This window comes from Lissotriton vulgaris, chromosome 2_1 (genome assembly GCF_964263255.1).
Source record: "Lissotriton vulgaris chromosome 2_1, aLisVul1.2, whole genome shotgun sequence".
NCBI lineage: Eukaryota > Metazoa > Chordata > Amphibia > Caudata > Salamandridae > Lissotriton > Lissotriton vulgaris.
In genome coordinates this window covers 532,898,461-532,970,549 of record NC_141687.1, presented here as the reverse complement: position 1 = coordinate 532,970,549, position 72,089 = coordinate 532,898,461, and the positions used below count along the sequence as shown (strand labels likewise).

The following is a 72,089-nucleotide window of genomic DNA, read 5'->3' as shown; positions in this document are numbered from 1 at the left end:
TGAGTAAATAATGAGTTGTGACAGATATCAGGTAGCATACTTGGGTGAATAGATTGTCCTGAGTGTACAGTTTTATGGATTTGGAGTACCATAGTGCTGAAAGGGTGCATTTGTTAATGTGAGAGAGCAAGTATTTGTACTTACTAATTTCAAAGCTGCCTGTAATTATTCCCACAATGCCTTCAATGTGGCATATGGACAACACCCTCTACTCCCAGGGCATGGAGTTGAGGGGTCCAGGAGATGCATGTTCAGTTGTCAGGGCCTCTTGGTATACCCTTGAACTGACTCTCCTCTCAGGTCCTTCCACCACGTTGGTTCTACTACTGTGAGCATATTGTCATGCCTGCCGTGTTCCTGGTCTCGGATGCAGCAGAGGTGGAGCACTTCAGGCATAAAGGCCGTCCTCCCTAGGCAGGAGATTGCCTAGCATTCTAGTGGTCACATCTGCAATCTCCTACTGTAGGATCACTTACCTTCCGTTTACGGGTCACCTCAAGTCGTGTGATGCATTTAGCGGTGTTGCTGTTCATCTGCTTTCTCTTTTGTCTTCAGGACGTTCTCTGATTCCTGTGAGCTGGTTCCGCTCACAAGGTTCCCTGCAGAAACGAAACGAAAAGACATTTAAAGAATCAAACTCTTTAAAAGAAATGGTAGTAGCGTGCACTGCGTCAACGTAATGATTTTTACCATGTATACATATACTTATCTGATATGCTCCTTTGCCTGCCAAAATCTTCTTTTGAGTCACATTGGTGATCTTCATGAAAGACAAATTTCAGCATAAAATATTTGTTCCTTGTTTCTGCCGTCCTAAGAAATACAATAAGTACTAGGATTACTATAAGGTTGTGCACATTTTTTGTTTTATTTTTATATTTGACCTTTTTTCTTTACGAGAAAAGAATACACAAGAGGACATATGTATATATATGCATACGTTGCCCTGAATTGAGGACGCAATCGCAGGCAGAGGGTTCCAATGAAACCTTTATTTAAAACCAGAAAAAAACAATCTAATCATTCACTTACTTTCCCCGACTTGTTTCAGAACCTCCTACTCCTTATTTATAGGCTGTCCTGGAGTTTCACAGCGACACTGTCTCCCTTGCTTTTCAAATGCATGGTGATCTGCCCTACAGTGGGCTTCACGGGTGTGTCCAATCACTAATGGATGCTGAGGCTTACAGTGCATTCAATCATACCCTCTGGTGGGTTAATAGTTTTACCAGTCATGTTTTCCAATTTCAAAGTCCTCCAGTGGGCCTCAGATTGTAGTCTGGTTTTAAATTGTAAATCTGCCATCCCGCATTGAGGCTCAGCATGATTCCAAGCCTCTGCCGCCCACATACCTTAGTGACGGTGGTGCAGTCCTCCACGGCTGGGCTGCCGTGAAATATGTCTCCATATGTTGATCTGAATTGAGGACGCACTCGCAGGCAGATGGTTCCACTGAATGATTTATTTAAAACCAGAAAAAACAATCCAATTGTTCTCTTTACCTGACACGTTTCGGAGCCTCCTGCTCCTTATTCATAGACTGTGCTGGAGTTACACAGAAGCACTGTCTCCCTTGCTTTTCAAATGCATGCTGATCTGCCCTCCAGTGGGCTTCACAGGTGTATCCAATCACTAATGCATGCTGGGGCTTGTAGTGCATTGAATCATACCCTTCAGTGAGTTCTGTGTTTTACCAGGCATTTTTTTCCAACTTCAAAACCCTCCATTGGGCCTCAGATTGAAGTCTGGTTTTACATTGTAAATGTGCCAACCCGCAGTGAGGCTCAGCATGATGCCAAGCCTCTGCGCCGACATACCTTAGTGACAGTGGGGCAGTCCTCCACGGTTGTACCCCACGGAAGACTCTGGGTACACCATGATGCTGTTCGCTATCAAACACTATCCTCCTGACAAATACATTGGACAAGGCGCTACAAGCGGATTAACTCCGTGGGTCCATTTCCTCTTGGTTTCAAAGCATCATGTTCTGTTGATACAGACTTACTTGGATACTTTAGAAGAAATATTGGGGATAACAACGCAAGGGTATCAGACTAAAGTTGTTATTTGTCTTCAGTGGCATTCGCCCTGAAGAAGTCGAGGTGTGAGAGATAACACACAACGAAACATGTGTTGACTGTATGAAGTCTTGATGAATCGAATGTATCAGGCTGCACTGTTGATGAATCAAGCTGTATTGTAGATAACGTAATTAAGGCAGGGGAAACACAATTTACCCTTGTAGGCTTGTGTTGGACAGGCCACATGAAGGGCCGCTCTCCCCCGGCCCAACCAGACCTGAGCCCAGTCCCGCAAGTACCACACACCACCATTGCACGTCCTCCGTCCCCTCAGGGACCCCTACCCTCGAGCCTGCCGACCTCGTGGGTCCGATCCACTGCCGGCCCACGCGCCCAGCCTGGGGCGCCATCTTGGACACTCCACCACGAGGCCGCCTGGCCCCCGATCGACCTCAACCCTGGGCCTGGCCCGGCCTCAGACATTCCGGCACCACCCTCCACCCAGGAGGTGAGCGGGCTACTTGGCAAGTCAATGGGAGAAAGAGGTGCCGATGGCTCTCCCCCACCAAGTGCCGCTCGCCCATCGCCTCCCCGGGCGCTGGCTCCACCCCCCTGCTGGGTGTCTGGACTCCCCCATCCCGGACCTCCCGACCTCCAAGTGCGAGGGTCCGGACATCAAAGCACGCCAGCCCTATAACTGGGGCAGCTCCAGAGCAGGAAGGCAGTTGTATCTTGGAGTCGAGAGACGTAAAGAGGAACTCATCCTGGACGGACTACTGGCGCTGCCATAGCTCTGTCCTGTGCACCATCGTCCTGCCTGTTGGCGCTGCCACAGCCGTCGTAACCTTCAACCTTGTGTGGTGTCCGTCTGTGGGGGGGAAGTTGGGAGCTGCCCGCTACCTCAGCATCTTCGACCTGACAGCAGGCTATTGGCAGATCGGCCTCACACCCCGGGCGCAAGAACGTTCTGCCTTCTCCACCCCCGATGGCCATTACCATTTCACGGTCATGCCCTTCGGCATGAAGAATGCCCCCGCAACATTCCAACGGCTCGTCAATCAGGTCCTAGCGGGGCTCGAAGGATTCAGCGCCGCCTACCTAGACGACATCGCTGTATACAGCCACCAGTGGACCGAGCACCTCCACCACCTCCGAGCAGTGCTGCAAGCCCTTCAGCGAGCTGGCCTCACGATCAAGGCCAGCAAGTGTCAAATTGGGCAAGGGTCTGTAACCTACCTCGGACACCAGGTGGGAAGCGGCCTAGTGGCCCCGCTACAGCTGAAAATTGCCGCCATCCAGGCCTGGCAGCCCCCCATCACCCAAACCGAGGTACGAGCCTTCCTGGGCCTCACGGGCTACTACCGAAGGTTCGTAAAAGACTATGGTACCATAGTGGGGCCCCTCACAGAACTCACGTCAAAGAACCAACCCAAGAAAGTCACCTGGACCCCAGAGTGTCAAACTGCATTTGAACAATTAAAGGCCGCCATGTGTTCCGCCCCTGTGCTCCAGGCCCCAGACTACAGCCGGGAGTTCGTCGTCCAGACGGACGCCTCCGACCAGGGCATTGGGGCAGTCCTGTCTCAAGTGAACACCGAAGGCCTTGATCAACCGGTGGCCTTCATCAGCCGGAGACTCCTACCACGGGAGCAACGCTGGAGCACCATAGAGAGGGAAGCCTTCGCTGTGGTATGGGCCCTCAAGAAGCTCCGGCCCTACCTTTTCGGCACCCACTTTCGGGTGCAGACCGACCACCGACCCCTGCAATGGCTGATGCATATGCGGGGGGAGAACCCAAAGTTGCTACGCTGGTCCATCTCCTTGCAAGGTATGGACTTCACAGTCGAACACCGGCCTGGGCCAGATCACGCCAACGCGGATGGCCTGTCCCGGTTTTTCCGCCTCGACGAGGAGAGTCCCCAAGAGGATGGGTAACTCTCCCCGCCTTCAGCTGGGGGGGACGCATGTTGGACAGGCCACATGAAGGGCCGCTCTCCCCCGGCCCAACCAGACCTGAGCCCAGTCCCGCAAGTACCACACACCACCATTGCACGTCCTCCGTCCCCTCAGGGACCCCTACCCTCGAGCCTGCCGACCTCGTGGGTCCGATCCACTGCCGGCCCACGCGCCCAGCCTGGGGCGCCATCTTGGACACTCCACCACGAGGCCGCCTGGCCCCCGATCGACCTCAACCCTGGGCCTGGCCCGGCCTCAGACATTCCGGCACCACCCTCCACCCAGGAGGTGAGCGGGCTACTTGGCAAGTCAATGGGAGAAAGAGGTGCCGATGGCTCTCCCCCACCAAGTGCCGCTCGCCCATCGCCTCCCCGGGCGCTGGCTCCACCCCCCTGCTGGGTGTCTGGACTCCCCCATCCCGGACCTCCCGACCTCCAAGTGCGAGGGTCCGGACATCAAAGCACGCCAGCCCTATAACTGGGGTAGCTCCAGAGCAGGAAGGCAGTTGTATCTTGGAGTCGAGAGACGTAAAGAGGAACTCATCCTGGACGGACTACTGGCGCTGCCATAGCTCTGTCCTGTGCACCATCGTCCTGCCTGTTGGCGCTGCCACAGCCGTCGTAACCTTCAACCTTGTGTGGTGTCCGTCTGTGGGGGGGAAGTTACTTATCTGTACAGTCGTTGGAGACGGCTCTCCCTGGAGACCCCTCCCCGTAACCTCGGCCGACCCTCCCGGTCCGTCTAACAGCTTGGGTACTAGATCGTTAAGGTCAAGGGGAGCTACAAGGAACTTGATTCTCAAAACAGAATATACTCAGTTGGGAGTCGTATTCGGATTATCATACTCCAGTGTATCAACAAGATATCACGTGTCAAGAAAAATCAGAAAAATAGAATAAATCACTGGAAGGGAAAAGATACACAGAAAAAATGAAAATGTATTCATAAGAAATTTTATAAGTTTAGTAATACAATTCGCAAATAGAAATATGGGGAGACATGTGAAAAAATTAATTTAAGCAAACAATGTTATGAACAGAGGTATAAGCAACATAAACACATCAGTTCAAAACTAAACATCAACTCCTGACAATTACGACAAACAACCAGAATAATTAATTAACAATGGTTGTGAGCTTGTGCCAACGCAACGTTGATGGAGATGATGGGAGTGTCGACGTTTCGGTCTATGATGCTTTCGTCATGTAGACCATCATCAGGACCAAACAATTCATTGCTGGTGAAAACCCCCTAAATTAGAACAGTAAATCATCAATTATTATATATACAAGTTAAAATATATCTCATCATTTATAATACAAATTATTTTGTGTATCGAAAGAAATAATAATAGCCAGAGTTATAAAACGTGGTATCCCTTCCTGGTACTGTTTGTTAAAGAAAAATGCAACACAATTAATGAATCAGTCATAAATAATGTACAACCATCAAAAAGAGGCTACTTGTAGATAACAATCAATAAGAAAACAATTGAAAACATAGCTAAGGTAAGTCATGATTCTTTCTATAAGAGACAACAAAACTCTTAAAGTATACTTTAGATGTTGGCATTAATCGACATAGGTATTGAGCCCTAACATGTACAAAAGCAAACATACCTAGTAAACATGCCAAGGATTCGATAGAGAAATTAAGACATTTTATTTGTCACTGGCCACATTTAAAATCATATTAAAACTAAAACATATTTATTGCAGAATTAATCATGTCTTCTAAGTAAAAAATGATATTGATTGTCACCTGAAAATTCACACTTGAAACCTTCTCTTAGGAATGAGAAGTAGCGAACGGTGGAACCGGGAAGTGGATCTAGAAATGAATAGAGAAATTTGATAACTGGTATCTAAATTGAGCCGATGTAACAGGGGAACAGAGGAGGGGGGGAGGGAGAGGAAGAAAGACATACCTTAACTACGGCGTGTTAATAGACGCTGTGGTGTATACCGCTATTAGAAAGTTGTCTTAGGTAGGATGCCGAATGAAATCTGTAACAATATAACACAAGGGTCCGTGTCAGGTAACGTGTGGGTGCAGAGAATTTAAACACACGATGTCTAATAACTAAGAGTCCATTGCTAAATATCCCTAGTTATATACGGAGGAAGGGAACGAAGTTTGTGTGGTCTACGTGACAAAAAAGTCAACATGACTATCTAATGGCATGAAGACAAAAACATGCTTTAAAGCTAATGTAGTCACATACAACCAAGTCAGGGAGAAGGACACATTAAAACAGTCTAATCGTACATCAATCTACGGAGATGAGACAACAACACCAAGGACAAGCAGGCAAGGCAACAGCCTCTATCCTAACTAGCGAGCATTCACAAGCCAAACATCAGTGTCAGGGACTACAGCTAAAATGCAAGAGACCAGCCAGACTGCAACAGTGTCAGGGATAAAAAACACGAAACCCTGATGACTACTTACTGAATTTCTTGTGGTTTAGCGATTCTATGTAAATCGACCGGAGATGGGTAGGGTTTGTCAAATGTGTTAGTGATCGCGCGGCTTTTAAAGCCGGCGCCAATCGAGCCACTCAGAGCCAGACACAGGACTGACTTCCTGTCATGACCCTAACTCCAAATGGAGAAACACGGCAGCCATTTTAAAGTGGGGAGAATGCATTGACAAGAATCCTGTTCTAGAAATACAAGATGCCAGATAAAGGGGTGATTCAACTAGACCTCAATAGTGGAGCACAAAATCCATATGTAGATGGTCACAACGTATGGAATAATAATTTTAACCATCCAACTAGTATATGGTAGATCTCAATCAAAAACATAACGGCGGCCGCCATCTTGGAATGCGGACACTCGTGAAGAGAATACTGAAAAAATCAGAAGCATATGATAGCAATGGTGTTCCTAATATCAAAATATTTCAAAGAAACCTAAGCACTGCACAAGAATGGAGTATGTGATCCACAGTTAATCAAATTGCTCTATTCATTTCTAGATCCACTTCCCGGGGTCCACTTCCCGGTTCCACCGTTCGCTACTTCTAATTCCTAAGAGAAGGTTTCAAGTGTGAATTTTCAGGTGACAATCGATATCATTTTTTACTTAGAAGACATGATTAATTCTGCAATAAATATGTTTTATGTTAATATGATTTTAAATGTGGCTAGTGACAAATAAAATGTCTTAATTTCTCTATTGAATCCTTGGCATGTTTACTAGGTATGTTAGTTTTTGTACATGTTAGGGCTCAACACCTATGTCGAATAATGCCAACATCTAAAGTATACTTTAAGAGTTTTGTTGTCTCTTATAAACAGAATCATGACTTACCTTAGCTATGTTTTTAATTGTTTTCTTATTGATTGTTATCTCAAAGTAGCCTCTTTTTGATGGTTGTACATTATTTATGACTGATTCATTAATTGTGTTGCATTTTTCTTCAACAAACAGTACCAGGAAGGGGTAGCACGTTTTATAACTCTGGCTATTAATATTTCTCTCGATACTCGGAATAATTTGTATTATAAATGATGAGATATATTTTAACTTGTATATATAATAATTGATGATTTACTGTTTTAATTTAGGTTTTTTTTACCAGCAATGAATTGTTTGGTCCTGATGATGGTCTACATGATGAAAGCATCATATACCGAAACGTCAACACTCCCATCATCTCCATCAACGTTGCGTTGGCACAAGCTCACAACCATTGTTAATTAATTATTCTGGTTGTTTGTCGTAATTGTCCGGAGTTAATGTTTAGTTTTGAACTGATGTGTTTATGTTGCTTATACCTCTGTTCATAACTTTTTTTGCTTAAATTCATTTTTTCACATGTCTCCCCATATTTCTATTTGTGAATTGTATTACTAAACTTATAAAATTTCTTATGAATACATTTTTATTCTTTCCGTGTATCTTTTCCCTTCCAGTGATTTATTCTATTTTTCTGATTTTTCTTCACACGTGATATCTTGTTGATACACTGGAGTGCGACTCCCAACCGAGTATATTCTGTTTTCAGAATCAAGTCCCTTGTAGCACCCCTTGACCTTAATGATCTAGTACTCAAGCCTACAAGGGTAAATTGGGTTTCCCCTGCCTTAATTACGTTTTACGCGCAGATAATTATCTGCAGTGGGTCACTTTTTAAGTGGTTAACCTAGTGAGAGATTCCCTATCTCCATTTTCTTTCACCATCTCCGTATCCGGCTTCTTTCATGTCTGAAGCCGAGACTCTGTCCTATACTGATGAGTACATTTTGAAAATGTCATCTGGGCCCTCACTTCTGGGAACTAAGGGTCCCATTGTTCCAACACCTTGTGAATCTGATCTAAACCAGTTAGAAAGACTACGTAAGAAATTAGTACGCACAGAATTGCATGCTAAATTTCTGACGGACTGTCTAAATGCTAATATAATTCCGACGGGGTTACAGATTCGTAATATTCCAATTATTTTTATTGAGGACGACGATTTTAAGTTACATTTGCGTTTTGCGTCTAATAAATTTTCACGCACCTGGATGGTGCTGAGCATTGAAACGGCGTTGAAAGACATGAAGAGTCTCCACAAGGAGATTGAGGCGCTAGAACTTAAGATCACCACTGATTCCAACATTGTCAATGCTAAGGCTTTGCTTGACAAGATAACCCTCACCTTCAAGGAGTTTGAAACATTTAACTCTCAGAAGAAAACTACGAAGCTCCAACTTGACATCAAACGCTATAATAAAGAAAAGACCTACCCTTATCGCAACAAGGACTTTTATCAACCTCAAGGGCACCAACAAGGTCCTTTCAGTGAGCAACAGAAGAGAATTACGCACTCAGGCACTGACTCTGACACCGACAGTGAAAGAGGCTCTGATTACCAACAAAGATCAGGGCAAGAACAACCATCTACTTCCAGGCAATCTTTTTTAGGACAGGGACAGAGAGGACAGGGGCCTCCTCCGAGAGGACAACAGAGACAACCACGCAGAGGATGGGGACGGAACAACTACACCCCCGGGTTTCGACGCACAAGGAACCAGTACTACGAGTGGCAGAAGACAATGTACGTTTACCTATTTTCAATCTATCCAAACACACTTTAACCACCGCTGAAATATCAGTCTTGTCACAAGGATTATCCTTTGTTCCCACCTTTAAAAATGAACTCTTCTCCACCAAGTTGGAGCTATATAGATTTTTTAGAGCAATTCGTCTGAAGAACTTTTTTGCCAACAAAACCACAATTCCATGCCTAGACACCACCGGGCTACGCCCAATCTCAACCTTCTTTCCCCCAAATAATTTGGTAGCCAAAGAAATTATCACTTTTGAAAATGTGGTGTTGACTGAGATTGAACATCTTCTCAAACAACCCAAATGGGTTCCATATAACCTTGCCAAGGAACAACAACAGGCTCTATTCCATCTACAATCTCTCCCAGATACTATCATAAAACCAGCTGACGAGGGTGGTGGGATAGTACTCTGGGATGAAACAGCCTACAACCTTGAATTACAAAAACAGCTGTTGGTTGAATCCAACTACCGTAAACTACCTGGTAATCCAACTACTCAGCTGGAGAGGAGAATTCTTGCTCTCTCTAATAGAGGTCTGGAGGGTGGTTGGCTGAGTGAAAAGGAGGCAGCCTTTCTTATTAACAAGACACCTACGGTGCCTGCAATCTATATACTGCCCAAAGTCCATAAACATCTGACTTGTCCCCCGGGGCGTCCTGTTGTGTCAGGGTATAACTCCATCCTAAAACCCCTGGCACAATATGCCGATTTCTTTATCCGCCCTTTCGCCACAGAAAATAAGAACTACATCAGAGATACCATGGCAGTTATCAATAGTGTTGAGAACATTGACTTCGATAGTGAGAGAGACTTTTTGGTGTCCATGGACATTGAAAGTCTCTACACTAACATTCCTCAGAATGATGCAGTAAACATCTTGCTATCTTTACTTGAGAGTAGACCCAGACCTCATCCAGTTCCCTCTGAGTTCATCATAGACTGCATTTGCATTCCTTTATGCGAGAATTTCTTCATCCATGAAAGAATCTTTTTTCAACAACTGAAAGGTGTTGCCATGGGTGCTATTTTTGCACCAGACATTGCGAATATTTATGTTGCTGACTTTGAAGATAAATACGTCTATAACATGAGTAATCCTTTCATAGCCCATCTTCGATGTTGGCTGCGTTATATAGACAATATTTTCTTTATTTGGCAGGGTAACTGTGAAGAACTCAATGATTTTCACAATTGGATTAACTCGAGAAACAACAACTTACAATTTACTATGGTCTTCAACAAATATAGCATTGATTTCCTTGACATTTCAATCATAGTCAATGAAGATAAGACCCTTTATACCACTCTTTTCACCAAACCCACTGCTAAAAATACTCTCTTGAAGTATAACAGCTGTCACCCACAAGCTTTACGCGATGGGCTTACGTTTGGACAGTTTCTACGTTTACGTAGAAACTGTTCCAGACGTATTGACTACTTCCGAGAAGCAAATCTTCTCAAAATCAAATTGCTCGCACATGGTTATCCGAATAGACTTTTAAAACTCTCATTGAAGCGAGCTTGGTACAACCACCGAGAGTCACTACTTCAGGTCAAGATGAGAACAACTGAACCCAAACTTGTATGTGTGACGACATTTGGCACATATAGTAACTCTATAAAAAAATCTATTTCTAAACACTGGTCTCTGCTCTCAGACCTCCCTGAATTGGTTGACAACCCTATGTTTGCCTTTAAGAGGGGTAGAAATCTGAGAGACAGGCTGGTACATGCATATAAGAACAAGGAAACTCATTTAGTGGACAATATGAGACAATTGAGTCCACTACTGGGTCACTACAAGTGCAATCATTGTACAGCTTGCAACACCACCAAAAATATCAAACAGTTTACCTTAAACAATAAAAACTTTGTTCTGAAAACGTTCTGCAACTGCAACACAACAAACGTTGTTTACTGTATTGAGTGCCCTTGTGGCCTCAAATATTTTGGCAAAACATCTCAGCCTGTCAAAAAACGAATCCTACAACACCAATCTAGGATCCGTTGTCGGACTGAAAATGCTCCACTCGTTCGCCATTATTCTGCCAAACAACATAGTGAGAACGAACTAGTTTGGTGGGTTGTGGAGGTTGTCAAACCTACAATTAGACAATCCAACGTAGACCACTTATTAACTTTGAAGGAACAGCGTTGGATCTGTTTGGCTGAGTCTGTTAAATTTGGGCTTAACTCTAGCACAGAATGGCATGCGTTGGCGTGCCTCACATATGCTCATTTTTTTTTTTTGTATCAACATAATCTACAGCCATAGAGACTCTTTCAAGTTGTCATCATAAGAGGTCTAATTCTGAAATTATGCCTGTTACATGTTAGCTATAACCATTCAGGACAACCATATGAAACAAGTTTACATTATTGTTGTTGATAATCAATGACATTCGCTTGTCACCTTTAACTCCACGTAGACACTGCCTGTCCTATATTTCATTGGGAGGACCGCACAGTAATTATTGACCACACATTAACTGTGGATCTCATACTCCATTCTTGTGCAGTGCTTATGGTTCTTTGAAATATTTTGATATTAGGAACCCCATTGCTATCATATGCTTCTGATTTTTTTCAGTATTCTCTGCACGAGTGTCCTCATTCCAAGATGGCGGCCGCCGTTATGTTTTTAATTGAGATCTACCATATACTAGTTCGATGGTTAAAATTATTATTCCATACGTTGTGACCATCTACATATGGATTTTGTGCTCCACTATTGAGGTCTAGTTGAATCACCCCTATATCTGGCATCGTGTATTTCTAGAACAGGATTCTTGTCAATGCATTCTCCCCACTTTAAAATGGCTGCCGTGTTTCTCCATTTGGAGTTAGGGTCATGACAGGAAGTCAGTCCTGTGTCTAGCTCTGAGCGGCTCGATTGGCGCCGGCTGTAAAAGCTGCGCGATCACTAACACATTTGACAAACCCTACCCGTCTCTGGTCGATTTACATAGAATCGCTAAACCACAAGAAATTCAGTAAGTAGTCATCAGCGTTTCGTGTTTTTTATCCCTGACACTGTTGCAGTCTGGCTGGTCTCTTGCATTTTAGCTGTAGTCCCTTACACTGATGTTTGGCTTGTGAATGCTCGCTAGTTAGGATAGAGGCTGTTGCCTTGCCTGCTTGTCCTTGGTGTTGTTGTCTCATCTCCGTAGATTGATGTACGATTAGACTGTTTTAATGTGTCCTTCTCCCTGATTTGGTCGTATGTGACTACATTAGCTTTAAAGCATGTTTTTGTCTTCATGCCATTAGATAGTCATGTTGACTTTTTTTGTCACGTAGACCACATAAACTTCGTTCCCTTCCTCCGTATGTAACTAGGGATATTTAGCAACGGACTCTTAGTTATTAGACATTGTGTGTTTAAATTCTCTGCACCCACACGTTTCCAGACACGGACGCTTGTGTTACATTGTTACAGATTTCATTCGGCATCCTACCTAAGACAACTTTCTAATAGCGGTATACACCACAGCGTCTATTAACACGCCGTAGTTAAGGTATGTCTTTCTTCCTCTCCCTCCCCCCCCACCCCTGTTCCCCTGTTACATCGGCTCAATTTAGATACCAGTTATCAAATTGCTCTATTCATTTCTAGATCCACTTCCCGGTTCCACAGTTCGCTACTTCTCATTCCTTAGAGAAGGTTTCAAGTGTGAATTTTCAGGCGACAATCGATATCATTTTTTACTTAGAAGACATGATTAATTCTGCAATAAATATGTTTTAGTTTTAATATGATTTTAAATGTGGCCAGTGACAAATAAAATGTCTTAATTTCTCTATCGAATCCTTGGCATGTTTACTAGGTATGTTTGTTTTTGTACATGTTAGTGCTCAATACCTATGTCGATTAATGCCAACATCTAAAGTATACTTTAAGAGTTTTGTTTTCTCTTATAGACAGAATCATGACTTACCTTAGCTATGTTTTCAATTGTTTTCTTATTGATTGTTATCTCCAAGTAGCTTCTTTTTGATGGTTGTACATTATTTATGCCTGATTCATTAATTGTTTTGTATTTTTCTTTAACAAACAGTACCAGGAAGGGGTACCACGTTTTATAACTCTGGCTATTATAATTTCTCTCGATACACGGAATAATTTGTATTATAAATGATGAGATATATTTTAACTCGTATATATAATAATTGATGATTTAGTGTTTTAATTTAGGTTTTTTTTACCAGCAATGAATTGTTTGGTCCTGATGATGGTCTACATGACGAAAGCATCATAGACCGAAACGTTGACACTCCCATCATCTCCATCAAAGTTGTTGGTTGTTTGTCGTAATTGTCAGGAGTTGATGTTTAGTTTTGGACTGATGTGTTTATATTGCTTATACCTCTGTTCATAACTTTTTTTGCTTAAATTCATTTTTTCACGTGTCTCCCCATATTTCTATTTGCGAATTGTATTACTAAACTTATAAAATTTCTTATGAATACAATTTTATTCTTTCCGTGTATCTTTTCCCTTCCAGTGATTTATTCTATTTTTCTGATTTTTCTTCACACGTGATAGCTTGTTGGTACACTGGAGTGCGATAATCCGAATAGGACTCCCAACTGAGTATATTCTGTTTCCAGATTCAAGTCCCTTGTAGCACCCCTTAACCTTAATGTATTGTGGATAAAGCTGTATCAAACTACTTTGTTGTTTGACATTGAATTTGGATTGAATTATGTCCCTGAACTTAAGTCTATTGATTAAAATGGACTACAACACATGCAACTTTTAGACTATTACTAATAATTACTTTCTGATTGCTCGGAGATGATTTGCATTGCTTATTTCTATACATGTACTTGTTCGTGTCAGAACAGTTGAATGGTGTATATATAAATGTTTATAAATGCACTGATTCCTCTATTTTCTTATTTATTATCAGGAGGCGTATAGAGAATATCTGGGCACCATGTACCTTCCTGCTCTGACTCTGTGAACCTATGTTCTTTCTCTTACCATCTCATCTTCTCCCATTCCACGTTGATTAGCTGTCACCTATATTGGGCAGTCTTGGTGGTGGGTGAAAGTTGGGAAATTGTTTTGCGCCCTTCCTATCGCTCCTCCAGAAACACAGTTGAGATGTGATACAGATGATTTTGAAAACAGTATTTACCTTATTCACAATTCTGTCCTAAATGTCCCTTCTCTGGCACATGGTTGTTGTATGGACCTGGGATTCAAACAACTGGGGCTCAACCCTAATTCTCTAATTTACAATCACAGTTTTCTCATTTTCTGAGAATCTAGATTGTCTTCTTCCAGACATGTTAAGCACTATTGTTAAGGACCTCGAATGCTAGTGCTTTGTGTTGTGAGTGGTAAATGGCTGGTGTGGTTTGAGGCATGCCTTTGTAGTAGGAGCTGCAGCTGCAATTGGTGAGTTGATTTTGATCTGGTGTGTCTCCATAGATGCATCCATCTGCATTAATGCATACATCCACTGTTGCAAACCCCAAATGAGACTGCGGTCTCCCTTTGTGTGGGTCACTCTATCCCACTCTGATGGCAGACATTTCTAAATATAGCGATTGGGTGCCCACCATATAATGTTAATGAAATGGTGTCTGACGGCACAGTAGGAGCTGGACTGAAGACAATGGACTGAAGACTAGCCGACTGTCCTTCCTCTTTCATGAAGGATATCAGTCAGTCAGACCAAATCCTAAATATGGAGTACAGATAATCGCTGGACTGACGGATGGATCAGCTCCACCATGACGGAGAAAGAATGGCTTGTTCCTAACGCGCTAGATCAGGCCCTAAGTCACTATAAAACTTTTAAAAGTCTGTTCTCCATCATTGTTAAACAGCCATTATTGAAGTCTTAAAGTTGAAAGGATACATTTGAACTGGGCCACATGTGTCCTTGAAGTTCTGTCAGATTTCTGCAGCACCTGCATAGTGGTGCCATTTCGGGGCTGGGTTGATAAGGAAAAATAGATTGTTGTTAGGAACAGCCAATCTGTTACTTTTAGAAAGCCTGTCTTTTTCCACAGGTTTCCCCTAATGTAACTGGGGTCAGGGGTTAAAAGACAAGTCATGTGAACACCTAGAATGGGTGATGGACAGAGTTCGTTGATGGCCATGCCCTACAGGATTACAGGTTGAATGTTGTGAAATATCTATATATATATATAAAAACAAAAGTCTGTTTGTCCTTTATGCATTACTACACCATTCATCTGATCACCATGAAACTTTGGGAAGTTGTTGAGTACTCTCCCGCGAAGGTTTCTGGCAAAAAAAAAGTAAAAAAATGTGTTAAAAGTCATTGAGTACACTCCCGCAAAGGTTTCTGGCAAAAAAAAAATTGGTTAAATATCGGCCCCCCAGGGCCCCCATAATCTTTCCATTACTGAACGTTTACAGTTTACGGTGCGACTCGCTTTTGCAATGACCATCAACAAAGCACAAGGACAATCGCTGCAAGTGTGTGGACTAGATTTGGAGAATCCGTGCTTCTCACATGGACAACTGTATGTGGCCAGCTCACGTGTTGGAAAACCTTCTGATTTATTTGTGAACGCACCAGACAGAAAAACAAAAAATACTGTTTATCCACAAGCACTCGAATAAATAAACAGAATTAAAACAACCTTTAAAATGTTTTCCATAATAAAATGAATAAGTTTCAATAAAAATGACACAAAGTGAATTGAATGTTATCATAACAAGTTTCCTTAAATTTCTTTTCTTCTGAGATCGCAGCAACGCACGACGGGTAAGCTAGTTTCTTCATAAATAAAGGCATATTAACAGTTTGGATTCCAGCACAAAAAAAACAAGATATGAACTAACCCACTACTTCGACCAGAGTTTACACAGAAACGATTTCATTCGTAACAGAGGATTAAAAGGCATGTGAAAAAAGCACTTGTCTTCACAGCTTCTTTTGCTGTTAATAGTTTGCTCATGGCAGTCTGCCAGTGCTTGCCTTGATGTTACATGCGACGATGCTCCAGTTTAAGAGGCGTTTTGTCTTTATCCGTTTTGAGTGGAGGTTTGAGTGCTTTACTTATAACCGGTTGGCAATTATGTTTGCTTTGTTGTCTTCAATCGGGCTTCAGGTAAGGGAGAGAGCAGTGAGCTTGTTAGGAGCATGTCCTTTTGTTTCCTTCCAGGTTATTGTGGGATTTCTTCTTTGTAGGTGCCATGTCTTGAGTGTTACGTCCCGATCAGACTGTCTTCTTTGAATGGCTTTCCCCATTGCTGGTGTAGGTGTTATGATGTCATATCTGAGGATCTAAACCATTGTGCACAGGACAGACGCAGGCCCGTCTGTTTGAAGGAAAGCAGTGAGCCAACAAAAGTTTTAACAAAATCCGTGCTGACCCTTCTTTAATCAATGTTCACTGTTATCAAAAATAAGATAAAAGCCAAGAACGAGAAGTGGAAATTGAGTTGCTTACATAACAAAGCCTTGATTTCTTTTGCCTTTTTTTCTACTTCTCAAGAGCTCAGAGGTTTTGCCCAAGATTGTCAACAAGCAAACAAGGCCTTCCTTTCCCAAAAGATGTTTGACTTCAACCCTCACGTACCTTGCTTTTGTGTCTGAAGGAGCATTAAAGTGAGCTAACTGGTCTGTGTGAGATTCCACGTGTGCATGCACTGGCAGTGCAACTTTGAGGCAGAGGCTGCTGTAATGTCCTCACTTCCCCACCCCACACATGGAGTTCGCTCATTTCCGTAACCCATTCAATGCACAAACTGATCTACTTTTGCTCGAACTTGAAGGCCTGGATACCTTGTCACTGGTTTTTCCAGTGTATAGGTCCACAACCCCACAGTTCGTCGGTCAAGCGCTTTGAAGCTTTGGCAGTCTAAAGCACTTCAAATTTAACTTTATCATCCTGACCAGCACAACCTACATCTTCTTAGGAATCCAAGGTTTCCGTGATTTAATACCAGCATAATCTGGAAAATATGCAAGAACACAAAGTAAAGTCTTACATACTTTCACCGATCTTTTGCAAGACAAGCAGCAGCAACATACACATTTCCCCACACTGCCTCATTAATGCACTTATATCTGTCATAATAGGACCGCTTTGTTAGAGTCCAGTGGTAGGTCCAGACCTAAATCCATGACATCTCTAACCTCTGAAATGTCATACCCACCATATGTGCCAATCTTCAGATTCACAAATTTGATTTTAGTGACTTTTTGTTGAATGGCAAAGGCCTACAATACCACATTTGTTGCTTTCAGAGGAAGCTGGTGTTGGCGGGATGGTAAACAATATTTCTACATTCTTGAGTAAAGGTTTAAGCCCTGTGTCTTCCTCACAGTGCAAACTGAAGCACTGGGGTGAATACCGTACCTTGCCTATCGGCAGTACTTTAAATAGAAAAAAATAAGTGCAGGAACTCACCAAAAATAAGCAGTGAACTGGGGGAGGAGTTTGTTGTAGGCCAAGGGCCGGGGCTATGTTTTTTACTTTCTAAACTTTGTATGCAAAAAATATGCATGCATTGTAAGAATGTCTAGCCATTTGTTTAGTACTTAGCAATAAGTCCTTAATATTAACCAAACTAACCTTTTTTTAAGCAACCTTATAATAATAAAATATTGAGATAAAAAAACACAAGTTGCCTAACGTTTGCCTTGTAGTTTGCATGCATATGATTGATACAGGATCATGAATCACTAAACTGTAAGACAAACATTTTAACTTGGGACCTGCCGGTAACATTTGTATGTCAGTACAACGCATGCTTTTACCCCGCATGCCATTACAACGCGGGGATTACAACGCAAGTCGTTACAACGACTTGCGTTGGAGGGCGCTGGATAGTGGAATAGTTTAATTTTCTATTCCAACTCCAGTCCCCGTGGATAGTAGGGAAGGTGTTGGATAGAAAATTAAATTATTCCCTATCTAACAGAGCCCTCCAGCGAAAGTCGTTGTAACGACTTTTGTTGTAATCCCCGCGTTGTCATGGTAGTGCAGGGTAATAGTTGCGTCGTAAATGATGTTCCCCGCCGGTAACACAGTGATCTCTGCAGCAAAAACAGTAACCAGCAAAGCTCTCTATATACAAAACAACTCTGTGAACTGCATGTTCCATGCTGTGCGCTACAGCAGGTACATTGATCCTCTATTCAATTTTATGTTCAGTTAAGCCTTTGATTGGAAGAATGCACACAGATAATTCTAGCAGGTGCATTAACCACCAGTTATTAAAGTGCCATTGTACCCAGGAATTTACTGGATTCACAAATACCTCTGTTCCAGGTAATATTTCGAAATACAGCATGTTATCACGAGTTAGGCAAGGCAGATACATTTGTTATCACATTTGACTTGTTGACAAATTCTTTTGGGCAAAGATAAAAAATATACATTCAGACTTTGCTGTTTGCGACTGCACCCACTTTCTGCTGCAAACCCTTGGGCTTTGCCCGAATAATGAATGAATGAATGAGTACGCTCTTGTATAGCGCATGGCTACCCTGAGGCATCCCAGCGCTGCGAGACCATGGGCAGAAGAAGACACTCAGTTAAACAAAAATGTCTTCAATCGCTTCCTGAATACGAGATGGTTCATTTCCAGCCTGATGTTATCTGGGAGTTTGTTCCAGTCCTTGGCTACATGAAAGGAAGCTGGCGGCCACCCATGCAGGCTCGCTTCACCCTGGGTACCACCAGCAGATTTTGCTGATTAGATCTCAAGGATCTGGAGGCATGATGCCGGCGAAACAAGGGCTGGAGGATGGTAGGACCAACGTTACTTATTGACTTATGCGCCATACAGAATGTTTTAAACATGATCCTTTCCTGGATCGGAAGCCAGTGAAGGGACCGAAGTGCCGCCTTTGCCGAGCAGCGTCTCGGAAGATTCATAAGCAGCCGAGCTGCACAGTTTTGTACTGATTGGAGAATCTGGATAGAGCCAACTGGAGCTCCCAGATAAACAGCATTTGCATAGTTCAGACGCGATAAAATCAGCGACTGGACCAGCATGCATCTGGCCTCAAAAGGTAGGAGAGACAGGACTTTCCTAAGGACCCTAAGCAGTCCATAACAAGTCACCGCCACCTTCTTGGCCTGAACCTGAAACCCCAAGGTGGCATCTAACCAGACCCCCAGACTCTTTATTTGGGTCTTTGGAGTGGGAGGGGGGCCCAGACACTTCAGCCACCATGGGTCGAGGTTAATGGGAGCTTTATACCCCAGGAGCATGATGTCAGTTTTTGCCCCGTTTAGCTTTAAAAATGACGTCGTCATCCACTCCAAAACCTTGGTGAGACAGGGGGTCAAGTTGTTACTCCCCTGATCTCCGGCGTCATCTCTAGCCAGAGAGACGACCAACTGCGTGTCATCGGCGTAGGTGATAAGCTGAATTCCCCAGTGACGCACCACCCCAGCCAAAGCACTCATGTAGATATTAAATAAGGTTGGAATGAGAGAGGAGCCCTGGGGAACGCCGTGACACAGTTGCAGTTGGTCGGAGGATACCTCCTCCTCAAAAACGGAGTAAAATCTCTCCACCAGAAAGGACTGGAGCCATTTAAGGGCCATTCCTGAGATCCCTGCCTGATGGAGGCGCTGAAGCAGAAGTGGGTGGTTAACAGTGTCAAAGGCTGCGCTGAGGTCCAACAGGACCACCGCAGCACAGCCCCTGGCATCCACAATACTCCTAGTTGCCTCTACCACCGCCACCAGGGCAGTCTCCGTACCCTGTTTGGCTCTAAATCCCATCTGAGAGGAATGGAGGGCGCCCGAGGTCTCAGCGAAAGAGGAGAGGATCTGGTTGACGTATTTTTCAGCAATCTTACTCAGGCCCGGTAGCAACGAAATGGGTCTGTAGTTAGCTAGATCTTCTGGGTCCAAGTTATTTTTTTTTAGGAGGGCTTTCACTTTCGCCATCTTCCAGATAGGGGGTACGATACCTGATTCCAGGGATGAATTAATGACCTGCATAATAACAGGGCACACCGTCCCTGAAACCTGTTTAAGAGTTGCAGGAGACGCAGCATCCAGGGGTGAACCTGATTTGAGGCCATCGAGCAGTCTTTCCACAGTAGCCAGGTCGAGTGGTGGAAAGGCGTCGAGACTTTCAGAGGCATCAGAAGGAGTCTCTACCAGAGTCCCAGCCAGGCTTTTTGTGGAGTCAGGTCAGTCTTGAAGACTCAAAACCTGCATAGATAACAGACATAATAAAGCTAGAGTTGGTGTCATGAGTAGCTATTTTTAAAGTAGTTTTGCCAAGAGGGGTGGGAGCCACTTACAGGTCGAGCCATGCTTGAAAAGCACACAATCCCTACACGCTGTCTAGATACATTTGTCCCCTTTCACACACAAGCCCCCTCACACACTTAAAAGCTCATTTCATACTCTCTGAATTACATTTAATTTCACATAAACACACAGTACTACTTTTCATTCTCACAGTCATACCCACACAGCACTTGCAAACTCACACACTTTTTCTTCCTGGCCCTCACACATTCTCTTTCACATGCAGTGCCCGACAGTGGAGGCCTTCAAATCTTTAACAGGTGCAGCACAAAGTCGGGGTTCGTATTTTGTGCAATGTACATAGTCGCATATTGAAGCCTTTTCAGAGACTGAGTTATGTGTCATTGGAGCAGAGATACTTAGGAGGTGATTTGGGTTCTGCAAATCACCTACATTTATAGTTATATAACAAATGTTTATAAATGACGCACTGACGAATCAATACCAGTGCTGCAGTTTTTGGAAAAGGATGAATGCATTGATTGAAGTCTAGAGGGCAGGGATTTTCTTTCATGCAAATCCCTTTCATTTCAATTGTTGGGGGGCAAAGGTTTGCGGGCATTTAAAACAATAGGCAAGCTAAAAAGCTGTATTGCCTTAAACAATGTGTTCCACTGAAGATGAGCTGCGGTCCAGGCGCTTTTGAATCAGCTCAGCAGCAACCGCATCAAAACCGGGCGTACCGGTACTCTCCTTGTTGGAGGAAAGGTCCCGGTACTCAAGGGGAGAAAATATAAAAGTGCTGGTACTCAGTACCGGTGAGTACCGGCCCATTTAAAGCACTAACACTATCAACAAGAGAGATAGGGCGCGAGTAGACACTCCTGTACCCCAGTGAATATATCATAAACAACTAAGGAGTGACTCAGTGCAAAATAAATTGCGTGTAACTAAAAAATGAGAAGTGTGTTGAGCTATACAGAGGCCCTTACCCGGTTGAGGTAACTGCGAGATTGGAAAATTCCAATCTTAACAACCAGGAGGTCACAAACCAGTGGACTAGTGAGACTAGGCACAACTAGAAAGGACAAGTAAACCTCTTAGTTAGAAGGACCCTCACTCACCACTAGTTGGTGACATGCTACATCATTGGGTCCCCGCTGGGGTGGCCGAATGCCGCTCCAGCGTGCTACAACGCCTGATTTACAGCGGAGCGGGTTGGTGTTGAGTGCATACAGTGATTTAACTCAAAAAATGTGCAATATATGGGAGTGCAGAATTAAAAAATACAAGATTGAAACCCAAACAAAATATTTAATGCGGGCCAATCTGTATTGAGATTAAAAACGTGGTTGGGCGGGCAAACTAGGTTCTGAATTAGGAGACCTGTGTCCTTAAATCAGATATAAGGTCAACATGTTTCTGCTGTAAAAATGCAGGATCGCACAGCATTCGTCAGGACCACAGATAGATTGCGCTCCGGTGGAATGTACGCGCTAAGGTACACCCTCCCGTGAGGCACTTAATGTGAAAAATGAAAAAAAAATGTATGAAATTACTCACGGATATTGCCCGTGCCGGCACAATGTAGATCACAGTAGCCCAAGTAACCTGTAAAGAAAGGAAAGGGACATACTAACACACAAACACATAAACCAACATGTAAACCATTTGTGCAACATGTAGCAAGGCAACGTGAAAGATGTCATATTGCCTTAGTATCCTTAACACCCTATAAAAGTGATGGGATGTAGTGCCCTCTTAATCAGGGATTGCATACAGAGGGGTGTCTTGTCACAGATTACTTAAACAAGATTATAGAGGAACCGAAGAGAAACGTTCTTAACACGCAGTAGACATGTTTATATCAGCGTGTCTCAGGCTTAAGCATTAGAAAGGCTAAGAATTATTTACCCCTCTTTAACTTATAATGAAGCCAGGTATAAACAAAATGATTAAATGAGAAGTAGTGCAGAGACTGGTGAACAGCAAAAAGGGGGGGGGGCTTCGCAATGTGGATCCCAGTGCGACAACATGCATTCAGTAATTAAACTTGATAGCACGTTAGTAGTGGCTATAACGCACTTACAGCTAGAAAGGAGGAAATTCTCTTCCTGGGTCGAGACGGCGCTGGAAATGTTCACGCGGTGTACAATCTGGCGTGCACAGAGGGGAAAAAAAATGTTACCAAACCCTCCCTAGTAAAACGGTATTCAAGGCAGGAGAAAACCGCACGGTAGAGCAGCGGTTCACAAACTTACTTATCCACTCGCGACTCCCCGCCCAAGACCTACGTTACAGGACTGCCGTCTGCCCGGAGGTAATGGAGGACTCCAGGCTGGCTCTTTTACCTCCAGAGTTGTTCCGGCCACGTGACTGGCGTACCCGGACGTAAAGGGGCGTGACACGAGGCATGACTAGGGGTGTGGCAGGGAAGCCTTAAAGGGACCAGGCTCCTTTGATCACTTTTAAAGAAAAGCGGTTCGGGACCCCGTTCCGCCGTATTAGCGAAATAGAAGAGAAATTCAAAATGTTGAATAGGGAGACCCCAGATCCCAATCAAAATGTAATTAATACTCAGAGCGAAGGGAAAAACAGAGAAACTCGCATTAGTTGGAACGAGCCGGTCTAGTAATAAAAGGCTACATTGTTTTTGCTGATTCGATTTGGTAGGTCGCCAGTCTAACAGAACAGCCAACAAGTTCAGTAATAAAGTATACGGGCAAATGGAGTCACAATTTAAAGAGCCATCTCTGGAATACTATGAGCCTGAATCCAGGGATCCTCGCTAGGATATTAAAAGCGTGGCAACCTCCAATGGTAGTGTACCGCCAGACCCATTGTTAAAGGGGTCGTCAAGAGCTACTATCAAGCTACCATCAAAAAAGTTACTGTCTATGTTCAAGAATACAGAAAAGACCACCATAGCAAGAGTAGCTTAGTAATGGCTGTCAAGATTAAGGTCAGCAAGACCCACAGGTACGGATCCACTCGTGGTGGGGGTGTCAGTTAGTTCCACCAGGGCCTCAACACCGAACCCCACGGGATATCGTCATTAAGCCCGGTTTTATTGGTGGACAGACGATAAATCCAACGTTGCTCTTTTTCAAACAACTTGGCTTCCGGTCCAGTTGGCAGATGTTCTAAGATTGTCCAACGCATGTCGTTCGGGATATGTTGTTTTTCCGCGAAGTGGGCAGTCATCTTAGTTGTTGATTTACGACAGCGGATATTGCTGCGATACTCTCCTATTCTCAGTTTGATGCGCCTGGATGTCATGCCAATGTATTTTAGGCCACAAGGGCATGTTATTAGGTAAAGAACGTTGGTCGTGTTATAATTCGTGTGGCATCGTTGTTCCCAACGTTGCCCATTGGTCAGACTCAATGATTTAGTATGAGTGGTAAGGTGGCAGATGTTACAATTCCCACAGGGGAAATGGCCCGTGACTGCTGGTAGGCCCCAAGCATTCAACACGGAAGCAACCTGCTTGATTGCTGTCAGGTCACGAGGGCGCGTGTGCACTAGAGAGTCTTTTAAGCTTGTAGCTCTTTTATATGAAAAAAGAGGTTTCTCCCACTTGTGTTTGTTGCTGGTTATTATCTTCCAGTGTTTGGCAATACTCCTACTGACCGCATTGGACAGCGGGTTATACTTTGTAACACATGTTAGTGGGATTTCAACATTTTTGGTCCTGGGAGCAACATCCAGAAGTGTATCTCTCTGTTGGTTTCTTGCACGTCTTTGACTCTTGTTGATTATTCCTTGTGGGTATCCTCTGTTTTGCAGCTTAGTTGATAGGTCCTCTGCTTGCTGTTTGTAATCAAGCAGTTTACTACAATTACGGCATAACCGTAGAAACTGGCCGTAAGGGAGATTCTCCCGCAGGGCCCTGGGATGGTAACTCATAAAATGTAACAAGTTATTCTTTGAGGTGGGCTTGGAATACGTTTTCGTCTCTAGTTGAGTATTCTGTCTGCTAATAGTAACATCCAGAAATGTGAAGGTGTCAGCGGAGTATTCATGTGTAAACTTGAGATGCTGATCGCAGGTGTTGATCCATGTGAAGAAGTTCAGTAGAATGTGCTCTTCCCCCTTCCATATCATCAGCACATCATCAATATAGCGTTGCCAAAAGATGATGTTGGCAACGAAAGGGTTCGTAGGGCCCAGAATGTTATTGACCTCAAAATTGAACACGTACAGGCCTGCCACCGAAGGGGCAAAAGTGCTGCCAATTGAAGTGCCTGTGGCCTGGAGGTAGATCTTACCCTCATGTTCAAAATAGTTTTTCTTAAGAGCCAAAGTGGCACAGTCCACAACAAATGAACGAGATGTTGTAAAGTCCCAAGGTGCGTTGTCCAGTGCCTCTTTTACAACTCATCCTGTGGAATACAGGTGTAGAGACTTTCTATGTCCATTGTGACAAGAAAGCAAGGCTCTTCTGGCAGGGTGATGGTTCTCAGCATAGAAAGTGGGCTCTTTGTATCCTTAAGGTAAGTACTGGTGGCTTCTATGATGGGTCTCAGGAAGAAGTCACAATATTTGGAAAGAGGTTCCAAAAGAGAACCGATCCCCGAGACGATCGGGCGCCCTGGTGGGGGCAACACATTTTTGTGAGTCTTTGGCAATATGTAAAAATATGGCACCCTTCTGTCAGATGTCATAAGAAAGCCAGCCTCTTTCTTAGAAATAAGGCCATCTCTCTCGGCAGTGGTAACCAGTTCGCAGATTTCTTCATGCAGACCTGTTGTTGGGTCCTCCGTGAGTGGAACATAATTGGTAGCATTATTCAGTAGGCATTTGCACTCAATTTTGTAGTCCGTCTTGTCCTTGATGACAACGCCACCCCCTTTATCTGCACTTTTGATGATGATACCTTCGTTCTGTTTTAGGGACTGTATGGCCTGGAATTCTGCTGTGGTCAAATTCTTGTAGGGTGTTGGTTCCTGTAACTGTTTAACCTCCTGGAAGACTGCCTGTTCAAACGTAAGGATCTCCGGTGGAATCGTGTTTGGAGGGGGAGTAAATGTAGACTTCAGTCTGAAATCTGTATCACTCTTAGTCAATTGGCTGGGCTCATTTTCCCTGCTTTCAAAAAAACTCTTCAGTCACAATTTCCTAAAGAATTCATTCAGTTCGCAGTGTAATTTGAACCGATCTAATTTGGGAGTAGGGATAAAGCCCAGTCCTTTTTCCAGGACGTCTTTTTTGGCCTTGTTTAGACTAAGATGAAAAATTAGTTATAAGGGTTTTGCAATGCTTGGGCCTGCCCTCTGTTCCCCTGACTTGCTCCGGGTGTTGTCCCCCACTGCTTCTGGTTGTTCCCAATGTACTTGTACATTGCCCTTCTGTCGTCCCCTGCCCCGTCTGCCTCTGTCTAAAAAAGGATGCGGGTAGCGTTGTGAATTGAACTGTGGGTGTGGGACGAAAGGTGCATTCCAGCCCAACATATGGGGAAAAGGCGATTGGAAGGCATTCTGGTTATATGGTACCATCCCAGGTTGTGGGTAGGGTGGTTGCCAGCGTTGGAAGGGGTAAGGTGGTTGGGGTTGTTGCCCTCGTCCTCTACCACGTACTCTTCCTCTCCCTCTCTTGCCTGTACTGTCATTGCTTGACCCACTAGTATTTGAATCTACCGAAGTATCGGAATTGTATCCCGATACCGGTGTAGGTGTGTAGTCAGGGCACGAATAGGGGTACGTAAAAGTATGGAACTCGTCCCTCTGAAGTTGTCAGAAAATCTGCCTCCTTCTTTGCGATCCAGCCATCTCGTTCTGCAGTTGACACGAGTTCACAGATTTCATCTCTTAGATCGTCTGTTGGATCCACCTCTAGAGGGATGTAGTTGGTGGCATTGCTCAATAAACAATGACACTCAGTATCATAATCTCTTTTGTTGAGAATCACAATGCCACCCCCTTTATCCGCACTCTTTATAATAATGTCCTTATTCTTTTTCAAGTATTGGATGGCCTTAAATTCATCTGCGGTTAAATTCTTAAAAGGGGTGGGTTCTTGCAATTGCTCCACTTACTTAAACACAGCCTGTTCAAAGGCCAGGATTTTCGGTGTGACTGTGTGTGGAGGAGGTGTGAAGGTCGATTTCAGTTTGAAATCAGTGTCGCTTTTAATCCCTTCTACTTGGTCTTTCTCTGTGGACTCAAAAAAGTTCCTCAATCGAAGTTTCCTGAAGAATTGGCTCAACTCACAATGGAGTTTGAAACGATCAAGCCGGGGGGTAGGGATAAAACCTTACCCTTTTTTCAGGACATCTGTTTCGGCTGAAGAAATATTGTGGGAGGATAGATTAACAACTAGGGTTTCGCGCTGCTGGGACCTGGTCTCTGGTCCCCTGCTGTCGTCTTGGTGAAATCCCCTGTTCCCTCTGGCTGGTCCCAGTGGACTTGATTGGTTCCCTTCTGTCTCCCCCTGCTGCCCCGCCTGCCTCTGTCCTGAAAAGGATGCGGGTATCCTTGGGGGTTAAATTGTGGGTATGGCATAAAGGGTGGGTTCCAGCCCATCATAGGAGGGAATGGTGCCTGGAAAGGGTTGGGATGATATGGATTCATCCCTTGTTGGGAGAATGGTATTTTCCAACCCGGAGGTTGAAACTCATTGGAAAATTGTTGTTGGCCTCGACCTCTCCCTTTACCTCTGCCCCTTCCTGTGGCCCTTCTCCCGGTGCTTTCAGTACTAGAACCACTTGTATTGGAATCTGCTGAGGTGTCGGAGTTATATCCTGCATACGTAGGAGGGGAAAAATCAGGAGTGGAGTCGGGGTAGACTTTGGCATAAGACCACCTCTTTAGGTCTTTCTGTAGTTTCTGTGATTTAGACTGAGCCAAGTTCTCTTTGAACTCGTTCTTCTCCTTGTTGAGCTCATCGAGTCTTTTCTTATACCCAGTGATGGTGGTTTTAAAATGGGCTTCTGTGGTCTGTATTTCGACCATGAGGGCTTCCGAAAGGCGTAGTGCAGTTTTGATGATTAAAATGCCCCAGTCCCGCGTGCAGTGACACGCAATCTGCGCCCACTGCTTGCGGAATACTGCATCCTCAAGAAATATTCTAGGGACATTCGCTACTAACAACCCCTTCGGTGCTGCATTATTATTCAAGTATTCCTTGATCATGGTTCCATGTAATATGGCCTTAATCCTACTACGCTTAAGTTAACCTAGCTTTTCCCAATCCCCGGTCTGCGAGATGGCGTGCGCCAGTAGTGGGTCAGATAAGAGGGAATCATGCCCTAGTATCACATCTGCTTCTTCCCTAGAGAAGGAAAGGCCCTGATCCTCCATGTTAAGAGACAAAACATCTACAAAACTGCAAAAAACTTTGCTAGAAAAGCTTCTGTATGCTCTCGTAAGTGCACGCTGCTCAATATACAGTTAATGCCAACAAGAGAGAAAGGGCATGAGTTGACACTCCTGTACCCCAATCTAATTCTTAATTAACAACAAAGGAGTGACTGAGTGGAATTTTCCAATCTCGCAGTTACCTCAACAGGTAAGGGCCTCTGTATAGCTCAACACACTTCTCATTTTTTAGTTACACGCAATTTATTTTGCACTGAGTCACTCCTTAGTTGTTTATGATATATTCATTGGGGTACAGGAGTGTCTACTCGCGCCCTATCTCTCTTGTTGATAGTGTTGGTTCTTAGAGCAGCGTGCATCTGTGAGAGACTTATTGATTTGAGCAGTCTGAATTTGCTATCATTTTACACGGGGTAATGTCATCTGGGCCCTTTTTCCCACTCAAATGATGGTTCACGTTTTTCCTCCATGGATGTCTCACGCGTTTTGCGTGAATCACTGCAGGCGGCTCCTTCACTTAGAGGAGCGTTTTTCGATCTTGTGGGTTAATAAGTGGGATTAAACTTTTATCCCCCCCATGTACACCAAAAGTGGATCGATATAATTACGATTATAAAAAATCCCTTTTTTAGGCTGCTATTTAACTTTGAGACCGCACTGGGAATCGAACCCCTGTTCTTAAACCTTTTTCCGGCTAATACCGCTTTAAGGCACAGGGCGAGGCGGTGGTTATGTGACGTCACCCCGCCCACGTGATCAATCTTGGCCAGTCGTGGTATCACTCAACATAAAGTCGATCCCACCCCCTCTCCGGCAAACCCGGGAGACAGCAGCCGAGAGAGCAGGTATACTGCGGGGAGCCGCGAGTGCCGAAGTAAGCCTTCCTTGGTTATTCTCTATTTATTAGGAGCACGGGCACTCTACCATCCTACGTGTGCTCATTGCATTCGCCCTCCTTTTTCTACAGATAGACACCGCGTGAAGGGAACCCGCGCTGTCCTCACCGAAGGGGCGTGTTCATGCCCCTCGCGAAGTGAGTTTTGACAACATTCACGATAGTTGTTATTACATCGTACATCTCACCTATATTGAAGGAGAGTTTCCTGGCCTTTCTATTGTTTGTTCTTAATACAACTCGCATGACGAAAATCTATAAATATTGTATAACCCTAATTGAATGGCAGTCACGAATTGATCAGCACTATGCTCGCAATACTTCATGACGAATTAAGCAGCAGTGCAAATACGTGACGCCTGTTCACATTGATGGCCGGTTAAGTCAGGCTGGCCTTGGTGTAATACCCCGCAATCAGGGAAAGCACCTCTTATTAGTTGGATGTACGTCAAGCATGCATTTTGCCATTTTCTGAAATGTCAATGACTATCACTAATATCGAACGCATTTGATCACAGCGCTTATGTGTGATTGTTTGTCTCTTTTCTCCTTACAGGTTTTTAGTTTATTCCTGCAAATTGCAGAGGATAACTATGGATACTGTCCGGTGAATTATCACTTATGATATTTTTTACACTTAGAGCCTCTCGGGAGGGTACGCCTTAGCGCACACACACCACCGGAGGACTTTTTGGTAGGTCCTGACGAATGCTGAGCAAATTGCAACCAAAACAGCAGAAACATGTTGACCATTTTTTGATATTCAACAGGACTCCGGTTCCTTAACTCAGAACCTTGTGTAGTCCGTCCACATTGTTTTTATCTAATGCAGGTTGGCCATTATTAAAGAATTTTTTAAAGGCTACAACCTCTGCATTTTTTAACACACTTGTACACTCATTTATAGTCACATTCTAATTTGGGCACTGTTACACTCACCACATCCCGCTCTGCTGTAATCAGGCGTTGTAGCACGCTGGGGGGACATTCGGTCACCCCAGCGGGGACCCAATGATGAAGCATGTCACCAACTAGTGGTGAGTGAGGGTCCTTCAAAATGAAAGGTTTTCCTCCACTTACGATAGCCCTGGGTTATAACTACACACGGCAGGTTTGGTCCTCAGAGGGGAGCTTGTTGGGTTTTCACAGGGAGACAGAGAGACATTACTTTGTACATGCACTTGTGGGAGTATTGACCACATTTACAGTACAGAGTAAAAAATTAGACTTCACCATTTAATTTTGATAGCACTATTCTTTTTTCCACTCTGTCACTCCTTTGTTGTTAATTAAGAATTAGATTGGGGTACAGGAGTGTCAACTCATGCCCTTTCTCTCTTGTTGGCATTCACTAAACGAATAGGGGTAGACCTTCGCATAAGACCAGCGTTTGAGGTCTTTTTGTAGTTTCTGTGACTTAGACTGGGCTAGATTTTCTTTAAACTCATTCTGCTCTTTATTCAGTTCGTCAAGACTTTTCTTATAACCAGTGATGGTTGCTTTTATGTGTGTCTCAGTGGTTTGGATGTCTATTAGGAAAGCTTCTGATAAACGCAGTGCAGTCTTTATAATCAGTATGCCCCAGTCCCTGGTGCAGTGCCACGCAATCTGCGCCCATTCCTTCCTGAATAATGCATCATCAAGAAATATCCTTGGGGCATTGGTAACAAGTAGCCCTTTTGGTGCTGCATTATTGTTGAGATATTCTTTGATCATGGTGCCATGCAAGATAGCCCTAATACGGCTGTGTTTTAATTCCCCTAGTTTTTCCCAATCACCCGTCTGGGATATCGCATGTGCTAGAAGGGGATCGGAAAAAAAGGTGTTGTCACCAAGCAAAGCATCCGCCTCTTCCTTCGAAAAGGAGAGGCCCTGATCTTCCATAATGGATTACCAGTCTCGTTGCTGTCAAGTCTCTGCAAATTACAAATCAATAAGTCTCTCACAGATGCACGCTGCTCTAAGAACCAACACTATCAACAAGAGAGATAGGGCGCGAGTAGACACTCCTGTACCCTAATGAATATATCATAAACAACTAAGGAGTGACTCAGTGCAAAATAAATTGCGTGTAACTAAAAAATGAGAAGTGTGTTGAGCTATACAGAGGCCCTTACCTGGTTGAGGTAACTGCAAGATTGGAAAATTCCAATCTTTAAAGCACTGCCTATAGGCCTCAGGGTCTATTGGCTTTGAGCGTTTTGAAGCTGCTCCCTGTTTGTATTAGGCACTAGCTGATTATAATTAAGGTTCCCAGTCTTCAGTTTTTGCTGGTTTTTACAGATATAGACATAAAACAGTGCGTTTCCTGTCTGCATTTACTTGTAGATGTATTGTTTTGTTATATGTGGCTCCTTAATTTTGCTAAAACTCAAAAGGCATCAAAGTATGAGTGCACGTTTTAAATGCATGTGGAAATATACAATATTATTTTTCATTTTTTCAATGCACAGTAAATAAATATGGAATACTGATAAGATGGCCAAAAAATTAATATGAATAAATAGAGAAGGAAATGTTGAAAAACATAAATACCATAAAACTGGGGGCCAACAGGGGCTGGGTTGAAATGTAGCTGTGCTGTACTAAACCCTTGAAGCACTTGGGTCATACCTTTCCTTTCTTCCATCTTTTGTCTATAATGAATGGCTAAAACTCATTATTATTATTAACGTTTAAGAACAGCAAAGCTGGAACAATAGAAAACGTGCTGCTAATGCCCATCTCTGTGTTCAAAAGTGAAGGAATGGAAATGACAAATGACAGGGTGCTAAGAAGCATATGCCTACGTCTCTGTCACCTCGTCGCCACCTGCCCCTCGTCTATCTATTCAGCATCTTTCATATTGTCTGCAGAAGTTTCTAAGTGTTAACGCTGCTACCGTCCTTGTCCGCCCGCCCTCACTGCCTTCTTCGCCCCCACCCCCCTCCACTTCCAGAGAGAAACAATTACAACACGAACAACCGCCATCAAAGATCTCCCCGTTTTCAGCGAAGATTGCACGCATTGTCGCTCCTTCAATGCATTGTTTTAATGCTCTTTATAGCAAAAAGGAAAATCGTGTTCCTGAAAGACGAAAGAGGCGAGCAGCGCTCCTCGAAGGGTCAGTTTCACAGGAGTTGAGAAAGAAACACCACGTGAGTATTAGATAGCAGAAGAGCCGTGCAATTGCGCTAAAATATACGCTTCCCATGTCGCCGCTTGAATAGCTGTTATCCAGGTGCTGTTTTGACCCCAAGATGAAAAATATCTTTGCCTAATGTATGTAATTACTCGCTGCCACTTTGAAATCTCCCATGGTGTCCCAGCATCCTTAATAATGGTGAGCAGATTGTAGAGAAGTTAAAAATAAAGGGACTGCCACAATTTAGCAACCTGCGGGTAATGTTCTTGTAATGATAGTTTATTGTGAGTGCCTATTATTGCAGTTTCTTGGTATTTTCTGCTGGGTTGGCTATGTCCTGCATTTAACAGGAATGCAGCTGAACGAGTAAGATGAATAACATCATGCCATTAAAGTATCTATCTATCTATCTATCTATCTATCTATCTATCTATCTATCTATCTATCTATCTATCTATCTATCTATCTATCTATCTATCTATCTATCTATCTATCTATCTATCTATCTATCTATCTATCTATCTATCTCTCTATCTGTCTGTCTATCTGTGTGTCTGTCTATCTGTGTGTCTGTCTATTCTGTACCTACCTGCGTTTTATGTCTTTCTTTGGATGTAGTCATTAAGAGTGCACTGAAGCCCTTTGCAGAATCAATAACATACAGAACAGTTATTTCACGGTTTACAAAGCGAACCAGAGTAATCGAAATCGAAGTGCTCAGTAATAGAATATGGTAAGGAATTCGCACCACATTGTTTTCTTTTCATGGGATTTTATGCACTATGCCTCCTCAAATGATTGAATGAGTGTGTAATACTTATTTGCTGGTACTCAGGAGTTTCCAGGCATGGAGCCAGTTTGTTTCATAGGGGGATCATGTCCCTAGACATAAAAAAACATACATTGGAGTTTTAGGCGGGGTGCCTTCTCTGATCCCCTTATGTGTATCTTTGGGTGGAAAAGGGGGTTTCCATTGAATCCCTGCTAGCCAGTTCTGGGGCTGTCCTTCTGAGAGGGGCTGTTCTGAGCATCTGCTCTCAGATGCTGCCACCACAGTTTCAGTGACTACACATCTACATCCTGTGAAACAAGGGCCACTGTGTCTGGTTCCAGAAATACCAGATCTGGGATTTGTGGTTTTACCCACTAGGATTTGCAGAGCCAGTGTATGCAATACAGGAAGACAATGCAAGAGGCGAGTGTGAGTGGTGACATCTCACCCAGAGTTACTGCACCGGGTGGAACTGGACTACTCACAATCAGGTCCAAAGCCTGGAGCAAAACAACCTGGTACCCCTCTGGAATTACCCACCCAGGGGGCATCAGTAACTCTGGAGGGGTGCAGAAGTTACTCATGTTAAAAGTGTGAACCTGTGACCTTGTTTGAACATGCAGCATCTTTTTGCTATGCGTAGGAGGTTACAGTTTACAATGTACAAGGAACATGCATAAGGGAAAGGCAAGACGCTACCCATACACGTCACTGCTAGTGCTTTCACCCGGTCACGCCCCAGAAGTGGAGGAGAAAGGCCGAGAAGGGGATGCAGACGCGATGGCTACTCTATCCATAGTACGCTGGTGAAATTCCGGCATCCTGTGACATCAGAGGGTGATAGTTTTGCCGCCTGTACATCGATAACGAGTCATGACGGCGCTAGAAGGTGAAGGTATGGCTGCAGACGCGTGGGGAGCCGTGCAGTGCGGGCCCTTGTCCTTCTCCTGAAGTGATCCACCGTCGGTCGTGCTTGTATGCTCATGAGCACCGCTCCTTCAACCAGAGGATCCTTTAACCAGGGGTTCAACTGTGGAAGCAAATGCAGGAGAGAAGACTCATTGTGACTAAATAAATCACCATAGATTGGGATTTGCATAATTGGGCACCAGGATAATAGTCCACAATGATAAACAATAGAATTTAGGTATAATTGTGTAGATATTTCTTAAAGATACTTAGGCTATAGGCTAAAGGTGCTGAGGCTTAATATGTATATGAGTATTAATGTTAACCGGGGCAGGCGACCGGGGCCCGAAGGTACCAAGATCACTCCGGGAGTGGTAAGCGCACAACAGTGCGTGCAGAGTCATGGCACCCAGGGTACTAACAGGGGTAGGGAGGAGATGTGGGCTATTCTCCCACAATTGTTCCGGGGGCAGGGTGGGTAAGGGTGGTTTAGGGGTAGGACACGGGGTGATTTCAGGGGGATAATGGAATAGACGCAAGTCAGAAAGAAATTCCCTTTGGGCGAATTTGCAGTAGTACATAGGTACTCACAAACATACAATAGACTAATCAACACCTCACATATAACAAGGAAGCAATGCAAACAGGTGAAAATTTCAATATATGTGAAAACACTCTGGAAATGATTAAAGTATTAAAACAATTTATTAAGCATACATTACATCAATTAAAAACTAAAAATTGGGAAACAAATGCAGGACGGTACAGTAATCAATAAAAACAACATTCCAATAAAAAAGGAGTTTACAGGGAAAAAGGATTAAACTCAAACTCAAAACAGTAATTTTGAATTTCTCCTTAATTTGTAATCCCAGATTAGCTCCTTGGGCATCGACGCGTTTCGGCGGTACAATCAATTAAATCCGCCTTCATCAGGACAGTGTATAGAAAATGTTTCCCAAATATTTTCTCAAGCAAGAGATTGATCTAACAGTGTATCATAAGGGGTGTTCAGCCTCCTTATCATTGAGTGGAGATATTCATCCAGCGAATGATCTTCTATATCTGTTCAGGATTCTGTTTAAAAACAGTGACAAGAAGCGCTTACATATCTTTCAGTGTCGTAGAAGCATCCAGCAAAGTGACTGGAGGAGAAAGTTTAAAAAGGCTGCGTCCAAAGCACGCGGTAATTCTGTGATTATTTCCGACTTCCACTTCTCAATGGAGCATTTCATGGAATCGGTGACTTTACAAGTTCAGGGTTCAAGGTTCCAAAAAAGGATACTCGCTACACGAGGTAATTTCCTCTCTGTAGACCCTTTTGTATATGGATCGCATACGTCCCGCGTGCTTGTCTTCTCGTCTTCCCGGCTAGCCATTGAGAAGTGGAAGTCGGAAATAATCACAGAATTACCGCGTGCTTTGGACGCAGCCTTTTTAAACTTTCTCCTCCAGTCACTTTGCTGGATGCTTCTACGACACTGAAAGATATGTAAGCGCTTCTTGTCACTGTTTTTAAACAGAATCCTGAACAGATATAGAAGATCATTCGCTGGACGAATATCTCCACTCAATGATAAGGAGGCTGAACACCCCTTATGATACACTGTTAGATCAATCTCTTGCTTGAGAAAATATTTGGGAAACATTTTCTATACACTGTCCTGATGAAGGCGGATTTAATTGATTGTACCGCCGAAACGCGTCGATGCCCAAGGAGCTAATCTGGGATTACAAATTAAGGAGAAATTCAAAATTACTGTTTTGAGTTTGAGTTTAATCCTTTTTCCCTGTAAATTCCTTTTTTATTGGAATGTTGTTTTTATTGATTACTGTACCGTCCTGCATTTGTTTCCCAATTTTTAGTTTTTAATTGATGTAATGTATGCTTAATAAATTGTTTTAATACTTTAATCATTTCCAGAGTGTTTTCACATATATTGAAATTTTCACCTGTTTGCATTGCTTCCTTGTTATATGTGAGGTGTTGATTAGTCTATTGTATGTTTGTGAGTACCTATGTACTACTGCAAATTCGCCCAAAGGGAATTTCTTTCTGACTTGCGTCAATTGTGGAACCCTATCCCTTTGGTTTCGGGGTCCCTCTCTCTTTTATTAGGGATAATGGAATAGTTCATCTAAATGTTGATACAAGTACATTATTCTTCATAAAGGTCTAAATCAACATAAGAGATGAGAGGCTAGTCGTTTGAAAAAATCCTTTTTTTTTAATATATGAAATAACATTATTACTAAAACTGCCATGCACTTTATGTGGTATCTTGCTCTGTGCTGGCACTTTTCTTGCTGTATGTATAGGCACAAAAATATACAAAAATGTAGTTCAATATTAAATCCTGAACTAGTAGCGCTAGTTAATCTATGTACTGTATCAATCAATCAATCAATAAGAAAATTTGTAAAGTGCGCCACTCACCCGTGAGGGTCTCATGGCGCTGAGGGGGGGGGGGTGTTGCTACTGCTCAAAGAGCCAGGTCTTGAAGAGCCTTCTTAAAGTGAGCAGGTCTTGGGTCTGTCGTAGGTAGGGTGTTCCAGGTTTTGGCGGCGAGGAAGGAGAAGGGTCTGCCACCGGAGGTCGTTCGTTGGATGCATGGGATGGCGGCAAGGGCGAGGCTGGGGGAGTGGAGCTGGCGGGTGGGGGTTTAGAAGTTAAGTCTGTCATTCAGGTAGGCTGGTCCGGCGTTGTGGAGTGCTTTGTGTGCATGGGTGAGAAGTTTGAAGGTGATCCTCTTGTTGACGGGGAGCCAGTGCAGGTCTCTTAGGTGGGAGGTGATGTGGCTGCGGCGGGGAATGAGGAGGGTCAGACAGGCCGAGGTGTCCTGGATGCGTTGTAGTCGATGCAGGTGTTTGGCCGGGATTCCTGCGTAGAGTGCGTTGCCATAGTCCAGTCTGCCGCTGACGAGGGCTTGTGTCACTGCTCTTCTTGTTTCAGTCGGGATCCACTTGTAGATCCTGTGAAGCATACGGAGGGTGTTGTAGCAGGAGGAGGAGAAGGCGTGACCTGTTTCGACATGGAGAGGGCGGAGTCGAGAATGAATCCAAGGTTGAGTGCGTGGTCCGTGGGTGTTGGAGCTGCTCCCAGTGCGGTCGGCCACCAGGAGTCATCCCACGCGGAGGGGGTCGGACCTAGGATGAGGATCTCCGTCTTGTCCGAGTTCAGTTTCAGACGGCTGCTCCTCATCCACTCGGCGACAGCCTTCATTCCCTCGTGGAGGTTGGTTTTGGCGGTGTGCGGGTCTTTGGTGAGGGAGAGGATGAGCTGGGTGTCGTCGTCGTAGGAGATGATTTTCAGGTCATGCTGGTTGGCCACTTGTGCGAGGGGGGCCATGTAGATATTGAACAGTTAGAGGTATCTGGAGTGGGTGTGTGTAATCAATCTTCTAAATGGTAATTTTATAGAATCCACCTCGAGCATGAGATTTGTGTAAGGCAACCCAAAATGAAATAGAAAGTGTTTTTCACCTGCACAGAAACACAGCTGGGGTAGAAAGTGTCTGGGAGGCCTTTAAAGCTGCTATTTGTGGTTATATAACTACCAAAGATATAGCAGCTAGATTCTGCTAAAATGCACATAGAGCACATTTAGAATTAGAAGTCAGATGAAAACTATTGAAAATAAATCAACATTAGTGTTAAACACGAAAGGGTATACAAGACTGTTACTACGCTAAAGTATATGTAGCTAAATCCACATATCTTCAAAAGGCTTATGAGGAGAGTGACTTTTCAGGCAAATCTTTAGATTGGCAAATAAAATAGAGAGAGGCACAGAACAGAATTACCGCTCTGGTAGATAAAGTTATGAAAATTTGCATTACAAATGAAGAATAAATACAGAAGGAGTTTTGAAAACATTATGTAACAGTCTATTCAGCCAGACAAGAGGTAGATATGTCAAAATTAAAGGACTTCATTAGTAGATTCCCCATTCCAAAATTGCAGGCAAGTTAAATAAGAATATGGTCATTCGTGTTATATTAAAAGAAATAGATGATGTTGTGCAATTCCTGGAAAATAGTAACGCATGTGGAGAAGATGGGCTACCTGTGGAATGTAAAAAAATTAAATTTTGAACTAGTAGCGCTGGCTAATCATATCTTGCAGGGTGGAGAGATACCACCCTCCTGCAGTAGTAGTAGTCAGCTTTTTGAAAAAGAACAAAGACAAGGAGGATGTGAATTCTTACAGGCCCATAAGCCTCTTAAACACCAATTATGAAATTATAGCCAAATTATTGGCAAATAGAATAAATAAATGTATGGGGTCAATTATACATTTAGACAAATGTGAATTCATTGTAGGGCAAGAATTATCTTTTAACACTAGTTTTTTAGTTGTAGCTTTAGACTATTTTAGTCAAAATAAAATTCAGGCTCAGATTTTGTTAGTGGATAGCGAGAAGGCTTTCAATTTGGTTTGTTGTGAGAGCCTTTTTTATATTTTAACTGAGTTTGGTTTTTCTGCTGAACTTATTTGTATGAGGTTTAAGTTTTTTTAGGAGCTTCTGCACAAATAATTATTAATGGAAATAAGATTGCAGTTTGAAAAGTTAACAGAGGAAGAAGACAAGGTTGTCCTCTGTTGCTATTACTTTTTGCTTTTTTTTATAGAGCCGCTGGCTATAGCCATTCATCCAATCAGCAGTTTGGCATCTCCGACGCCAGGAATGTCAAATATCAAGCTTTATGCTGATGATATTGCACTGTTTTAAAAGCCTGACTTAGAAGTTCAAAAATAAATATTTGGTATTTTTCAGGAGTACCAGTTAATTGTACCACTGCTTCCGACACATAACTAACTGAATTAGGCCCACTGGTCAACACTAGACACAAGAGGTACATTGGTATATTTGTTTGTGAAAATGTAAATGACCAGTATGTTTTAAACTATGTTCCTCTAATCAATAAGATAAAGAGGCTGTTCATAAAATGGAAGAATATTACTTCGCAAATTTTACACACTACATATAGATCAACCAAGTTTTTAAATATTAATAGGTATAACAATTTCTTTTTAGATGTAATCTATCAGGAATATGATAATATTAATATTATGCTTTTAATGAAAACCTCCCAAAAAGTTAGATATGAAACACTAAAAGGGAATATAAGGCGTAAATGGTTATGGAAAAATAGGGGATTTTTTTGGATGTGAATTCGAAAAATTTGAACAAAACAGACCTTAATATTAAACACTGTAAAAACAAAAATTATGCAATGGTCTTATTTTAGGATCAAACATTTCTTGGGGGAACTGAATCCCATACACATAATTGAAACAAGAGAGCTCGCGGAGCAGTTATTAGAATATAAAATCCGTAAAACAATCAGCAGTTGGGCTTCTCTCCTACATAGTCAGGGGGTAGAAAAACTCTATGGACTAGCTCGAAAAATGGCAATCTAAAGAAGACCTCGAGATATAATGTAAAATGTATTGTAATGATGATACTTGTAAAGCGCACTATTACCCCATCTCGGGGTGTCCTGGCGCTGAAGACCGCTGGGGAACCCGTCCTGGCTTTCCCTGTGAGATGGTCCCTTCTGGGTATCTCCAAGGTGAAACCAGGCATCCCCGGCGTCTGTGGGGGGCCGTTGTCGAGATGAGGCAAGCTTAATGCCCAGAGTTGCCGAGTGTGATCCCTGGTTAGAGTAGGCACCGAGGCGAGAATTATCAAGTCCGTTGACCCTGGTCCACGACCCTGCCGCGTCGGAAATTGAACCCAGGTCCCGGGCCGTTCTCTGCTTCCGGGTCTGCCGCCTCTAACCAGTGAGCCACACCACTCCACTTTTAGCCTGAGATCAGATAAGTAAGTCTAATTTCTCCCTACAGAAAGGGTCCAATTTACGACAGATGCACTATTATACTAAATGGCTTATATATAGAACTGTAGACTTACTCCATAAAATACATTTGCAGTTAAAAAAGATCACCACCAAAAAAAGAGTTATCTCATTTATTGATATGTTCACCTATATCCCTTTGACAACTGGCTCAAATAGTTAGTCTTTTGGCTTCATCAAATCAAGCAGCGATACCTGGTCCACCTCATTATTGGCCTCTTCAAAGGTTGAAAATGTAATGAGGTCTGAGCAGATATAGAAACAAAACATGGGGCATACTATTGATTAGATCGCCTCCATGCTTGGAATGGAAGATTAATTTTCAGTTCTGCCCAAGCTCTCCTATTAGAATCAGACCCATGTTTGTCAGGGTGGTGTGCTCGATATGGTCAGTTTTTGACTGGTGGTGCATACTCTCAGAGGGAGTTCTATTCTATTAAATTCTATTAAAATTATTTATAACGCGCACTATCACCATTGGTTTCTTGGCGCTCATTGACATATAGCGTTGATCCAGGGTGGGGGATTAATCATAAGCAGCTTGAAAGAGTAGGGTTTTTAAAAGTGTACGGAAACGGTCGTACTGTGGGCAGAGACGGAGAGAGGAAGGTAGGGAGTTCCAGGTGGAGGAAGCCAGGACAGAAAAACTCCGACCACCGTGCTTTTTTCTTTTAAATCTGGGGACCTCGAGGAGGTTTAGTGATGCTGAGCGAAGGGCTCTGGAAGGAATATGATGGGACAAGGCCGAAGAGATGAACCTGGGGGCTGCGTCCGAAAGGGCCTTAAAGGTGGTGCATGCCAGTTTGAAAGTGCAGCGTTTGGAAACCGGGAGCCAGTGCAGACTACGGAGGAGGGGAGTGACGTGCTGGTGTTTGGGTTGGCGGAAAATCAGGCAAGCAGCCTGATTCTGCACCAGCTGAAGTCGGTGGAGGTGACCTGCAGGAATTCCTGCATACAGAATGTTGGCGTAATCGAGTTGTCTATGCACATAAATTATATAGAGCTTTTTAGAGGCTCCTTTCTGAACCAAACATTCACCAAAAAAGTATGCACACAGTTTGATCCTTCAAAGGAGGAACAACCTCACAGCAATGAGTGTACTCATTCCTCGATCGTAGTCAATCTGGTGAAAAAGTTTCGGAGCACTGTCTTCAACGTCACATTTCATCAATGGCGAATATCTTCCACAATGTCTGAGTTCCGTAGCAGACTGGTATTCCCACCATTTCAGAGATGTGGGAAAAAGTAAATTTTATATTTCATTGTTTCAGCACCTTCATATGGATTGGGTTCTTTACTAAATAAATAGTTTTGGCTACAGACTGATACCCAGCTTCCCCGGTTCTAAAGTTGAAGACCAGATATATTCGCAATAGCAACATTTGTTTTTCTTCGGTTGTGGAATCAGAAGCTTCCTTAATCTTTTCCTCCAGTTCTAATGATTTCTCATTGTCTCTACAAAATCAGGGTGGAAGTTAACTGCTTTATTTATAGTAACTTCTTTGACAGATTTGGTTTCTGGCTCTATTACAAATTTTGTTAGACATTCCAATTCTTCTCCCTGGTTTTCCTCACATTTTACAAGACCAGCGTGGGCAGAAATACAGACTTGTTCATTCATGCTAACTCCAGTCGATGGCATGGAAAGTCCATCTGATGGCTTTCGCAAGAGAGTCTGATTCATCAGTAAAGCCTGGGCCCCAGGACAACAGCTATAAGTCAAGTAGGTTAGCTTGGGATTGCTGATGTCTGGAATCAGCCTCAAATCTTGTTTTGACGGACATTTCTTCAATAGCCAATTTCCGAAGCCATTTAGCATCGGCAGTCAAGTCTTACAAGAAGGTAAACATTTACATGTCTGCCATATCATTACAGCACCATTACATTCCATGAAAACCAATTTTAGAGTGTCCTACAATTTACTAATTACTCCATGTCATTAGATTAAGTATGGCTCCTACTTCCAAGTATAATTACTTTTGGGCTGTTAATTGAAATCTGAATTTGTTTGTATCATTGTCTGATAATGCTACTCTGTCCCTGAAAGAATTAGCAGCCAAGTTGGTAATGTTGTTTTGCTTGGTCTCTTTCAAAAGAGTGTTAGATATTAAAGCCTTGGATCTGTCAGTGAGTCGGTCTACTGCCTTACAAGGTTTCTTCTCTATTGGTAGAATAATTGAAACATTGACCTCAGCAATTTTAGAAGCCCGTTTTCAGACCATCCATATCTCTGTACTTTAAGATGTTTAATATAACATGAGTCATCACTTCCCCGTTCTAGTGTGTCAACAGCTACTTTAGTCAAGTGGGTTAAATGGATTATGTCAGAAGCCTGCATTGATATTTCGTCATTTGTGGCCCATTCTTCCAGAGAAGCTATGGCTTCAAAGGCCTCTTGGCCAGATCTGAGAGCGTCTGATTGATCTTCAGCATCCAATTTTAAAGCTTTCTAGTATAAGCCAATTTCGCAAGTCTACTCTGTTATTAATTTGTTTTATATAGCATAATAAGACTCTCATGTTTTGATTTAAAATCTGGATTTTCCAAGCTTTAATGCCTAATTTGATTAAAGTCACAGTGGTGAGTATGATCTCACCACTGACAAGATGTATGATGAAGTATACTTCTTTCCATGGTTTTTCCCTCCCTTTGTTATTGAATATTACTTGTTCTATTTTTTACAGTGCCACAATCAACAGTTCCTCAATCGCCTCATCACCCATTGGAGGTTAGAGAGTGGATTGTGGTTATTCTCCTTTTCATCTTCTTTATTTTCTTCATCCCATTTCTGTTTCTGCATAAATTAAACTAATCTGTTGCATCAAGAAAATGGCAGAGGTCTATTTATGAGTTACTGTCTGTATGCCTCTAAAGTCTACATTGGTAATTCAGTTTTTTCAGTTCTTTTAAATAGTATTTTTAATTCAAAATAGGTTATTAAATGTTTTATAGTTAAATAATAAATATGTACAATTTTTAAACATTAATTGATCTCTATGTACTTAGCAGTCTTAGCTAGGGTGGAACCAATGTGACATCAATACATTCTATGGGGAGAGCACCAGGCGGTCCGGCGGTAGGGCCAGTGGCAGTTGAGATTGTGGGCTGTGCTAGCTGCGTCGAGTGGGGTTACTCTACCACGGACCAGAAATAAACTACAGTTGAAACAGCCACTTGAGAAGGTTTTTATTTACTACAATGCAGCTATATTTTTAACTATTTAAATATTTTTTATTTAATTTAACATTATTATCTATGGAGTTTTATTTTAAGTCCCTACATCCTTAACTTTCTATAGAATTATGTTGTGGTGCCAGTGGTTGGGCATGTGCAGTGCTGGACGTAGTAAAAAAGTGTAAGTTACTATAAAAGTGCAAGTTACAACTAAAAGTTCAGTTTGTAAATACTGAAAAGTTGTACACTTACTCAAAAGTGTAAGCTTACTCAAAGTGCAAGTTGCCTTTGTCAATCAGACCCTGCCAGTTCATCCAACTTAGATCCTGTGAATCTTCAGACCCTTTTATCGGTGACTCTGTATGTCCTAGACTCATAACTCCTCAGTGCCCACACCCTGTTACTCTTCTTGTTTTAGATCCTGTATCTCATCAGACCCTCGACCTCATGACTTCTCACATCCCATATCCTGTGACTCTTTAGACTTTATACCGGGTGACTACTGACATCATACATCCAAGACTCCTTCAAGCCCTGGCCCCCTTGTCCCATGCATCTAGACCCTATGACTTACTGAATCACACATATTGTGGCTTCTCACATTCTAGACTCCATGACTCCTCAGAAGCAAGACCCTGCAATGTTCACATCTTAGATCACATGGTTAGACCCTTAATCATATGATGTAAAGGCTGGTACCTTTGTCATGTGAGTTGAAACCTAATTGCTGTTGTCAATCTAGATCCCAAGACATACGGTCTCTCATTTTTCCTGCCTCCATGCATATCTCAGCCACTGGACAGCAAATAAACGATCCCTGTAAAACTTGGCATGCTTACTTCTTTACTCACATACTGTAAAAGCCTAAATACTTTAGTGTTTAATCAATAGAGCATTAAAGATGTGTTACGGCTCTTTTCCTCTGAACACCTGTTATGTTGCTTCTATAGCACCAAGACGCTCGATGTATGTATACTGACAAATATTATTAACATAATGTAACATAGCAAATGCAACATGACAACCACACTGAATATGATTCAAGTCCAGATTAAGCCCTTCTGCAATCAAAGAGGACGGACTTGGCTGTTTTACCAGGGCATGAACGAGGGGAAACAGGATGAAATAACATAGGGAGAAGCTGGCAGGCCTTCCTTTGCTCTGTATGGGAGGGGTGCAACAGTGGATGGTAACCAGGCAAACAGCCTGAAATGAAACATTGTATTACTCAAAACTAAACACAATTGAGCTATTCATCTATTTTTAGTTATTTTCAGCTATGTTTTCAGAGATCTGGGACTTATTAAGCATATCTCGCAAGTTTAAATTTTGGTTGACAAATGGAATGTAATTCAGGAGTAAAATGGATTCCCAGAAATGTATTTGATTACCTGCAGCCTCAATCCTGCTGTTTCCATAGCTTTAACTATTATTTAGCTATTTTGTTTAAAGAGACAGTACACTCCATTTTATCTCAGCTTGCCTGTTTCCTGGATCTTTTCTAGTACTCAGATGGATTTGTTTGATGCAGGAGTGGCTGCAATTGGGCTCAGAAAGTGCATTGTGCAACAGTGATAGAGCCAATCGCTTGGCAGATCAATATCCTACACAGCGCTGGCCTTTAGCAGTGGCAAGCTGGTGCCATGCCTGGGCCAGCAACCTTCAGAGTAGCGCAGGAGTACATCCAACAAGAGCAGTATTGGCTCTACCTGGCCGCACATGCCTAATTTCTGTGGTATAAATACAATTGCACTCAACCGTTTAATGGTTCTACTGCTCAGACACCATGAATTCAAACGACCAAATATTAGTTTTAAGACAGTGCCAAGGAAGCACCCCCAAAAATGTAATTTAAATTTAAACTAGCTCAATCGAATGTCAGTCATCGATAAGGATTCATGTAGATGGGATTTGGCGCCATCCTTCTTAACCCTTTCGATGCTCATGACGAGCTCAGCTCGTCATGATGCACAGTTGAGCTGTGCTGATGACGAGCTGAGCTCGTCATGACACCAGCAAAATGGCAATTTCCAGCACAGGAGGGGGAAAACGCCTAGCAGCCAAGGTGTTAATGTAGCAGGTACTACTTGGGATACATTTACTCTACTTCTGCATTTTTATGGGATATCTCCATCCAGAAAAGCGATACTAAAAGAGAGAAGAACAATATTTTTTCTAATCCCTGATGAACTCCCAGTTGCGGACAAAATCTGCTGGTTGGGCTGGTGTCAGATTTTGCAAAGAATAAAGAATACGTTTGCTTTGAAATATCATGCCTTGGCTCTTGCATTATATTTAAATCTATGAGAAGAATCTCATTGCTTGAATGATCCCTACATCAAGTGAAATTTGGAATAATATTTCTTTGGCTTCCTAAGCAATTTGTGTACATTGGCTGGATCTGAAAGAAGAAGTTGCATGATTGGAATAAGTATTTGGACTGACATTGTATTGAGTTAATCTAAATTTAGATGAAAAATGTATTTGTGGACTTCCTAAGTACTCCCTTTTTACTTATATTTGTGGCACAAGAGTAGCCAGAAGCAGTCTCCAACCTGGCTCTAAATAAAAGGGTGATATCCACTGTTCTGTTTTTTTCCTTTCTCTTGTTCCCCTTCACCTTCTCCATACCCCTCCCCTGACACTGACATATAAAGATGACGAGTGAGAGGGGAATGCCTAACGGTGTTTTGCCTAGCACACTATATCACCAAAGACTAGCTCCTTTACACCATGGAACATGCAGTACACAATTTGTGTTCCCCTTAGTGTTGAATATAGTGTCAACACTAATGTCAACACTAAGTGAAGCACCCTTGTGTTGACTGTAGTGTTAACACTACAGTCACTACTGAGGTGAGCGCAAAGTGTACCATTATGCAAAGGAGCAACCTTTTCTGGGATATGATGCAACTGCCTAAACTGTTTTTTTCTGACCTCCTCTACCAACTATCACTTGTTTCTAATGTTCCCTTTTCTAAAAATTGCATTCTGGCCCATTAATTACACTTCATCCGGCCCGAGGCAGAGAGTACGGCCCGGGTGCAGAGATTACAGCCTCCTTGCAGAGATTCCGGCCCTACTGCGGACGTAAAGATACAGCTTGTAAATGATCTCTGTGAATACCACAAGTCATAAAGTTAGACTGTTGTCTCAGATTAGCTTTGTGAATTGGCCTTTGAGTTTCTATCATGATGCTCATCACAGAGTGGGGTGGCGTGAGCAAATCGCACTTTCCCCTTCTCATCTGTGACTGGGTAGGGACTGCCACCTTCTGCTTACTGACCCCCGTCCCATCTGTGACGAGGTAGGGGCTGTTGTCTCCTCTCATTGGCTGACCCATTGTAAGCCAATGAGAGGAGGAGGAGGCAGTCACAACCCCACAAGAGCCTCAGGGCATCCCTGCACCACCTGAAATCAATTCAGCAGCAGGTAAACTGTGTTTTTGTTTATATGTTTGGTGTGTGCATTCATGTATGTATGTATGAATGTAAATGTATTTATGCATGCATTCTGTGAATGGGTGTCTGTATGCTTGGGAATGGTGGGTGTTCGCATGGAAGCTTTTGAATGTATGTGGGTTTGAGTGAGTGTGCATGTATATGTGAGTGTATATGTATGTTCTTGTGTGATGCCCTCACAAACTGCTCCTGCTTGTATTCCCGGCCACCACTGCCAATCGGAAATGTGGATTGTTTTCCTACAAACCTGTGCCTCTTCCAATGAGGCTCGGGTTGAGTCTGTCATGTCAAGATCAACAGCTCTTGATTGAATTACTGCCTCATACTAACAGCCTTTCGGAACCACAGATCTGAAGATAAACCTCAAATGTTGTTTTAGGATGAATTTAACTTTGCTGTTGAGGTGGATGCAGGAGCCCTACTTAGAAGCAGAATATATCTGCTCACTACGTTTTTTGCTGACTCTTACTGTTCTTTTAATGCACTGTATCCAAAGATACTAAATTAAGGCAAGCTATTAACTTATCTCATATTCAATGATATCCAAAACAACACTTCCAAAGTGAAACACACTGACAACTAATGCCTTTTACATCCATTGCTGCATTTGCGGTATCCTTTATTGCAACAGTTATCAACCTGTGGTTTGCAGACCCCTGGGGTTCCATGATGCATACTCAGGAGGTCCACGACTGTTTAGAATGGGAAACAACCTTTACAACACAACTTTTACAACGCACTACCATTACAACGAAACTTTTACAACGCAACATCCATTAGAACGCATGCATTTACAACGCAACCATTACAACGCATGACACTACAACGCACACCACTAAAATGCATGCCATTACAACGCAGTCATTACAACGCATACCATTACAACGCATAGCATTACAACACATAGTACCCTTACACTATCCAACACTTACCCTACTGTTGCACCCCCTGGAGTTTGAATAGTGATTTTTACCCCTACACTATCCAACACTTACCCTACTGTTGTACCCCCTGGAGTTAGAATAGTAATTTTTACCCCTACACTATCCAACACTTACCCTACTGTTGCACCCCCTGGAGTTAGAATAGTAATTTTTACCCCTACACTATCCAATACTTACCTTACATGCAATGTAATGTTATGCGTTGTAATTGTATGTGTTGTAAATGTAGTATGCGTTGTAGTGGAATGCCTTGTAAAGGTAGTTTCAAAGAATTCGTTGTAGTGGCATGCGTTGTAATGGTATGCGTTGTAATGGATGTTGCGGTGTAAAAAATGCGCTGTAAAGGTAGGCGTTGTAAAAGTATGCGTTGTAACGTCATACATCCGTTTAGAATATTAAATAATCAAAAAATTTAAAGTGATATGCCAGAGTTTCTTTAATAAATGAAATAATGAAAAGATCCAACATTACCATTAAATTGTAACTTCTAATCTTTGTATTTTTTATGATTTTAATAAAATATTTCCAGATTTGACAATGGCTTGGTGTTAGATGTGTCTGTATTTTTCATTGGGTTTTGAGATTCAAATGAATGAGTCTGCTTAGGTGGGGGTCCTTGGCTTCCAGTAGATTAACTGGTAGGCTACAGAAGTCAAAAAGTTAAAAAAACGTTGCTTTGTTGACTATGAAGGAGCCTAGCTCACATTGCCTGTTGGGGCCGAACACAAACAATCGTTCATGTAAGAGGTGGTTGATACATCGGGTTTGCCCTATGGGATACTTTGAGGAAGGTGACAGTGTCCCTTTGTAGTCTGGTGTTACGAGAGAAAGGAAAAGGAAAGCCTTTAATCTTTTACTTACTTACTGCCTGTTATGCCGATTGGTACGTAGGGCAGCAGCGAAGGATCTCTACTACTGTCTGTCATGGGCAAGTTTCTATATGATGCCCCACCTGTGAATTAGGGTCTTAATTCCTGTTTCCTGGCATTCTTTGACCTGTCTCTGTTTCATTTGCTTTGTGGGGTACTGGGGAGAACTGTTCTTGTAATGTATCCTTGTTCTCTTCCATCTCCATCTTTTTTTTTCATAAAGGTGGTGTCCATGCTCTCTTGCTTGCATCTGGTGAACTGTTCCTGCCAGGAGTTGGAACCTGTTTTTGATTTATAAGGTGAATACCTTCTTGGTCTTGGGATCTGTAATTTTGCAACATCAAAGAGCTGTTGTCTGATGTTTTGCATTCTCTTTCTCTGAGCTTCAGCTTCACAAGAGTGATCACAAGATGGTGATGGCTGCTGGCTTGCGCTCCCCTCCTTACACCGCCGTCTCACAATGAGCGTCTCCAAGTGGTGCTTATCAGGTGGTCAAAAGAGTTTCTGTCTCAGCCACTGGGTGAGTACCAAGTTAGTTGATGAATCTCACGGTGAGGGAGGAGAGTCTCTCCTATGACCAGATCATTTGCAGTGCAAAATTCCAAGTCCTTCTCAATTGTTGTTTATTGTTTGACAAACGTCCTATCCCATGGCTCTGTCATGACTCATGTCATCATTTTACACTTTAGCATTCGAATAGCCATCCCAATCTTCAAGTTATGATTCGGCAGAGCTTCAAACTTAGCTTACTATTGTTGGTAGAATATGACCATGACTGTTTCTCTGCATCAATAATTGGAGCATAGCTCTGGATAATGTTGGTGTTGATGTGTCTGCCTTTAACCTGGCTGTCATGCATCTACTGTTACTGGGTTTCCACTTAACTAGGGCTTTTTCTGTCCCCTTGCTCAGAGTGATGGCTACTCCGTTTTGATGTTAACCATCGTCCCTTCCAGAGAACAGTCCACCTGCTATTGTTGACTCCCAGGATGTGTAGGTTGTAGCATCTTCTCTCAGGTGTTACTTGAACTAGCTTTCCTTTGTCATACATGGGGCACATATCTGATTCTGGTCATGCACTTGAAACTTAGAACTTCTGTCCTGTCGGTAGTTTCCTTGCAGCTTTGACTACTGTCAATCTTTTACGTCTCATGCAGGGCGTCTGGAAGTCACTACTGCCCAGATGATTTAGTGGTTCTTTCATTTTTTTTCTGTAAGAAATGTTTCTATGGGAGAAGATTGTTAGCCTTGTGCCCAAGCTCCAGCGTGGAGGACCAGTGGATCGCACTTTGTCTGGTCTCTATCCTTTGACGTGCCCAGCTTAGGCAACCCTGCCAGGAGAGTAGGATCCTGTCAGCATAGCTCTCTAGATCACTGACACATGCAAGCCCCTCAACCACTTCAAGCTGGCAATTCTTCAAGGAGGAAATGCATGCAACTTGAAAAGGTGTTAAATAGAACAGTCCTCAGCATGTTTAAAAGCACAGATACATGGCTGCAATTTGAAGCCATCTGTGACACCTATCAGAATGTTTCACACACCAAATACGTCAAAAGATGTGTTTAAATCGCTGAAAGTATTTCAATTTTAAATGTACCAACCACATTTACTCATCTTTATTTTAAAATATTGTCTTTGAGTGTTACTTACAAGTTTATATACCTTTAATATCTAGAAATGATGCACGATTACAATTCACAAAACGTAATTTTAAATGCTCTCTTCACATTTTTAGGTACGATAATTTCACATGTTGATAACTAGTTTATAATTTGTTTTTGCACAATGTTCTTAAACTCAGGATTTGGCTTCAGAGCGCTAATAAAAAGCAGAACATTATCACGGACGGGTTTCAACTTTGCTGTCGAGAAGTGGAGTCTTTTCTGATGAAATAGGTATTACTAAAAAAAATGTGTGCACTCTACCATCCAGAGACCAGCGACGTGGTTGAACATTTTAATTAAATTATATCACTGACCCAAGAGAGGTGTGGCTCACTGGTTAGAGGCAGCAGACCTGTAAGCAGAGAACGGCCCGGGACCAGGGTTCAATTCCCGACGTGGCAGGGTCGTGGACCAGGGGTCAACGGACTCGATAATTCTCGCCTCAGTGCCTACTCTAACCAGGGAACACATGCGGTAACTCTGGGCATTAAGCTTGCCTCATCTCTACAACGGCCCCCCACAGACGTCGGGGATGCCTGGTTTCACCCTGGAGATATCCAGAAAGGGACCATCTCACAGGGAAAACCAGGACGGGTTCCCCAGCGGTCTACAGCGCCAGGACACTCGGGTAGAGTAACAGTGCGCTTTACAAGAATCCCACATTAATGGTTTGTGTGTATATATGTATGCAGTATTTGTAGAGTGTGAACCTAGCTAAAAGTTAGCAGAACACTTTACAGAGTCAAAGGCAACCATACATTCAACAATTGATAGGCGAGGTAGCTAGGATAGAAATGGAAAAGGCCGTCTTACTTATTTTTACTTTTTGCATTGCTTTGGATGTGGTTGTGCCAAGAACCATCAGATAGTGTAAGCCTGTCTGCAAGATAAGCTGGGTTACTAGATACGATGGCTTTGTAAATGATGCAGCTACTTTGCAGTTTGTGCAGGTCAGCAAGGGGTGCCAAGGGAGTTTCATCATGATGAGCGTGATGTGATCATAATCCTTCAGGCCATGGTTGAGACGTGCTGTGGCATTGAGGATGCCCTGGAAGGGGGCTAATCTGGGTGTGTGAGACCACGGAGCCGGGCACTACCACCATACTGATGCAAGAGTTCAACTACTAAAAAAGCAGTTCTGAAGTGGCTTTCCAGATTAAATGGTTTCACTTTCATTAGAAGGGCAAGATGGTACCAGGCCATCTTAGTTTTTCATAAACGTATTCGTTGATGGTGAGGTTGATGTCCTAAGTGAACCCAAGCGACTTGGCATTTAGGGACAGTTGGGGGGTGTAGCCATCAAGATTCATGAACTTCAGCCAGGTTTGTACTATTTCTTGCTTCTGGTTTCTGAACATCCATGTCTGGATGAGGTGCAGGCAGTGTTAGAGGTGTTGGATATCTAAAGGAGTATATTGGTGCATTTTGAAGCTGGTATCTTTAGAGTCTCAAGAAGCTTTATGTAGAGGTTGAAGATGACAGATGGCTGAATAACATCTTTTGGGATCTGGAGGTGCCCATGTGAATGAACTGGTGTCAGTTGGAAAGGTGGGAGGAGAACCAATGAATGATAGTGCTAGGGAATCCTGTTTGAGATTTCAGGGTGTTGGTGAGGGTGGGATGGTCAACGGAGTAAAAAAAAAGCAGCTGAGAGGTGCAGCAATACACAGGGGTCATCTTAATCGATGGTCAACAGGGCATTGTCTAAAATTTTGTAAGCTAGTAGTCTCCATGCTGCAGGGTGTTCTGACGCCAGAATCGTAATTATGCCGGAGGTGATTAGCATTCATGTGATCTTGGAGTTCAATGTAGACTGCTTTTTAATAAGTTTGCCTATGAAGAGTAGGTGAGTGATGGACCGGTAGCTGGCAAAGAAATCTGGGTCTAGTGTGGGTTTCTTTAGGAGTGAAAAGATCTGGCCTGTCTTGATAGTGTCTAAAACATGTCCAGGTCTGTCATTGCAGCTTGTATACAGTTTTAAACTGCCAATTTGACTTGGCAAATTAACCCCCTTGCCAAGCCTTAAACTTCCCCTTAATTGCATATAAAGTAGGTCCTATGTAGCTCATAGTTAAGTATGGGCGAATTTTGCGAATTCGCGGTACACAAATTCGTGCGAAAGCATACTCGCGGTCCGCAAAATCCGCAAACATTCGCGAGATTGCGGATTTTTTTATTTTTGTGTGTCGCTGGATTTTTTTCACCGCGGCGACTGCAAACTTACCCATGCGGTATTATATGAGCGAGGCCATCTTGTTTTCACTGTTCGCATTGCGTATTTCCGTTTCCGGTCGATAGTTGCATGCTCGCGTTGCGCTTTTCCCGTTCGGGGCCACAGTTGCGTGTTCACGTCCGTTTTTGCGGGCTCGCGAGGAAAATATTGCGCAAACTTACCCACGTGGTTGCAATGGGCGTGGCCATCTTGTTTTTCATTCATTGCTATGGTTCTGGGCATGCCTTTTCTATCCAGCTTCAATCTTTGTAATCCTCTGTTTTTTTGAACTTTTTTAAAATCTTTTTTACTCATTATCTATCTCTTTATTTTTGTACATCTATATTTTTTTCACCTTTTCGTTACTTTAACAACTTCTTTTTCTTTTAACTCTCTCTTGTCTTTTATTTACTTTTTTTCCCTGTTCTTTCCTCTTTTTCCTTTCTTTAATCCAGGACCATGGCAAAGGGAGCCGGCAAGTCCAAGGGGAAGAGTCCCGCTCGCGCACCCCGCAGCCGGCTTGAGGTTCCGTGACAATTGTAAGTGGTGTTTTTGACTCGCACGAATATGGTCGAGTCTGGTATCTATGAACCGCAAATGATGAGTTTAGTGGGTGTACGCGTTTTTCGCTGCGCTAGCCTAAACCGTTCGTTTGTTTCGTGGGTTTCTTCACCTGAACCCACGGGTTCCATCTTAGATACGGCATCCATTTTGTTTCTTGCCCTCAAGTAGCCAGCGAACAGACGCTGTCCGCTTCGCGACCCTGGGATTCCCAAACTCTTGCGGAAGACACGTGTTCCTTTGAGGGTGTCTTTATGATGAGGGGGATGACACTGTAAGGCAGATGGCCCCGCTCAAGGCTCATCTTGCTGCGCCAAACTATTGTTTCAGTCGTGCATTACATTAGGCGCATCCTTTGATCCCTGCAACTCGTGTTTCCTGATACCTCCCCTTTTACACCCTTTTCGATCTGCTCACTGTTCCTGTCTTCCTCTGCACCTGCTTCTGTTTCTTCCCTGATCTGTTTACTGTCGAATGGAATGTACTAATGGTGGGAAGATGTATTTTTACAGTTGAGAACGACCAAATGTTACTGTGATTATGTTCCGGGCTCTGAATGCATGAAAGCGACCCCTTATGGTCTTTACGATGGGAACCAGGTTGTAATCCTTTATGCACCATGTTAACCTATGAGGGAAAACTGTATAAAAGGAGCGATCCACAGATACAATTCGAAGCAGACTCCTCGAACCTACACGTGTTGTACTTCCTGTGACTTCTGTGTTCCCCGCAGTAATAAACCTCGAATCTTTGACACCGAAGGAAGTGTCCCGTGTCTCTGTCACTTGTACGCCGGAACAGCTTACCCACGAAGGTTTTAGGTGTTATCCCTGGCACCGCTGGGTCTTAGAATAACCCAGTCCTTCAGTTGGCGCCCAACGTGGGGCTGCATCAGTGGTACCGGTCCAAAGCCCAACGATCGTGAGGAACTTCGTGTGAAATCTCCGAGGGAAGGTGCACCCCGCTTCATCGATCCTGTTGTCGAAACAAGTGGCCCGACGACTTTTCCCGCGAAGATTCCCGCCTCCTGACGGCTGCGATGGACTGCTGCCCTGACTGTAGACCTGTTTTGGCGCCTGGCGTAGACCTTGGTACAGCGAGACGATTGACGGGCCTTCCTGGTGACGCCATCGATCTTTGAGTTATGTATTTGTGGGTCGCTCCCAGAGTCCTTTGTTGTTGTGTGTGCTTGGTTGTTGCATAGTTCCATTGCCTTTGTGGTTCTTGGTATTTTGTTCTTAGTTGTACCTTTTGACGTCTGCAGTCGCCAAAAACCGAGGGTTTTTTCTCTTTTTGCTGGGATATAGTGTAATCCCGTAACCCTTGACGTTTGTGAAACTCGGTTAGTGTGCACGATGCCTGGCTGTAGTACTTTGTTCAGTTGCTTTAAAGGTTGTGGTACAGATTCCCGGCTGGAGGACTCGTGTCCGATACCTCCGGTTGGAACTCCAACTTATGAATTATATAGCCGCCATGGTCTGGGTCCAATCACGTTTAATGAGTGTTGGGTTCGTTATACTAAAAAGGATGGTGTCCTTAGTTGGCCACCTCATGGTAGTTTTGAGGCCCCGATTTTAGATAATCTTGAGGCGAAATTATTTTAGAGAAAAGCAAGGCCAGCCATGTTTGATTCCTTTCGGTTGTGGCGTAAAGAAGCCAAGCAGAGAGAAATCAAGCAGCTTAAACGTAATAAGAGAGAAGGTATTGTTACAACGGTAAGAAATGCAGAGCAGTTTCAGCGGGATAAGGAGGAAAAGGAAAAGGAAGTTTTCTATAGATTGCAGCGTATGACTATAGATAAGTGTTACCCCGCTTTACCAACGGGTACAGATAAGAAGGAGGAATCAGTAGAGGACCCCTTGTTGTCCTATCTCCTGAAGTCACCACCTCCGTATGCACAGGGTACCGCAGTTCCTGTGGTTCCCCCTGTCCCTGTACCTCCACCTGCTCCTGCTCCATTACCTGCTCCTGTCCCTACTGCTCCCCCGCTTGTACTTCCTCATACTCCTGCTCCCGCTGTCTCTACGGTTCTGGTTACTCCTGCTGTTCCTTCTGTTACTGACACTTCTCTTGTTACCCCGTTGTCTTACTCTACTACCCCATCTGCTCGACGTCGTACCCCTTCTGTTGCTGCTAACTTCTTTAACTCTCTTGGACCCGTTCTCGAGTCAGCTGGTTCTGATGGTCCCCAAAGACGAAGTCTGCTTCCTGGTGGTAGGGAACGTGATTCGCTATATAATATGGCGATGGGTTGGATTAGATACCCCCTTAGAAATCCTCCACGTGTGGTGCTTGATACGTTTTGTCAATTCAACGAACCGACACAAAGGTTCGTGTTTGAAGAAATTTGCAAGCTTCTACGTGATCAAATATCGGCTGATGCTTCTGACGAAGTATTGACTGCTTTGACTAATCTTCAGCTCCAGTTTGCGAGCGGAATAATGGTGGGTAGCAATGTTCGACGTGCTGTCGAGCAGTTGCTGTCTTTTCGTCCTTCTACTATGCCTCGGGCATTGTTTTTGGAAGATATTGAGGAACCACTAGCAGCGCCTGGTCAGTATCCCATGCGCGAAGTTCCACCAGTGTGGATGCCAGGTAACCCTGGTGGTAATCCCGCGGTTTTGCCACATTTCCAGAGAGTGTGGATACATCTTCCGTGGAAACGGTCAGAAGTTTTGCAAGTAAAACAATCGCTACCTGATCCTCGCAAAAATCCAGCAGGGTACTATAAGGAATTGTCGCAGCTAGTGGATGCTACGATAATGAATCTTGCCGATATCGATATGTTGTTCGGTAACGTAGTACCGCAACCGGTATGGGCGAAGATTCGTCAGCAAGATCATGCAAACGAATTAGGTGGTGATTGGGCCGCACTTCTTGCTGCAGATGCCTTGCAGGTCGGTGGGGCTAAGCCCGAACAGTTGATTTCTAATCTCCCTCAGAGAATAATAACTCTTATGAAAACTCTTATGCCAGCTATGAAGGTGAATTGGGACAAATTGTCTGCCTGCAAGCAAAAGAAGGACGAAAGTGTCTCTGATTTCTTTACAAGATTTCAGGAGGCATTTATCGATCATAGTGGTCAGGATATGGGCACTGAGGGAGGTCAGAGGTTGTTCGTGGACAAGTTTGTTTCGAATTTGTTGCCGGACTTAAGCAACAAATTGAGGAATTCAGAAAGTGCATGGGCTGTTTCCACTTCTGCTCAAATATTGGCCACGGCCCAATATTATGAGAATAGAGAGAAAGAGGAAAATGATGGTGCCGATAAAAAGACAAAAGAACTCAAAACTAAAGTGTTGTTGCAACAAGCGTATCCTCCACGTTCGAATCAGAACGATTCGCAACAATGGAATAGATCGCAGTCTCAGTCAAATAGGTCGCAACCACGAAATGACTCCTCTTCGCAGAGATCTACGTTGGGTACAATCAGTGTGCCTATTGTAGGGGGAAGGGTCATTTGAAATTTGATTGTCCAGTTTTGCGTGATCGAAATAGTGGAAATTCATCTAGAGGAGGTCGTAGTGGTCCTCAACAGGCATCACGTGGTAGAGGTCGTGGTGCTCAAAATGATCACTCCAACAATTCTTCTGATTCTAATAATTGTTTCGATCAGCGCGGATCGACGCAAGGCAGATCTGCGCAGTACAATGTGGACGATTATTACGTCGATCAGGACGCTGACGACGGTAATTACTAGGACAGCCATAGACAAGGAGAGGGAGTAGTATCAGTTCCGGTTGATCAGAGAGGGCCTTACGTCGCAGTTGCCACCTCGGGCGTAGTTGAGCCTTTTCTGTTGGACACTGGTGCAGCGAAAAGTTCCATCATGCATTCGAAACTCCCTGGCGCACCTTTGTCTGGCTTAACAAATGTTTCCGTTGGATTCTCAGGCGCCCCCGTTAGCAATCCAGTTTCTCGTCCGTTGCCCCTTACAATTGGGCCTCGCGAGCTGAAAGCTCCTTTGATTTTGACTACTGGTTGTGGTGAAAATCTTTTGGGTTTGGATTTGCTGAAACGACTATATGCGACTTTGTATTGTTCTCCTGCGGGAGTGAAGCTTACTTTGGGTGAGAGAGTCATCTCACCTATGTACTTGTCTCTCGATCAGCTCCCACCGGAATTGAGGTCTCTTCCTGCATCTTTGTGGGCAACAGGTCCCAATGATGTGGGTCTACTTGATATCTCTCCTTATGTTGTTCACTTGAAATCTAATGTGCGATTGCCACGTATTCCCCAGTATCGTATCTCCCTTGATGGAGAGCGAGCGCTGTTAGCGATCATCTACGATTTGATTGAGAAGGATGTTATTGAGGAGACTCGGGGAAATGTGTGTAATAGCCCTGTGCTGCCCATTTTGAAACGCACTGATCCATCTAAGCCTCCTGTTTATCGTTTTGTTATCGATTTACGGGAAGTGAATAAAATTGTGATTCCTCAGTTCCCGGTGGTGCCTGACATCACGGCTCTACTGACTCTGATTCCAGCATCGGCGTCCTGGTTCTCAGTGATCGATCTGAAGAATGCTTTCTTTAGCATTCCGATTGCTGAGGAGAGTAGGGACCTTTTCGGTTTCTCTCTTGGTGGCCGCAGCTTTAGGTTTAAACGCGCTCCTCAGGGCTACTGTGAGAGTCCATCGATATACAGTCAAGCCTTGAAGGGCCAACTTGACGCGTTTGTGTTGCCGGTTGGTGCGGCCTTGATCCAAAATGTCGACGACTTATTGGTGGCTGCGGACACCCAGGACATTTGCAAAATTGCTACGGTGTCGTTGTTACAGCATCTCTGTGACTTACATCACAAGGTGTCACCTTCTAAATTGCAATATTGTTGCCAAGAAGTAACCTATCTAGGTCACTTATTGTCAAAGGAGGGAAGAAGGTTGACCCCAGAGAGAATTGCAGCGATTGCTCGAATGACTGTGCCAACAACTCAGAGAGATGTGCGTGCCTTTTTAGGTATCACGTCATACTGCAGGCAATGGATTCCGAATTTTTCATTGCTAGCGAAACCATTGGTAGCTCTTACGTATAAGGATGTTCCAACTCCTTTACCATGGACGGACAAATGTCAGAAAAGTTTTTCTGAACTGCGTGATGCGTTGTGTTCAGCCCCTGTGTTAGGTACTCCTGACTACAGTAAGCCGTTTACACTATACGTTCACGAGAGGGAAGGTTGTGCGTTGAGTGTTTTGAGGCAACAATTCGGCGGTAAGCAACGTCCATGTGCATATTTTTCCTCGACCTTAGACCCCGTAGCTAGAGCATTGCCGAGTTGTTTGAGAGCAACAGCGGCAGCTGCGGTGTCCATCCGACAATCTGCAGGATTGGTCATGGATAATATGCTTACGGTGATGGTTCCGCATGCAGTTGACACTCTCTTAAATCGTACGAAAACTCAACATCTGACGAGTGCAAGGTTGTCTGGGTATGAGTTGACGCTTTTGGCAAGTCACATTCAAATAAAACGCTGCAATGTTCTAAACCCGGCGACTTTGTTGCCAATCAGTATGGAATCAGACGAAGTAGCACCTCATGACTGCTACTTACGAACCGAGGAGGAAACAAAAGGTCGTGTAGACCTCAAAAATACTCCATTGGAAGATCCCGATGGGACCTTGTATGTGGATGGATCGTGTTTTAAATTACCGAATGGTGATTTAACGACTGCGTATGCTGTGGTAACATTGAGTACGGTTGTGGAGACTGCGAGATTGAATCAGAACTCTGCACAGGCGGCAGAGCTGATTGCCTTGACAAGAGCGTGTGTTTTGTCGAAAGGGAAGCGGGTGAATGTGTTTACTGACAGCCAGTATGCTTTTGGTGTTGCGCATAGTTTTGGACGTTTGTGGAGAGAGAGAGGTTTTTTGACATCGCATGGCACGAAGATCCAGCACGGACAGCTTGTGAATGATCTTTTGGATGCACTTACATTGCCCGAGCAGGTGGCGATTATTAAATGTAGTGCGCACCGTAAGGTGACGGATGATGTTGGTTGTGGCAATGCGTTCGCTGATGAAGTTGCTAAGGAGACTGCCAGGAACCTTACAACTAGAATGTATGTGACGAGTTCGGTAAGGTGGCCTACAGAAACAAGTATGTGTGAGGACACTATCGAGAGTGTGAAAGATATTCAGAACGAGGCCACCGAGACTGAAAAGACTAAGTGGAAAGAGAGTACGGGAAAGCTGGATGCGAATGGTTGTTGGATTGATTTGTCGGAGAATAAGAGGTGGATGTTGCCGGATGCGTATGTACTAGCTGTTGTGACGATAGCACACGGCTTGGCACATATTAGCGCGAAAGGTATTTGTAAGTTGTTGTCCCCTGTATGGAAGAATGATGGTATCACTAAGTGTGCTGAGAGATTGGTTAAGAATTGCATGATATGTATGATGTACAATCCTGGTAAGGGAACTCCTACGCCTCCTGGCCATTTTGCTCCCCCTTCATGTCCCTTTGAAGTGATTCAGTTAGACTTCATCCATATGGAGCGATGCAATAACCTGAAGTACGTTTTAGTAGTGGTGTGCGCATTCTCCCGATGGATCGAAGCCTACCCTCTCAAAGACAACACTGCTCTGTCCACTGCAAAGATCCTACTGAAGGAATACTTTCCTCGGTATGGAATGCCACGGATTGTATGGTCTGATAACGGAAGTGAGTTTGTGGGGAGTGTGATGAAGAGTGTGTGTAAGGGCCTTGGAATTACACAAAAATTCCACAGCGCCAATCATCCCCAGTCAGCAGGTTTGGTTGAAGGGTATAATGGCACCCTTAAATTAAAGTTAGCAAAGATTCAGGCTACGACTGGTCTCTCGTGGCCTGATGCTTTACCCTTAGCTCTATTGTCAGCAAGGGCGACTGTACACTCCCGAGTAGGGCTCAGTCCCTATGAGATTGTGTTCGGCCGCCCTGCCAATGTTTGGGGGGGTCCCTAGTCCCAGTGTGTTCTCTGATCTTGAGTATCCAATGTTGATCAATTATCTTCATGATCTGACTGCTAAACTGAGGTTAATTCACCAACAGGTCTTTGAAGCACTGCCGACGCAGACGGAGGGTCCAGGCCACCAGCTCCAGCCCGGAGACTGGGTGGTGACACGAAATTTTGCTCGGAAGCGTAACCTTGAGCCTCGTTTTACTGGACCCTACCAAGTGCTCCTTGCCACGAGGACTGCTGTTCGTTTGGAAGGACGCAAGAATTGGGTGCATGCCACCCATACTAAAAAGGTACCTATACCTTTACCAGCAGACTCGTGGGTGAGGAAGGGCATCGCCTCGTCTGAGGGCGAAACTGTGCCGACCTTCGTTCCTTTTAGCGACGCTCAGCCTGTTGGAGATACCTCAGTGCAGCAGAACGACATTGTTGAACATTTGTCAACACAAAACTCAGGATCTGAACAATTGACTGATCAACAGAACTCTGTCTTACCATCGGATCAACTGTTTGATGAACAGACACGTCCTGGGAGAAGCCGATATTTTCTTTGATCCAATATCAGAGACTAATAAAATACTCTTGCTTACTCCCCTGACATCCACGTTACCCCATTATCACTATCTAGTTTGAACACACTCGCATTATTGTGATTCTGAAATTTTGAGTCTTTTCTATGTATATGTTTTTGCTTCCACAGCTAAGAGATTTTGTGTATATATATATTGTTGATTAAAGATACCTTACATCCGGGTGGACCGTAGGGCCGCGCGGGTACTTCCTTCTGGTTAGTAGGTCTTGACACTAGGTCGGAGACCGTCGGTTCCTAGGAACTCCTGGGGATTGACTACTGCTACACAGAACAAAGTGCGTCAAAAACGTTGTGGACGGTTTTAGAGGATGGCTTTCTCGAAGCTGTCAGAATTGGAAAAGGCTCAGGCTCAAAGATTTGAATTGCGTAAAGTTGCACGAAGAAAATGCTTCATGTTTCAGGTGTTCCTTCTGTTCTTAACTGTTTCTTCGTTATTGGTGGGTGGGGTGTATTACATGATACAGTCATTTTTGCCTCCTGCCTCACCTACCCCTTCTTCTGAACCTAAACCTATTTCCACTGTTTCTCCTCATTCTTTCCACATTTTACCACAACACGAGCAGGCTAGACGTGCGGAGTTCATGAACAATTCCTTCGTTCAGCTCCTTCATCAGCATCAGTTGGTTGTAAATTCTACCAACTGTTAGGTGTGTGGGTTAATGCCACATACCACCGATAAGGGAATTCCGTACCTGGTCCTTCCTTATAGTTCCCAGGGTTCAGCTCGAGCATTCCAAACAATGTTTCGAAGCGCACTAGATTCCTACCCCAATCGAGAGCCACGTTCTCCACACTTTGTTCCCGGTCCGTACCATAAGCCTTTGGCAATAGCGATTGCTGATTTAGATAGGGATATCTATGAGCCGTCGCTCATCCCAGAGGAAGAGGTGCGAGCCTATAGGGATCTGAGTGAGGTTGAGTATAGCGTGCTTGTGGGCGATAGACAGCTTAAAAGTTCATCTCCAATATGGATCATACCCCACCTTGGTAATTTCTGTCTGAAAGGCCGTGGCCGAAGCCCGAGAGCTCATCTCGGGGAGAGTGCTTGCTCCAAGATGTATGTTCTACCGATGCTCTCTTCCCCTGTTCTCCTGACTGCCAAGGGTACGTACTTTGTCTGTTACGACCGTGCATATACATGGTTGCCCCTTGACTTCGCGGGCACCTGTTATATTGCAAACTTGTTGCCACCAACCTTTACGGTTGCCGCAGATTACCACAAGACTAGAGTTGTGAGGGGCGTGATTAGCAAAGAGGACACTGCCGGTCAAGAGGCAGTAGACTTTTTCATGGGTTTCTTTCCCTTTTGGGGACCTATGGTCAATAGCAGGAACCTGAGACAGTTGACTCGAGTGGTGGAATCGACTGCTAATATCACTGCCAGTGCCCTTGGCAATATCACAGCAGAGCTTCAGGCGGATAGGCTTATGACGTTACAAAACCATATGGTTTTAGACGTTGTCTTAGCAGATCGAGGTGGAGTATGTAAGGTGATCCATTCGAGCTGTTGTATTTTCATTCCAGACAACGCTCCGACTGTCTATCAAGCCATCTCGAAGTTGCATAAAATCTCTGAGTCCATACACGTGGACGTAGGGGATTGGACGCTACTAGGATGGTTTTGGGGCCTAATGTCGACTTGGGGTTGGAAGATTCTGATGATCATCGGGGTTGTTGTAGCATTCCTGTTCACGTGCTTTCTTTGTGTGCAGTGTGGTCCTGCCTTATGTGGCCTCTGTGCTACAACGTGTATAAGACGGCCGCCTGTTACCAAGGAAGCATTGATGGATAGAATTATGTTGCAGCAGCATCTGGATGGTCTGATGAATATCGAGATCGATTATGATTCCGACTAGTGCTTGCCTACATGAGGGCAAAAGGAGCGTCTGAGGTTCCGTGACAATTGTAAGTGGTGTTTTTGACTCGCACGAATATGGTCGAGTCTGGTATCTATGAACCGCAAATGATGAGTTTAGTGGGTGTACGCGTTTTTCACTGCGCTAGCCTAAACCGTTCGTTTCGTGGGTTTCTTCACCTGAACCCACGGGTTCCATCTTAGATACAGCATCCATTTTGTTTCTTGCCCTCAAGTAGCCAGCGAACGGACGCTGTCCGCTTCGTGACCCTGGGATTCCCAAACTCTTGCGGAAGACACGTGTTCCTTTGAGGGTGTCTTTATGATGAGGGGTATGACACTGTAAGGCTGATGGCCCTGCTCAAGGCTCATCTTGCCGTGCCAAACTATTGTTTCAGTCGTGCATTACATTAGGCGCATCCTTTGATCCCTGCAACTCGTGTTTCCTGATACCTCCCCTTTCACACCCTTTTCGATCTGCTCACTGTTCCTGTCTTCCTCTGCACCTGCTTCTGTTTCTTCCCTGATCTGTTTACTGTCGAATGGAATGTACTAATGGTGGGAAGATGTATTTTTACAGTTGAGAACGACCAAATGTTACTGTGATTATGTTCCGGGCCCTGAATGCATGAAAGCGACCCCTTATGGTCTTTACGATGGGAACCAGGTCGTAATCCTTTATGCACCATGTTAACCTATGAGAGAAAACTGTATAAAAGGAGCGATCCACAGATACAATTCGAAGCAGACTCCTCGAACCTACACGTGTTGTACTTCCTGTGACTTCTGTGTTCCCTGCAGTAATAAACCTCGAATCTTTGACGCTGAAGGAAGTGTCCCGTGTCTCTGTCACTTGTATGCCGGAACAGGTTACCCACGAAGGTTTTAGGTGTTATCCCTGGCACCGCTGGGTCTTAGAATAACCCAGTCCTTCAGGCTCCCTCGTGGGCGCTTACGGGAGGAGCCTGTAAGTCCCAGGGAGATCTTCAGTGCGGTGGAGGTGGCCGCACTGGTCTTCTTTGTGCAGCGCCAACTCCCGAAGGCCGTCGTAGCAGGCAGCAGGCCCGGTACCAGATACGGCCTCCGGGACCATCGCCAGCTATGGGGTAAGTTGTGCCGGGCCATGTATTGGGAGTCAAGGGTCCGGCGCACCTACAACCAGGTGATACACCGGTGGTCCGACATACTGGACCGGGAACAAGACCTGCTCAACCTGCTTGGCGTCAAGATCCCTGGGCTTGGTGAGAAATAGTAGCTATTTAATAACTACTTTGTTTTCTTCTGCTCTGTTTATATTTCAAATATATGTTTTTTCCGAAGAGCAAGAATGCTGGTGATTACATTGCAGGTAAATTATGTTTCAAAAGCTTCTGTGATTGCAGGTACTCGCCTGCTGAGTGGCGGTGCTATTATGCCTACTTGTTTTCAATTTTGTGCTCATTTGGCCTGAGTGATTATGAGTGTACTTTACAGATCTGCGTAATGCTAGAGACTAGAGACTCATGTCCTGTCTTTCCTTTCTACTCCTGCCACTAAGAAGAGATAGTGGTGGTGGGTTGATAGGTTGAGTATATTATGACTTGTCATTTAGTAGAAAAATTTTTAGTGGTCTGCAATCATGACGGACTGTGTCTGTCACTTGGCATGCTGCTGAGTGCTGCCAGTCCTAGTAGAACCTTTATGTAGTTGGTTTAGTGAGTTACATAACTTTCCAAGTAGACGGTCCGCGAATCCAGCAATACTAATATCCTAGTAGACCACACCAGATAGGTCAATAAATTTAGTGCAATTGTTGTTTATTTCCCCGAAATAATTTGTTATTGTTTTTTTGAAATGTTTGATTTCGTTGACAACAATCATCCATGTTTGTGTCTTTCTTTCATGTACATCAGCTCCTCCCAGGGGCAAAAGGACAGAGGTGGCGGCGCCAGCGGAGCAGGAAGGCCTGGATCGGTCCGCCGAGGGCTCTTCTGCTGGCCCCTGTAAGTTTTCCTGTTAATAATAAAAATTATACTTCCCTAACGTTTACAGCACCTATTTATTCCAAACGTTCACCATAATTCTATTTTTTCCTAAATCATCTTTGATCTTCTTTTAGACTGTTTCTAAATTCTTATCCTGCTCTACTATGACTCTCTGCTCTACTACTATTTATTATTATTAGTCTGTCTGTGTAGCTAGCTAAGCTTGCACAGTTGGCAAAAGGTGTTAAACAAAACTCCTATTCAGCAACATCTCTAGGCACTGAGTGCAGTCCTCAGGGTTGTCCATAATGTCTATTGAAGTCTTCTTAATGTTTATACTTTAACAATTCCCAACAATAAAATGTCAATGGCCACCAAGAATAAGATACTAGTTTACTTTTTGATTGGATAGGAGGACATACTACTACTGTTGCAGGGACTATTCTGCACATACAGAACTATGGACAAGAAATAGGGCATTGGTGATAATAGGCGCAGTTAGACTTTCCACATACCTCAGAGGTTGAACCCCAAATCTCCTTACTGACTAGCTAGTGTGTCAGAGTCATTATTTAGCTCCTGAATGCAGCGATGATCCCCAATGATTATACAACCCAGAACATAAGACTACGGAGTCAGAGTCCCGACCTCTCATAGTCACGGAATCATGCTTGCAAATTGCAAACCCTTTCGCTCACTCACTCATGACCAAAAACCACAGAGTCTTTGGAAGTTTTAAAGCTTTATTAAAAGTAAAACTACTAGCTCTGTGTGTACTCTGTATGTTAATTTTCAATTGTGCATTATTTAAAAACATTCATTAAAATCAAATTCATACTAGTAGAGAAACAGTGAACTCATGAAAACTGACCAGTGGCTGATTTACACATTAATTGTGGGAGACCCCTCACCAGGTTGGAACTTAAATTACTGGTGGTGGTGATGATGATGAGTAACATATTGCTTTTGTTCGTAGAAGGGAATCTTCTGTCTGAGTGTCTGTTATGAGAAAAAAGGTGCGAGTTAAAAAGCAAGCATTCATCAGTTGTGCCAAAAAGTGTAGCATGTCATGGATAAGCATAAATAAAAACACCCTCCCCTTCCGAAAGGGGAATTTTTAGTTTAGACTAGAGAGTCACAAACAATTAAATATGTTTATGTAGTAAAAAAAAATGTTATTCCTAGACAAAATGGGAGTGGTGTATATGGCATCTAAAAATATCAAATGTATTTTCTAGGCAGAACACCATCGGCACAGCCCATCACCAGTGCCGGGGCCAGCACGGAGGAGGTCACTCCAGAGGTGGATGCGGTGCCAGCAGGAACTGCTGTGGGGGATGCCTCGGTAGTGGCGGGCAGTGGTAAGCTATTATATTCCTTACTTATTGAGATTGCAGAGTTGGCTCGCTGCAGGAGTGTATATGTTGTACAGTACAAGTACACTTTACTGTTAAGAAGATTTACAAATTTAGAACTAAGTTTTTGTCAACCAGGTAGAAGACAGTCACCCTTGACTTCGCATTAGCAATAGCACTAGCAGCGGGAGTTGGCGAGTAACCAATGGCCTCCACTAAATTTGGCTTCAACTCAATTATGAAGGACGAGCGAGTTAAATTAATGACTGGCAAAGAATGATACATGTTTTTGAATGCAGGGACAGGTGGCTGGGAATCTAATGCATGGCTGTTTGAAGGCTGAAGCAAGGATGGGTGGAAGGAGAAAGAAACGAGGAGTACCTGGGTGGGTGAAACAGAAACTGTATGTGTGCGCAATATATGCTTTGGGTCAAATTCAAATGCAAGTCAAGCACGGATGCATGGGTGGCGCCTTACAAAATAAAATAAAAAGGGTGTTTTTCGGAGTGAAAAGGTAAGGTTTGTCCAGTTGAGACATTAAGAAGAATGATTGGCATTTACTTTGAATGGATAGATGCCTGGATGGTATCTTCCTCATAGATAGCATAGGTGTATGTAGAGTAGAAAGAGTAGACGGTCACTGGATGAAGAGTGTTACTTTGAAGAGCATGTAACACCGCACGTCCATGCCAGAGTAACAAAGCCAAGGAAAGTAGAAGTTGTAATTTTTCAGAATACTCCCTTGACTAACAGTAGTTTGCAAGCACAGCATATATTTTGTATCTATATTGTATAGTTCACATTATCAAGTCAAGTCACAAGTGCCTTCCTCCGGCGATTAAGGGGACCACTCACTACCTATGTTAATAAATTTTTTTCACCTTTGTCATTCATGTGTGGCCTATCGGTGTTCACTCAATCTATAAAAACAAAGCACCTAAAGTCATCCCTTATATAAGCAAATAATATCCTGTGAAGAGATAGATGAGTGCAGTCCTCAGGGTTGTCCATAATGTCTATTGAAGTCTTCTTAATGTTTATGCTTTGACAATTCCCAACAATAAAATGTCAATGGCCACCAAGAATAAGATACTAGTTTACTTTTTGATTGGATAGGAGGACATACTACTACTGTTGCACTGTCGACCCCTCGCAGTCCGGGTTTCGGGCCAACCACAGCACCGAGACTGCCCTAATCGCAGCCACCAAAGACATCAGAACCCTGATCAACAACGGGGAAACAGCGGCCCTCATCCTCCTGGACCTCTCTGCGGCGTTCAACACTGTCTGCCACCGCACCCTAGTGAAGCGCCTCAGCAACATCGGAATCCGAGGGAAAGCTCTGGAGTGGATCATCTCGTTCCTCGCCGGAAGAACCCAGAGAGTCCGCCTCCCCCCGTTAAGGTCCGAGGCCACCGAAGTCATCTGCGGCGTACCACAAGGATCTTCACTCAGTCCAACCCTCTTCAACGTCTACATGACTCCCGTCGCAGCCATCGCACGCCAACACAACCTCAACATCATCTCCTACACCGACGACACCGAGCGAATCCTCTCCCTCACCAAGGACCCCACCACCGCCAGAGCCAACCTACACGAAGGGATGAAAGACATCGCCGACTGGATGAGGAACAGCTGCCTTAAACTGAACTCACACAAGATGGAAGTCCTCATCCTGGGATCATCCCCCTCTGCCTGGGACGACTCCTGGTGGCCCCGGGCCCTGGACACCGCTCCCAAACCAACAGACCACGCATGCAACCTGGGCTTCATCCTGGACTCCTCCCTGTCGATGACCAGACAAGTCAACGCCGTCTCATCTTCGTGCTTCAACACCCTGCGCATGCTCCGCAAGATCTTCAGATGGATCCCCACTGAAACCAGGAAGACCATCACCCAGGAACTCGTCACCAGCCGAGTGAACTACGGGAACACCCTCTACGCCGGAACCACAGCCAAACTTCAAAAAAGACTCCAACGCATCCAGAACGCCTCTGCACGCCTCATTCTGGACATCCCCTGACACAGCCACATCACCAGACACCTGAGAGACCTGCACTGGCTCCCCGTCAACAAGAGAATCACGTTCAGACTCCTCACCCACGCACACAAGGCTCTCCACGACCTGGACCCCAAGTACCTTAACGACTGCATGACCTTCTACACGCCCACCCGCAAGCTACGATCGACCAGCCATGCCCTCGCCACCATACCACGCATCCACAGAGCCACCGCCGGAGGAAGATCGTTCTCCTACCTGGCAGCCAAGACTTGGAACTCCTTCCCCACCCACCTTCGGCGAACCCAAGACCATCTCTCCTTCAGGAAGCAGCTCAAGACCTGGCTGTTCGAACAGTAGCATACCCCTCTCCCCCAGCGCCTTGAGACCCTCCCGGGTGAGTAGCGCGCTTTACAAATGCCGTGATTGATTGATTGATTGATTGATATTATCTTCTTCATTTTCCTTTTGTTGTAGTAAGGGGCAGATCAGGGTAAAAGTTACATTATTTGAGCAGTAGCCCTTGTAACAGAGTATGGCCAGTGCCACCCGTAATAGAAAAGTAAGAGCTTCCGCACCTGCATGTACTGGAATGGTAACAGTAACGCGAGTCTGCGTCATCATGGCTTGCGTCTGTTTTTCTTGGGTGCAAGCTGACTGCGCTGGCATCATGCCGGCTTCCACAAGTTTTCGTACTAATTTCGCTAAACAAGAAAGAAGAAGAAGACTGGTGTACTGTCTGAGTCTAATGTAGTGAGTCCATATAGTGCTAGTAGAATTCCTGAAATTCCCACTAATGTTAGAGCAGAGGCCGATGAAGTGGGAGGTTAGATAGATACTTGCCATAACTGTTATGTACTGTGCTTGCAAGTTGCTAGTGCTACTGTGACACAACTTTCTGTTGAATTATTTTGTGGTAATCTTAAAGAGTATTGGTTACAGTATTTTTTCTTTCTTCATATAGATACTCCTTCTAAACTATCAAGGAAAGAGTTGGCTATCCGGGTCAGGCAACAGAAGCTGGATGCAATTGTTGCCGAATTTCGGTGGCTGGTGGCTGAGGAGGAGGAGGATGACTCTCAGTCAACATCAACAACAACAGCTGCATCCTCCTCCGCTGCCCCTGGGTCATACAGCCAGCGCAATCCTCTAGCGGTACGGCGCCGTGGTCCGGCAGCCACCTGCCGCCGCCAAGCAGTGAAACCAACAGCTGCCCTGCACAGTACCTGCAAGGCTCGAGTGCACCGACTAACCCTGCGAGTGGCCTACCTTGAGCAGGAGGTAGAGAAGCAGAAAACTCTGCTCAAAGCCCTCCAGAGAGAGCTTCGTGACCAACTGGCCACAGGACACCACCGGCCAAAGTAGAGAGAGACTGTCCCTTGCCCCTTTTTTAACCCGTTGGCTGCTTTTTTGGACCGTTGGCCAACGGTCGTCGCGAGCACTACTATTACCACTGCCTGCATGGCGGATGAGGAATTGCGGATTGCTATGGTAAGCCTGAGTTAATGTTTTTCCCATCGCACAGAGGAAGTGACAGCCTGTAATTGTCGATTGAAAAACAGAAAGGGATATTAAAACACCCCAGAGGAAAAAATATAAGGTACGGTGTGTAGTGCAAAAATAACACTCTCACTTTCATAGGCGACAGTATTACATACATGCATCATTTCTAAAGGGCCTACTCTGAGTCTCTGTTTCCAGGATAATAATTAGCACACAGCAGGCCAGGGCCATGCAGACGGTCAAGGCAGGCACCACTGAGTTAACCAACCCCCATGTAGCATACCTCTTTGACACAGACAGACAAAGCAGATCTAATTTTATATAGCAAGCCACATAGCCTCAATTTTACATGAACTGCTATCTGGACTCTGGCATAACACTATACTGGATCGACCACTCCATACCACGACAAGACAGACACGTAGTTCTGCTGTGGTTGTTGTTGACTTGTTTACCTGTTTGCCACTCACGAAATGGCCATAGTTCTTCCGTAAATCGACGATGATGATCCATCCATTCCAGTGAGTGACTGTGAAGATATTATGTAGCTTTGGTCATCATGACTCATCATCATCATGGTGTTGGCAAACTCAATGTTGTTCATGCAGTCACAGTCTACACACAGTGAGTCCAAGGACATTTTCCATATTAAAAAAATGCAACGTAGTGGCCCCTGCAGTAGAAGTACAATTTGCCTTAAACAAGGTAAACAGAGTAGACTTGAGTTACATTTAGTGTGTAAAAGATGAAATAATAACAGAACACATAGGATTCATTTCATGCACTTCAAACAAACAGAAATTGCTGCCATCAGAGCCAGATAGCCAGTTTTGTCCACTGCATGCCATCTCATCATTCATTACCTGTTCCACTTTTTGTCAGCATCTTATTCTTAAGGGAAGGGCCAGAGGGCAGCCTCTCGCGTCAATTTCAGAAGTGACAGTCAGCATAGTGAGTCATTCCAGTCCTAATTCTTTTGAGGGGACTCGTGTACGAAGCAACAGTTTCTTGATTCTGCGTAATCGGGCCATCTGCCTTGAGGGAAATGGATAGAGGGAGTCTGGAGAAGGAGGACAGAGGAGCATGACTGAGTTGTGAGCTTGCGAAGTTCAGGAATGGAGACAGCGGCACCTTCAATATGGAAATAAGATTAAGACAGTGCTGCTGATGGATTTGTTGTGATAAGAGTTTTTTTGTTATGCTAAACGTTGCAAAACAAAGAAAGACACACAGAAATAAAAGTGAATAAGGACGAAAAAAAAAGTAAGTATTTCAAGCCTAGGTGTCAGGGAAGTAGAGCTCGCCCTCAAACTCTGTGAATTGAACCGGGAGTAGGTCAGTTAACAGAGAAGAACTTCCGTCACCTAAGTCAGTGTCCTCTTCTTCCTGCGTGGATTCACGTATTTTGTAATCTGGTGGTATGAAGTGCTGATTCATCTTGATCATTGTTAACGTCTTCACATTTTTGGGCGAGAGGCGGGTCCTTTTTGAAGTTACAATGGCACCAGCAGCACTGAAAACACGTTCAGAAGACACGCTTGCGAGTGGGCAAGACAAATAATTTATAGCCAGCTTGGTGATCAGTTACCATTGAGACCTTTTCCCATACCAATACACCAATGGGTTCTGATCAAAGAAGACCTCTGTTGGGTCATCCGGATAGGCCTGCACCATCCACTCAAGGTCCTCCAGGGGTGCTCCACTTTGCGTACCATCTGTTGCCTTTGCATCAACACTGGAACTAGAAAACCCTTGATGAGTTATCCAATCCGCTTCCGACAATATTGTGGCTGGGCCTGGTGCAGGTGATGATAGGGTTGCTGGTGTCGTTAACGGCTCTGAGGCTATCGGCCACAGAAGTGGACCTTGACGCCGGATGGCCTGCTGCTTCAGTAATACTTGTGGTGGTTCCTTCAATTGTCCTGCAGCTCTTTTTCGAACCGAGTGGCTGACAGAGCTAGTCAATGTTTGTACTTGGAAACATCTGCTTCAGAAAAAGGAATGAATGTATTGCTGGCCAGTGCCTTTTTGTACCATGGATCCAGAATAGTGGCACAAATGTAATGTTCTGAATGTATTGCTTTAAGCCTTGCATTGTCAACTAGGTGGCTTAATAGGCTCTCTGGCAACCGATATGCGTCTTGTTTTTCAGCATCAACTCGGAACGTTGAAGACACCGCCTTCAGTTGGTGCTCTAGCATGCGCAACAATGAGATAGTTTTGCCCAAAGTACAGTCCTCCCTGCTGACTTCACGGGTGAAGAACTCAAAAGGACGAGGAATGTCTGCCAGGCTTTTAACTAGGTCCCATTCGTCCACCTCTAGCCTCATGTATTTCAAAGAAGCAGCCCGTGCGTGAAAGACATACTCAGCGATTACCAAGTACTGCTCAAACAGACGTACACGCATGTAGAAGGTTGAGTTTCAACGTGTTGCATCCTCCTGGATGAGTCCTTTGACTGGCACTCCACGGTCATGTTGAATGATCCTCAGCTGCTTCAGGGCCTTAAAAGAATGGCTGAAATGTGTGCAGATTCTTCGGCAGGTGGTCAGTAACTTGCTGACTGTGTTTTCTTTTTTCAAGAAATCTTGAACAATAATGTAAATGCTGTGCGCCAAACACGGCACTCTGAAATAGCCAAAACAACAATTGATGGACAGAATGCAGCACAATGTCATACATTCACCCCAGTACAGAGATGTGGGCCTAAATCCATCATATTTTTTGCACTCCACACCACCCCAGTTCAGACATGGCCATATGCAAATCTGCCTTGACCCTGTGCCTCATGGGAACAGTCCAGCCTGAACTGCCAAGCCATGTCTTTCCTGGACCGGAATCAAGCATCCTAGGACCGGTTTCTGGCTATCAGCCGTCTTCAGCCAGGATAGCTTGAATCCAGTGGTGTGGAGAGCATAGGACTCACGTCTGGTCCTTCTTACTGGCAGTGGTACATGCAGCTTTCTTGGTAGAAGAGCTACGGCCACCTTTCTTTGGGCCCATCTTCTTCAGATGTCAGAACAGCAGGACCCAGTTACACAAGTTGCAGAGTTGTCTGTGGCCACATGTGACGTCACGTGTAAGCATGGGCGAATTTTGCGAATCTGGCGTTCGCGAATTTTGTGAATTTGCAAACTCGCAATCCGCAAAATCCGCGAATTCTCGCAAATTTGCGGATTTTTTTTTGTGTTCGCAAGGATTTTTGCCAGTTCGCGAGGGTTTTGTACCAGTTCGCAATTGCGAACTTACATGTCGGCTCGCAACGGTCCCGATTATGTTGTTTCTAGGTCTGGTTCATCATCACAGGTTCCCAGCACCCTCTGTTTCACCCCTGCCACCCTCTGTTTCACCCATGCCACCCTCTGGTTCATCATCACTGTAGATTATGGGGGGAAAAAGCAAGCACACCTGCCATGCTTCAACTGACATGAATTAATTTGGGGTTGATTTATTAATGTGTCACTGTTTTAAAATTCCAGTCTGGCACCTGCTTCCTTATCTGTAATTTGCTTTCTGTTGCAGTGCAATTTTTTTTTTCCAGGACCTTTGTGGCCTACTTGTAGCTAATCTATGAGCCTGCTGTGAGGGTCAGAGCAGGGTCATACAATTGTTGCAACTAGCAACTGAACTGGGAATTTGCGGGGTTTTTTTGTGTTCGCAAGGATTTCTGCCAGTTCGCGAGGGTTTTGTACCAGTTCGCAATTGCGAACTTACATGTCGGCTCGCAACGGTCGCGATTATGTTGTTTCTACGTCTGGTTCATCATCACAGGTTTTCAGCACCCTCTGTTTCACCCCTGCCACCCTCTGTTTCACCCATGCCACTCTCTGGAACATCAATGCCACCCTCTGGTTCATCATCACTG

At 44.1% G+C, this 72,089-nt stretch overlaps 1 protein-coding gene across 1 annotated transcript; it reads left to right on the top strand.

Moving 5' to 3' along the window:
• The first annotated feature begins 33,237 nt into the window (after positions 1-33,237).
• On the top strand, positions 33,238-68,086 carry LOC147730702 (uncharacterized). The gene is made up of 4 exons (XM_086954104.1): positions 33,238-33,259; positions 63,296-63,385; positions 64,606-64,728; positions 67,686-68,086. The coding sequence occupies exons 1-4, from the start codon at positions 33,238-33,240 to the stop codon at positions 68,084-68,086; spliced, it is 636 nt and encodes a 211-aa protein (XP_086810230.1).
• Positions 68,087-72,089: the final 4,003 nt, after the last annotated feature.

Excerpts from the sequence above, each read along its gene's own strand:
- LOC147730702 (XM_086954104.1), top strand. The coding sequence starts at position 33,238 with ATGACGGCGCTAGAAGGTGAAG. Across the intron at positions 33,260-63,295 it reads GACGGCGCTAGAAGGTGAAG|CTCCTCCCAGGGGCAAAAGG; the intron begins GTATGGCTGCAG and ends CATGTACATCAG. Across the intron at positions 63,386-64,605 it reads GGGCTCTTCTGCTGGCCCCT|GCAGAACACCATCGGCACAG; the intron begins GTAAGTTTTCCT and ends TGTATTTTCTAG.